Source organism: Amblyomma maculatum, chromosome 8, assembly GCF_055883805.1.
Source record: "Amblyomma maculatum isolate TAMU_Amacu chromosome 8, ASM5588380v1, whole genome shotgun sequence".
Taxonomy (NCBI): Eukaryota; Metazoa; Arthropoda; class Arachnida; order Ixodida; family Ixodidae; genus Amblyomma; species Amblyomma maculatum.
The window spans coordinates 93,810,616-93,871,563 of NC_139351.1; the positions used below are offsets into that span (position 1 = coordinate 93,810,616).

Consider the following 60,948-nt stretch of genomic DNA (forward strand, 5'->3'; position numbering starts at 1 on the left):
AACTCGTCGAAAGAGCGCGGAAAGCAGCCTAATGGGGTTCCGGAATGAGGACTACAACCTCATTCTACAACCTAAGGACTACAACCTCCTAAACATTTTTATTAAAATATTTTTACCACCACCACCATATGATGTGGATCATGTACGCTTTGCCTTCGCAACGTTTGTATCTAGGGCTAAAATTATCCAAGTGCCACTTGCTACAAAGCTGGGAGTTTGGGAATTCGTCTTGTAGCATAGGCCTAAAGACTTCACTTTTAATGAGCTGCTAATGCTTTTTGAGGTCCGTCCTGCACGACGACCATTGCACTAATGCCGAGCTAGAAAGCACTCAACATGCATGTGTTAAGACTTCCACAAAAATTTTAATCAGACATCAAAATTGGCTTTCTCCTGCACATTACAAATTTCTACGTAAGCCCGTAACATTTGGTAATTATGGTCATTCGTGCTAAGAACCTAAGTGTTCATACAACGAAAATGTGACTAAACGATCCCTCCACTCCTTGCTTGCGACTTTTAAAAGTGTGCTTAGAAAACGTTTTATTAGACATTGACATGTGTGATGACAAATGACTAAAACTGAATACGTACACTTTCAAGAACAAGTGAAACTGCACATAGCATACCTGAAGTCGCCGAAATATATAACAATTAATTATTTACATTGCGGAAAAATATTGGCTGCTCACAAAGAGAATTATTTTGTACTTCATGCATACAAACACGCACATTACTTACAGACGAAAGCACTATACAAAACACTATAGGGTACTTATACATAATTAACTCAACAAATACGTGATTCCCTAGAGAGGGCAAAACAATAGAAAGGGGGAGGGTTCTAATAAAGTACGACAGGCATCTCAAGTCTGCTCCCCCGAGCAACACAGAGGTTTTTTTACTTCCATTCACATAAAACATACATATGGTGCAGCATACACTGTATTTACATTCTAAACCAGCAGCAGGTTTCGCCTGCGCATCTATATACTTGCATCAAACCAGGGTACAACAAAGAAATGCAAACATACATTTTGCCACAGGAAACAAAATCCTCAAGAGCCATCTCACTGCCTTAGTGGGGCATGTAACGGACAGAACACAGGTTACATTCCTCGCAATGTCCCAAGGGTAAATTAGGGGAGGCGGCAGAGGAGGGCGCCTAATATCGAACCATTGGCATTCACATCCTGCCCCCTCTTACAACGAAATACCTTGTGTGCCAGTGCCGCAGAAACCGCGCCTCTCCGTCTGCTTCTAACTGGTTGGACAAGTAAGTCCAAAGCAAGAGGCGCAGGTTCTGAAGTGCCGGGTACATTGCTCTCATGGGCTGTTTTCGTACTTGGACGAGGCAGCACCGTTTCCACAAAACAAACATTGCACACAAGAAAACCAATCATCCAAAGAGGCGTCCAAATAGAGAGCCCGAGCAATAGTAGAGGGTATTTATTATCTTCCACACACATAGGTACTTGTATATACACACACACACGCTGTAGCACACACATGGGAGGACAACGAAAGGTGCGATACTAGCAACAATCACATATTAATAGTTATTCCGTGTTCATGAATACCTACAGAACACAAGCTCAAAAGGAATTACAATGAGAAACTTAATGACAGATGATTAAATTTTATATGGCAATACACTCCTCATGATTCGAGCTACGTAACAAGGGGGGGGGGGGGGGGGTTAGTATGGCAAAGCTGGCATAACAAGCCTGCCGTCCCAAACGACGAAGAAACGGGTGTGCCAGCGCTGCAGAAACCGTGCCTCTCCATCTCTGTCCAGTTGATCGATAAGAGATATATTTACACAATAGAAGACGCAGTCGCTGCAGCGCTGGGTACATGGCCCTGGCTGGTAGTCTACGGACTTCAGAAAGGCAACGCCTCTAAAGGATACCCCGTTCCATGAATGCTGAACTAAACACTCGCAGCGTTAATCGGTCCTGAAAGCTTTCATTGCGGGCGAGCGAAGTTGTCATGAGAACAAATGCAGATCTTGCGAAAACATTCCCGATATTAAGCGAAAAGGCATTTCTTTCTCCATTCCCGACGCTGTACTCATCTATCTCGCTTAAACTGTAAGTTACGGTCCCTTAAACTAATCATGCTTCTATTGTTCGGACTTCTATTTCATGAAGTTAATGAAAACTCACGACGGATGCCTTAAATTGTAAATTGGTTTATAGGGAAGGAAAAACGCAGATATCAACCAAAGTTGAGTGCTTCGAACTAAGATCTACCACCTGAAAATATTAGGGCGAAAGCCTTTAATGCCTCATTGTTGTCAGCAGGAGCTGTCGGTAGAGGCTGTCACATTTTCCAGAGCACTCCATATAAAAATAAATAAATAAGCCTTGTCTCCACTGGGAACCGAAGCCGGAGTACCCGGATTCGATCCCGACCGCGGCGGCTGCGTTTCGATGGAGGCGAAACGAAGTGGCGTCCGTGTGCTGTGCGATGTCAGCGCACGTTAAAGATCCCCAGGTGGTCGAAATTACTCCGCACGCCCTGCACTACGGCTCCTCTTTCTCCCTTTCCACTTTCACCCCCACTTTTCTCCTCTCCCTTACGGCGTGATTCAGGTGTCCACAGAAGCAAGTGCGACAGATACTGCGCCTTTCCCTTCCTGTGAAAAAATTATTATTATTATTATTATTATTATTATTATTATTATTATTATTATTATTATTATTATTATTATTATTATTATTATTATTATTATTATTATTATTATTATTATTATTATTATTATTATTATTATTTGAATCCCTAGCCGAGTGCTTTACCAACTGCAGCACGCCTTGGATCATAAAATGTTGATCATAATTCCCCTTGTCTACCATGAGGATAGCGGGATTCCGCGAATGACAAATATTGCGCCTTTATTTCCTGTAAACGAATTATAGAACACCGGTGAACTTGCCTTGTCATGTGGAAGAAAGGATGCACTAGGTGCGATCTTCCTGTGAGGGTACAAACCTCAACCTGCGACCATCATCATCCTACGGCTACCCCAGGAAAGGCCTCCCGCACCATAAGGTTTGAGTGGATTTTGTTTCGGGGAGCGGGCTTTTGCCAGCCAAGGGGCTCATGCAATCCGGCCTGTTCCCCTAGGATGGGGGTCGCAGTGCATATGCACACGTCCCCACCACCACGGTGGGTCGAATCCTGACGCGAGCAAGTCTTCTAATATCTCACTTCTAGTTTTCCCTTTTCCTCTTTGAAGATCACCATGGGGTGTCCCCATTCTTCAAAAAACTTCTTGCCCCCCCCCCCTTACCCCCAAGTGGCGTCTCTCTCTCTCTAGGGGGAACCAGAGCTCTTTTCTGATTTGGCCTTCACTTCATGGAGGCTCGGAGTCTTGTTCAAGTGGGCCGCTTTGCAGTGGGCCAACCACACCTGATAGTTGACCTCTGCCAGTGTCACAACAAACTGCTTGCGCCCTTGCTTTGGAATCGGGTTGAAGTGGCGCACGGTGGGGTATGGGATCCCGGGGGGGGGGGGGGGGGGGGGGCGAACATATCTCTGAGACGCTGTAGAAGTGCTGCGGGAATTAGGCAGTCCAGAAAGGTGTGCTCCGCTGTCTCTAGTGCCTAAGCAGAAGGGACACAGGTCAATATTTCCCAGCGTTACAGGGATGAAGGCGCGCCATCTGATTGGTAAGACGCCTCTTGCGAACCTCCACACTAGGGAGGCTCGGCGTGCATCGAGGAAGTGGGCGGTGATGTACTGCCAACTGAGTCTTTCTGCACGTAGCATGTAGCTTGATAGGCGGGCAGGGAGTGATAGCGGAGGGGTGATCATATTGATAATATCTTTCAAGGGCATAGTTCGTGGGTCAATGTCAGACGAGTTTTCCTTCAAGTCCGTGGCTGCGGCTCGGTAAAATGATAGGGGTGACCCTGCATGCGGGGTGTTGTGGTGTAGGGCCTTCTCAGTGAATCTTCACAGCCATATCGACAGGTAGTACGAAGCATCGTTTTTGTTAGCGGCATGTCACATTCGACGGCTCTGAATGTCCATTTAATATCTCTCTTTCCACTTTCACTTCCACCTTCATCCCTTCCCTTACGGCGCAGTTCAGGTGTCCACAGAGCAAGTGTGACAGATACTGCGCCTTTCCCTTCTGTGAACCAATTATTATTATTATTATTATTATTATTATTATTATTATTATTATTATTATTATTATTATTATTATTATTATTATTATTATTATTATTATTATTATTATTATTATTATTATTATTATTATTATTATGTGCAGAGCCCTTGCGAGAATATTCAGATCGGGCATCCCCAGGCCGCCTCTGAATCTGGGCAGGCAGAAAATGGCTCGCTTTACCTTATCGGGGGCTCCCTGTTACAAAAAGCGGTATATATGTTTCCGAAGCTGTTTTTTCCTCCTCTGGGGGGATGTCAAGGATGCTGGCCACAAAGCTGAGGGTGGAAATCAGCATTGCCTTGATGATGGTGGCCTGTTCAGTCAGAAAGCATTTTAGAGAACCAAGATTGTGGGTTTTGATGCTTAGTTGCTCTTCAGCCCTATTCCAAATTCTCGGCGCTGGTCCAGCGGAATCGAAGAAATATTCGAGGATTCATGTCTCGCGAGTAACAGAGATCGATTAGATAGCGGTAGGGGAGGCGGTCGCGTTCAAGACCATAACAGTGGACTTCTTGTGATTGAGGCGAGCCTCGCTTGGCAGTACTCCGTAGTTAGTTCAAGTAATCGCTCCACTGATGTGTCTGGCACCACCACAGAAACGTCATCTGCCCAGGCGGACGCTGGAGTGCAGGGAGGGCCCACTGGCAATGCTGTTTTGCGGATGCCGCCATCTGTAACAATGTTTTGCATGAGGGGTTCAATCGCTCTGACATAGAGCAACGAGGAGAGGGGGAAACCTTGTCGGACACCCCTTTTCTACGGGGAAAGGCATTGAGATGAGCCCCTGTACAACGACTGCTGTTTGTGGTGCCGTATATAACGTCTTGCGCATATTTATTTACTTTAAGGGAATGCGTGCGAGCTCTAGTGTCCTAAACAGGTACTCGTTACTCAGGCGGTCGAATGCATTCTCTTGATCCAGGGAGCAAAGAAAGCCATTGAGGCTGCGCCATTCCATCCATGTCAAAAGGTCCCTCAGAGCCATGCCATGGAATTCTACCGAGCAGCTTGGTACACAGCAGGCCTGGTGTGGGCCTACTATTGACTATAGAGTAGACGTCAGGCGCAAAGATTGACACTTGGCAATTGTCTTGTAGTCCGTATTTAGAAGGGTTATTGGCCTCCAAGCTTTAAGGTCGCTGCTCCTGGAGGTGTCCTTGCACAGGAGCGTGATGAGGCCTTCGTTCATACTTGGAATTAGTTCCCCTCTCTCTAGGGCGTCGTTTGCTAAGTTGGTGAAGGCGGTCTTTAGCGACGGCCAAAGCTTTATGTAAAAGGTTGGCGGGAGTCTGCCCGTACCCGGACTTCTGTTTGGCTTCATCTGTTTTAGGCCTGTGTGTAGCTCTCCAGACGACAGTCATGTGTCATCCAGGTTAGGTGCGTCAGTTGCTTCCTACAGGTGGAATGATGTGGGGATGCAGGGCTCAGCAGCATAAAGTTCGATATAGAAATCTCGTGCTAATCTCAAGACCTACTCAGGGTGCGTAACAATATGGTCAGTGAGTGGATTTTCGACTGCAGGGGGGGTTTCGTTTTTTCTGGCAAGGCGACGGCGTAGCAGATGACGGGGACACCATGCCTCGCTTTCCCATCGTTCAGCGCGCGCTGTTGCGCGAAGTTTGTCCCAGCGCCGATTTATAAGACGATGGAGTTCCTTACACAGGGTGACCAACGCTGCGAGGATTCGGTCTCTTGATGCGTTCAATGGAATGCTGGTAATGCTAAGCTAGATACCCCCTGCGTTGTCGTTGTTGTGGCTGTAGGAAGAAGGAAAAGAAAATGCACGGGCCTGCTACTGGATCTGTAGCTGAGCCACCTCCGCTGATTGATTGATTTTATCGGAAGGGAAAGGTGCCGTAATTGTCTCACTTGTTTTCTGTGGACACCTCAACCGCACCGTAAGGGAAAGGAGGGAGGTGGGAGTGATAGTGGAAAGAGAGAAAGAGGAGTCGTAGTGGAGGGCTCAGGATTAATTTTGACCACCAATTATTATTACCACCGAAGCAGTGACGGGTGCAATGACGGCCCACAACAGATAAAAATTCGGTGGCTGGCTAGCCCCCGCCGCAGTCAGCGTTGATCGACCTTCCCAGCTCCGTAGGGCCAGGAACTGCCACCCTTCACCACTGCGTTAATAGATCCTGAAAGCTTTTGTTGGACGCGTGTGAAGTTGTCGGGAGAACAACTTCAGATCTTACAAAAACATACCCGATGTTAAGCGAAAAAGCATTTTCTCCATTCCCGATGCTGTAGTCGTCTTTCTCACTTAAACATTTAGTTATGGTAACTTTAACTAACCATAGTTGTTCACGCTTCTATTTTATGCAAATGACAGAAAACATCCCGACAGATACCTATAAATTGTAAATTGGTTTACAGGGAATGAAAGGCGTAGTTATCTGTAACAATTTTCCGTTCACACCTGAATCACGCCGTAAGGGAATAGAGAAAGATGGGAGGGAAAGTTGAAAGATTAAGAGCTAGATTGGAGTGCTTCGGAGTAATGTCGACCACCCGGAAATATTTAACGCGCCCTGACGTCACATAGTACACGGACGCCTCTCCTTTTCGCCTCCATGGAAACGCAGCCGCCGGTGGTCGAGCTCGAATTATGTCCGGTTTAGTAGCAGTGCGCCTTAAGCACCGATCCCCCGCGGAGGGATCAGAGTATGTTCAGAACAGTTTAAAAATGTGAATGCGATAGCCTAGTTGAGCGTCGCGTTAAGCTTCTGTAGCGAGAGCTCCACTACGCCAGCCACTTCGGCCTAACGTTAGGCCAAACGCCGGTGTCGAGCCGCCGGGACCCGCGCTCGCTTTCGCGAGTCACCGAGGGATACTTGCATCATGGTCTACACCGTAGAGGGTGAAGACGTTACTCCGGAGCAGCTTGCCGAAGGAGGATGGCAGACTGTACTAAACCTACAAGAACGCTACCGGCGCCGTGGCCCGAAGGAAGACGGCCAAGCGAGCAAAGACCTGACGGACGCGCGCGTTCCTCATAACCAAAGCAAGTCCAAACCATCTCCTCTCGAAAATCGGAGGAAACCACCTACCCGACGTAGAAAGGCACCGCTCCCACGGCTACCAGCAGACGACTATAAAGTAGTCGTTAGGCCTAGAGGCATGGACTTGCGCACCGTCGCGCCACGCAACCTTCTCAGAGCTACCTGCATAGCGGTTAACCTACCGCTTCAAGAGGTGCTGGAACAAGACAGCCTTCGTGTTAACACAGTTAACAACACTTTCACGATAAGCACACCGCATAAGCTCAGGGCTTCGGTTTACAGTAACCTGCGACGGCTCAAGTTGGGCGAGAAAGAGTACGAAGTGACATCGTACGTGTCAGCGCCGGACGACTCTACGAGAGGCGTCATTTATTATGCGTATGACGGCGGAACTCCCGATGAGGTGCGACAAGGATTCCTGAAGCGCAACCAAGGGATTCCGGTGGTGGATGCTCGTCGCCTTGGCCAGTCAATGTCCATACTGGTGACGTTTGCCGGAAAGAAAGCTCCAGACACCATCTACTATTGGGAGAGTCCTTTCCGCGTACACCCGTACAGAGAGCAGGTGGAAACCTGTTTCAACTGCAGAAGAGTCGGCCATCGGGCGGATGTCTGCTACAAGCCCAGGACTCAAATTTGCCGCAGGTGCGGTGAAGAACACCTTCCGCCAGCCGAGGGGGAAGCTCACACCTGCACGCCGAAGTGCATTGTGTGCAAAGGGGCCCACAACACCGGGAGCAAGAACTGCAAACATCGCTTTGTAAAACGCCGCCCCAAACACAAGCAACAACACAAGAACCTGAACGATGAAGTCGACCAGCAGTCCGAACACACGCCGCGCTCAAGAGACAAAGCCGGTAGCCATTCGTCGAGCCACCATCGAGGAAGCAAGACGCGCCACAGGTCGTCCTCCTTCCCACCACTGTCATCTAGCCAGGACGCCAGTTCGAGGCAGGGAAGCACGGACCGACGGCAGCGTTCGAGCAGGAGCAGGAGCAGAAGCAGCTCAAAGCAGGTGAGCTGGCCGGATACGGCTTCCCAGAATTACACCGCTCGGGAGAAGGAGCTCTTAGCTAAAATACAGTCCAGAGACGCAACCATTGCGCAAATGCAACGGGAAATAACAGAAATGAAAAGTCTATTTCAATCTTTGCAACCACCCGTAAAACCTACGCCAGTACCCCGTGCGCCTTCATCCACCACGCTAAGCGCCATACCCTCCACCAGTAATGCAATGGAGACGGACAGCCGCATTAACCTGAAAAGACTGGCTCCTTCCGACGAGGGTTCCGGATCGAAACGCGCTGCAGAAGCGTCTAAAGATGACAACCCGCAACCCACTACCAAATCTAAGTCAGCAGACAAGCTAAGAGCAGAATTGAGCGCACTCGAGAATAAATTTAGCGGTCTCGAGGAAAAAGTTAACGTTCTCACGCGCGAAGTAACTGAGCTGGGTTCAAACATCGCTGGTTTTTTTTCAGCAAGTAGTGCAGCGTCTCGCGGCCCTGGAGGCAAGCCGTAATGTAATGCCGGCATCCGCGACCGTGCCCGTAATTATTCCTCCCATGTCTCAAAATGGCCCCTCGCCAGCAAATTGAGGTATGGCAGTGGAACTGCAGGGGATTCCGCAACAAACGGAGTAACCTGTTGTTTCACATCCAAAGCTTACCTAAACAACCGGACGTAATAGCCCTTCAAGAAGCTAGCGGTCCGGCGAAATTACCGGGCTATAAAGCGTTTACTCCCCCCTCGAACGCGGGGACGACGGCGACCATCCCATTCACAGCGACATTTGTTCAACGCAACATTACTGCTATACAACACACGATAGACAGTTCTAGCGAACAGTACACGCTACTTGAAATTGTGCCCAGAAAAAAGGGTGAAGCAAATCTTTTTATACTCAATCTATACAGTCCACCGAAAGACAGAGGGTCAGGAATTCCCGACCTACTGTGTAAAGCAACTCGACTCGCCGCAGGAACGCAGCTCCTTGTGGTTGGCGATTTTAATGCCCAACATTCGGCTTGGGGTTATCGGAAGAACAACCCCAAGGGTACAAAGCTGTGGCACTCTATCCAGAACCTGGGCCTCACAATTCTTAACGATCCCCAAGAAATCACGCGGGTCGGCAACAGCATTAGCGCAGATACCTCGCCCGATCTCACACTAACCAAAAACATTAGCGACGCCTGCTGGTCCAACACCAGAAACACACTAGGGAGCGATCATTACATAATAGCTACAACATTTGACACAACATTTCACAAACTGCACCACATGCGCACACGCATCACCGATTGGGATAGGTTCAGACGCTTACGAGAGCAAACTGCCCCCAGTCAGATAAACAACCTAACGGAGTGGATTGCTGCACTTAAAGAGGACGTCAAGACCACCACGATCGAGACGCCGACTGAGGAGCCGCACCAGACGACTGACTCCAAACTCCTCCACATGTGGGAAGCGCATGCCAGCCTACTAAAACGTTGGAAGAGACAGAGACACAATAGAAATCTACGCAAGCGTATAGCGCAACTCGAGCGCCGTATCGAAACGTACACTGTAGAGCTGCAGGAAAAACAATGGGGCCAAATCTGTGATAATATGAACGGGCAGCTTGGAAACAAAAAGACATGGTTCTTCCTCCGACACTTGCTCGACCCCACACAGACAAAATGCACACAGCGAGACCGACTGACGAAATTAATTCACCAATACCAGGTTACGGACGCTGAGCTACTTGCCGAACTGCGAACACGCTACCTGAGCACATCCCACACAGACCCTCTACCCGCGTATGAGGGTCTCCCCAACGACACCCTGGACGCCGACATAGCAGATGCCGAGGTCTGGTTTGCTCTCAGCCAGCTGCGTATACCACCACCGCGGCGGGACCTGACGGGGTGTCAAACAAAACGCTCCGAAACCTAGACCACACGTCTGTCGCGGCCCTGACGGAACTAATGAACACCTACTGGAGGGAAGGCGAGATCCCTCAGGAATGGAGGCACGCGCGGGTCACCTTCATCCCAAAACCAGGCAAGAAACTCTCGATCGAAAATTTGCGCCCCATCTCCCTCACGTCTTGCATCGGAAAGCTTATGGAACATGTCATCCTTAACCGACTGCAAAATTACGCGGAAGACCGCGACTTACTTCCTCCAATAATGATTGGCTTTAGGGCAAACTTGTCCACGCAGGACGTTATGCTACAGCTTAAGAAGGATGTGCTGGACCCTCCATGTGGAACTGGGACGAAGGCGGTACTCGGGCTAGACCTGAGCAGAGCCTTCGACAACGTCTCGCATGAGACAATCCTCACCAATCTCTCTCAATTGGACCCTGGTGAACGGATATTTAATTATGTCCGATCATTCCTATCAGAGCGGACAGCAGAGCTCACTCTAGGTAGCCTTAAATCAGATCCCATTCCTCTGGGAAGCCGGGGCACACCACAAGGCTCGGTGCTCTCGCCTTTCCTATTTAATCTTGCACTCATTACACTTCCCCCCACGCTCGCTGCCCTGCCGTGGCTGCAGCACACCTTCTACGCGGACGACATCACCCTGTGGGTAACCACGGGGAATGACGGCCAAATAGAGGATACGCTGCAGCAGGCAGTCCACATAATCGAAACCTACGCGTCGGGAGCGGGCCTTGAATGCTCGCACGCAAAATCAGAGCTGCTGGTTTTCAGGGCCAAGCCGCGAGGAAGAAATGCAAACCAGGCCCCCCCGATCGCCCTGAACGTATGTTTGAGAGGCCAACCGGTCAGGGAGGTTCAAACCATGCGCATACTGGGCATGTACATACAAAACAATCGCAAAAACACCGAAACAATCAACAGACTCACTGCCACGGTGAATCAGACTGTACGACTTATCAGACGAATCGCCAACAAAAGAAATGGAATGAAAGAAAAAGATCTCTGTCGATTAGTCCAGGCTTTCGTACTGAGCAAAATTGTCTACTCTCTCCCGTACCTGAAACTGCAATTCGCGGAAAGAATGAAGGTCGAGAGCCTAATCCGACAGGCCTACAAGGCTGCCCTTGGGCTCCCGCACAGCACGTCTACGGAAAGGTTAGTGGCCCTTGGGGTTCACAACACACTTTCGGAGCTGTGCGAGGCACACCTTGTCTCCCAGCTCGGACGACTCACCCGCACGAACGCGGGAAGGTCCATCCTGTACAGACTACACATGTGCGAACAACTTCCAGAGAAGGACGCGAGAACACACTTACCTACACACATTAGGACAGCTCTATTCATTAAACCCTTGCCCAAGAATATGCACCCCGCGCACCACGAAGGCCGACGCATGGCGAGGGCTCGCGCCCTACATGCCAAGTACGGCCGACACGTCAATGCAGCATACGTGGACGCGGCGGAATCGGCACACCCAGATACAAGCGTTCGCACTGGCCGCTGTGAATGGGAACGGTTCTCCGTTGGCGGCCACATCAATCGCATCCACCTCCTCCGAGACGGCGGAGGAAGCGGCCATAGCCTTAGCTATTGCAAACACGTCCGCCGATATTATATTCAGTGATTCTAAAACAGCCATTCGCAATTTCGCGAGGGGTCGCATCACGTCTACCTCCCTCCGCATCCTCCAAAGCACCCCTACTCCGGTTAGGGAAATTGAACTAATCTGGGTCCCGGCCCACTCGTCTAATCCGGGGAACGAGGCGGCTCACGCGCAAGCCCGAGGTTTCGTCGACCGGGCAGTGAGCGCGCCCTGCGACCCGAATTTCACGAAGGACGGGTTAATTTCTTTTCATGACATTACCCATCACTTCAGGCTGGAAAGGCGCACATATTCGCCCCCCCCCCCCCCCCCCGCAAATCTTTAACAAAGGCACAGGAAGTTACCTGACGCCGACTACAAACACGCTCTCTCCTAAATCCGGCGGTGCTTGCCCTGATGTACCCAGGCCAGTACAATCCAACCTGCAGTAAATGCGGCGAAAGAGCGACATATGATCATATTCTCTGGAACTGCGCAAATGATCCACCTGCGGTGGAATTAATACAGCTCCCTTCTCCCGGGCAGTGGGAAGCCGTGCTGGTCAGCTCGGACCCGCAGATTCAACTACGGGCCATCGAGCGGGCTAATAAGGTCGCCGCCAGCCATGGACTAGCGGCCATCTAGTACGTCTCTCCATCGACCTGCTTGAGCGACGAAATAAATGTTTTCCAATCCAATCCAATCGCCGCTTAACTGTTATCGCACTTTCGTCACATCCCATCACGTCACGTCACAGCAAAATCACAGTCTAGGTTCGGCTTGAAAATAAAGCCATGTCTTTTGAACATAGTAGTTTATTCCATGGTTCCCGCTTTATACCATAGGGGAATCACAACGTATGAGCACCCTTTGCCTCTCGTTGACCATTCTCATTCGGGTGTAGAAGACTTCTAGCGGTATGACGTCGTCTCTGCGTCGAACTCCGAGGCACACCGCCGTCACAACGTTCGAACGAACGTCGAAGGCTATATAGTGTTTCTTGCCAACATCTTGTCTACCTCATCTTGTGTGACGCGACGTTCAGAAATGACGACTTGGCACGATTGTCTGTGAATTGGGCTGGCGACTCCGATATCGATGCGATAAGCAACGAGGGACGTTTGTCCCAAATGTCGGTCATGAAAATAAAAAATATCGCTGTACGAAGTCAGAAGGCTCTTAATTGCTTTAGCACGATCAGGGCGCAAGTTAGGTGCAACCATCCTCTATATGTGGGCCTCCGGAGGTAGGGAAGGTACAGGTCGTGTCGACACTCCAGCAGTAGGGTCAGGTAAACGAGCAGCCACTATAACGTCAAAGAGTGGGGTCACTTCAACGAGAATAATGCCCTCAGGAAGAACTTGCACAAAAAGGTTGAAGTTCAAGACTAGAATATAGCCATTGTTATACTCTATACGTGCACGATGTTATGAGGGAGAGCGATTCTACGCTGCAGTGTCACGTCGGGTATGGGTCAAACAACGTAGTCGCCATCAGGAACGGTAAGAAAGGCGACATGAGCACATACACTACAGCTTCTGGTGGCAGGTGAGTAAATGTAGCGGAGAAGAGACGAAGCGTTGAAGTTTGAGAGGCTTATTTGTCAGGACAGAGCGGCAGGTCTAGATTAAACAATCCAGAAGAACAGTCAATGAGAGCGGAATGTGCAGTTAAAAAGTTGACTCCTAATATAACGTTTATGTGGAAGATGAAGAGCAGTTTTATAAAGGCCGTGAAGAGCTGTTACAAGTGTGTCTAGCTGGCTCTGGGTGAATGAAAGATATGGTAAAAGGAATTTGTAAAGAGCCAGCGTGTGAGCCAGTCGACAGACTTGAGCTTCCCTCAGGCCAGAGGACAGTCTCACAACTCGGCGAAGTAAATTGGTGGCAGACTGACAGGTAGCAACAGCCGCATGGAGAGCCCGGACATTTTTGCAGAGGCATGCAGAGGGGTAGAGGCATGCCAAGAACGCGACATTGAGAAAATTTAGGGATTGGGGAGCCGCCCAAAACAAGGGAGAACAGTGAATCGTGAGCTTGCTGGTAGGCAGAGTGAATCAAAAGAAGGGTTCTGACTTCTCGGGCGCGGGAGACAGGCCTGCACGGTATAGAAAGCAAGAAATGATATCCAGTCCCTGCTGAATGATGTATTGAACGAGACCAGGAGATCTGCGCGAGCACCATAGTGTGATGTCATCGGCGTAAAAAAGTGCTGTATATCGGGAAAAGACAATAACTGAAACGCGAGAGGAGCCATGGCGATATTAAAAAGAGTGGGTGAAAGAACGGCAGCCTGCTGGGTATAAAGCAACTTAAACCCGTGTCACACGGGCCCTGTAAAGGCATTTGAATAAAAAACACCTTCCCAAATAGTGTTTCATCCGCAGACACATGACAGAGTTCAATCTCCCTTCCAGAAGCGGTCTTTTCACTAAGCGGATATCGCCGATCTCTTTTACGGCTGGAAAGGAGTAGCCTGCAGCCCATTGGACACTAATCTTTTAATAAATAAAGGATGCGAAAGTGAATTTTCGCGTCAAGTTTATACATTATAAAATCTAGGCACAATAATGTAGTTTTCCTGCAGTACTCTCGTAACCAGTTTGAAGATATCGCGTGGTAACGCTAACCGCCGATGCGTATGTGCGCCATCTTCTTTAATTTAACTTCTGTGAACGTTCTGTAGCTAAAACAATGTGTAATAAAACACGTATTTGTTTTATATGTTGTGATACGTCGGTTTATTCTGAGTGGTTTTGTTTCAAGATCTAGCGCTACGCTTTCGATAGCGTCCTCGGTAGGAAACGCTAAAAAGAGTTCGCCAGCAGCGTGTCTCTGCTATGCAACTCCTTTTGAATAAAAGTCTTTCAACTCTCTAAAATACTTTCGGTGAAAGAGTATTTGCTTGCTTGTTTGACACGGGTATTAAGAAGTAATATTCTGAAGACTTCAATACTGTATAGATAGAAAATTTTATTCTCATTCTGTTGTGCGGGCATAGCAATAAGGAAAATGACATATTGCTTACTGCTTTGCGATATTTACACTGAGATCAAAGAGGTGCACAAAGACGGCCTTGTATTTCAAATACACGACTTGCAAAAATTCAACCAAAGTAGATTGGCATAACAGTATAATCAGACCTCTGGCATCTTCTAGACTGATGAGTCACCGTCATCGCCGGGTGATGAGAAAGAGGGCGACGCGTACAAAGCTACGCGAAGGTTTTTCTCGAACCTTCCATGCCAGGCCGCGCGGGCCTCGCGCCGCGCCGGCTTAATAAAATGTGCGCCGATTTCTTGACACCCGAATTAGTCCTCTAATGATGTTTAAGTAGAAAGACAGTTACAAAGTTGAAGAAAAAACAACGCGTTGATGATGGCAGGACTAATTCTAGTCAATATCAACTTAAAAAAAAAAGATATCCCCTGCGTTTATCTTGGCTCCTTCATTGTATTATAACGAGCCCATCATTTCTCCTTCTATTTCATATATATATATATATATATATATATATATATATATGTGTGTGTGTGTCAGCTTAATTAAAAGATTTAGCGATAGATAAAGTTCCCTCTCCTCCACCTCCCGATGTCACCGGAGTACTTGCGACAATTAACTTGCTAATACAAAACATTTATTTACACTTATGTACAGGCTTAAGGCTGACTGCCTGCAGGGCGCGTCATCTCTGCTCGGCATCCGAGTCGCACCTAACTCCCTGTGCTTTGTTTTCGCCAAGTTGCCAGTCGTCGTCCTCCCTTCTCTCCGGGTGGCCCTGCAGCTGCCGCTGTCCGTTGTTTCTTCAAGCCCCGCTCGATTTCCGGAAGACGCACGCCCGTTCCGGAGATCCGCCGCCGCTCCGAGGCGTGGACCGCGGCCAGCGACGCCACCACCCCAGGTGGTGATGGAGGTGACGTTTATTAATTAGAGTTTGTACAGAGTGGATCCGCTACATGGTCGGCGTCCCTAGTCCGGCTCGCCCTTTGCCGTCCTCGAGTCGCCGGCCCCTGCGCTGACGCTGGGGTTGCGCGTTCGCCCATGGTCAAAAACTGGGCGCACCAAGCACAAACATGAGCCGTCTCTGCGTGTATTCTCGGAGCCAGTTTCGGGGAATCCGTCCGCTACAGAGATGCCACTAGAGACAAAAAAAAACGTGTCTATAATGAAATTTGAAAATGTGCAGACTGCACCTGCACACACCGCATACAAAAGGACCAACCAAGAGAACGGCGGAGGAAGTGTTCAAACCATGAGAAAGGCATCATCAGCCGAACTATACCCACTGCAGGGCGAATGCCTCTCACATACTCCTCCAACTAAACCGATCCTGTGCTAGCTGCATCCACTTGACCCCTGAAGACTTCCTAACCTTATCCTCCCACCTAATTTTCTGCCGCGCCATGCTACGCTTTCTTTCCCTTGGAATCTAATTCGTTACCCTTAGCAAAAATGTACGACCCATGCCCCCTTTTTTTTCCTTAATTTCTACTACAATATCACTGAATGTGCACGCTGCCCATTTCGAAATGTTACGCCTACCACTTTTCGTACTATTCCTTTCTGCGTTGTCATCAACTAAAGTAGTTGGAACCTTTTTTGTTACCCTCAAGTTACAGCCCTATTCATGAATATTGGTAAGATGCAACCGTTTTAAACTTTCCTCGATAACGATACCACTGCTAGCGATGATCTGCAAGTAATTGCCAAATCGAATGCATCTCCATTCTATTCCCCTCGTTATTACCTTTAACGACCCGGATCTGCAGGTACTACCTATACCCAAAGTAGACATATGCGCTACCCACTGTACTGAAAATTACACTACTTACCAAAACAGCAGTAGCAGCAAAAACACCGGATATGGACATATACGCCACTTGGTGTAGATAGAGGAAGTGGGGCATGCATCGCGCCTGCTCTGCCAAGGCTAGTTTGGTGGCCCCGATAGGGACCGTTAAAAAAACGTATGCTGGCAAAGCAGCAAATTTGAGACCCATAGGGCCTCGAAGGGTTGTAGATGACGATGACTTGACGACTGGACACTTCACATGGGGTAGTGCCTTGCAATAACCTCATCAGTCGAAGGAAGGGGTCATGGCAGCGCCGTCTGCCATTTAGAGACAGCCACCAAAGCCACCCGAGTTAGGACTCTCTAAGCGCTGGGGTCAGCTTGCGGCTGCTTCTTAACAGCCGGGCCTCGGGCTTCTGCCAACACTCTTAATGTCCTGAGTGTGGGCACCGGTGACGGGGTTCACAAAAAGTGTGAGTGATTGACGGTGTTGTGAGTCAAGTTCATGTTAACACCGTTGCTGTCCTGCAGCCCCGGTAAATACTGATACGCCACCCACTCATTACTGACTGTAGTGGTCCCCGGTCGAACGTTGTCGGCAATGATCTTTCCCAGGGTCACTGCGTCTAGTTGGTCGACTTTAAACAGGCGAAGTTCTTTGGTGGCCACCCAGATCATTCCAAAGATCCACGGTTCGCGGTCGACAACACCACCATAGTTGTTCTGGCGGTGTGGTGGCACATTGTCGTCTGCCAAAAGCCGGCCACGATTGTACTTGCGTTTGCCCCTCATAAGGCATTCATCTACTTGTACTTCCCCCGGTCCACCCATTGGGGGCTGCTCCGCGAGCTTCGCGCAGCAAATTTCGCGGACGTAATTCGTACAATCCGTGCACGTCTGCTCTGAAATCTCCTCGTTCTGCATCTCTCTGGCGAGGGACATGGATACATACACCGCCACTACCGTCACACAGTTTTCAAAAAACATTCTTTCCATGAAACGCGCGACTGGCTGCGGTTGGCTTCAGCTGCCGTCAACTTTTCGCGGCGCAGTCATAATGAAAAGGGCAGGCGCGCGTGAGCAGTTAGAAGGTTAGAAATCGTATAAATAAAAATAAATTTGTTATTGTACAAGTCAATAAAATTTTATAAATTGCTATATTTGCTAACTAATGTTTTGAATAAGTTTAACTGTTCGGAGACTTCAGAATAGCTTTGCTGATCGCCAGTAGAAGCAGTAGAAGGCTGGCTAGTGGTGCAAAATGCTGACGACAGCCGAAGCCAACCGCAGTCAGCCCAATGCTTTCAAATACTTTCAATCGTGGAAACTGTTGAAACTTTGTGCGCGTGCGGCATGGAGCGCGTTTGGTCATACATTTTGTGAACACGGGACCATTGGCTTCATTACTCTGTCGTGTATGTGATTTTAGCAACTTTTTGGCGGTAACTGATCGGCACTCGCGTGACTGCCTTTGCGCAGTCTTTGCCGATTTCGCGCGCTGTTTTGCCGAGTCGCCGAGTTCTTTTGTTTCAGTACGGTCTTACATCCGTACTGCTTTTTGCTGGAGAACGGAGACGAGTGTGGGTGCCGTTTCTAGCTCCTGTGGCACATTGTTTCCAAGGGCTCATTCCTCAAGAGTGTCAAAAAATGGCGGCGGCAAGCGGTCCCAATTTCATTGTAACCGTTATCGAAAGCAACTATCACAGTTGCACGCATGACGAAGCACATCACGCCTATCATAATGGGATATTTGCAGAAGGAATTATTCAACCTGCCGAAGCAGAAAAGGACCGACTGGACGAATTTTGCCCGGGAAGTGACCGCCGCTGAGCTCCGGCTGCAACCGATGGGTGGACCAGGCGAACAGGTCCAAATTGACGAATGTCTGATGAGAGTCAAACGGAAGTCCAACAAAGGAAACTTGCTGGCCGGTGGCACAAGTCCAACAAAGGACTCTTGTTGGCCGGTGACAACGTGCCGCCGCACCGGCAAAATAACTACGGCGGTGTGGTGGACCGTGGTCCTTGGATTTTCGGGATGGTGTGTGTCTTAAAACACGAGCTGCGCATTTTGAAGGTGGGCCGCCGGCACGCGGCGACGTTGGGCCCCATCATGGTGTAGGCCCCACCATCGCCGCCAACGTCAAGCCAGGGACCACGGTCGCCATCGATGAGTGGGCCGCCTACAACTGTGCGCCGCAGCTGATGGACGCCAACGGAGTTGGTAGGAATTTGGTTTACAAAATTGTGAACCATTCTGCCAATTTTGTTGATCCGGTCACCGGGGCCCACACCCAGAATATCGGAAGTGCCTGGCAGAAGGCCAAGCATCGGCTAAATAGAAGCGGCCTAAAACTCGCGCCACAGCTAACAGAGTCCTACCTGGCATGAATTTGGTGGGAGTCCATCAACGGTCCTTGGTGCTGCGAGGACCCTTTCCTACGACTCATAGAAGTCATCGCTCGCCACTATCCACTTTGAACAATGCCGTCGGACAGTGCTGATTTCCGTCAATGCCATCTCCCCCGAAAGGCAAAACTGGTTTGTCAGCTTTTTTTCTTTTTTTTTTTTCTCTGGCCCCTTGCGGGGCCACCAAATGTTTGCTTTGGCAGAATTCGAAGGGCGCTTGCCTTCGTACCCCACCTCTCTCTCAAAATACCATGATTCACAAAAGTGAAACAAACCGCTGCAGTCGCCTAAATTCCGCTGTCCGGTCAGCTGCAGCAACAAATCTGTTTTTATTTTATGTTCTCGTGGTTTTAATTTTGAACCGATAGCTTCACTATGCCATGTACTGCTAAAGCCACCATGCAGGGCACAGGCTGCTGTTGATCAAATAGCATATGGCACATAACCAAACAGGGGGATTGGCTAGGAAGGGGGCTGCAGAGAAAGCTTTTTTTACGTATACTTGCCTGTCTAAAAAGAAAATGGTTAGAGGGGATAAATGACAAGAAACGATGTTCTCACTTCTGCCGTTTCTCGTTTGCTTAGATTATTGTACAAACTGGTGTTAGAGAAAAACTATTAGCATTTTTGTCCTGCAGTCAGTTTCTCTCACACTGCTACTTGACTGTAGTTTTACAATGATAGGATTTCATATAGCAAATACTACGCACATATGTTTGCTGCATACATCCCCAGAAAAATAAAATCTAATTTACCGCGAAAATAAAATTGTGTTCTGATAACTAAAAACACCACAGACTTCTCCTGAGAAAAAAAAAAATTCAAAGTCCAAGCTCTAGGCATAGTGTAGCCGTTAGTTTTGAATGGTTGCTCCAGTAAGTATGTTACACGCCTTTTCAGACTGACTAGCTCAGTCTTCTTGCCAAGCATTGTTCATAGCATAGCACTGTTCACCAACATCACCCACTTCACCAACATCACCCACTTAGAACAGTTACTCGGTGAAGTATCTTCATTCTCTGTATTTGAGGATGCTACGGTGAAAGCGTGCTTGCGCGTCACAGAAAATGCCATATTTGGGCTACTGCAACGGTTACGCAGCTGTCAGCATGCAGGGCACATGATCTCCATTCCTTAAATCAGCACAATAACCCAACAGTAACATGAATGAATGATAGTAGTCTTCCTCGAGTGTCTGATGGTTTTCATAATTTGTTAGTTTTTCCATATTGCAATGGCATTTTTGTAAGCACAGTTATAAATAATATTGATTGTGACTGAATTGTAACTTGAATGCTTGAGCTGCTAATGATAAAATGGGCAGTTTAAACTATAAATGACTCTCCACCACAAAGAAATATCGTAATGCATATTGACAATTCCACCAGTCAAAATGAATATAACCCCCCCCCCCCCCCCACCCACCCATCTTATTTTCAAAGTACATTCTGAAATAAAAGCTGGAACAAAGCCACCAATTTAAAGTATTGTGATAGACTAAAAGAAGACGCTGGTAATGATGCAGGGTGGAAGACTTATGCTTGGCCAACAGCCATTTAAATCATCCCATCGTCATCTAGTCATCATGTCTCCACCCTCAGCTCGTTGCCACATATCATTTGGTGTGGATGCTGCAAAAATTCTCAAAATCCTGGTCTCTGAGCTCCGGAGGCCATCTTAAATCCGCTGAGGTCTTGGTTGCTTTTCGTGGTTCACACCTTGCAGCACTGCCTCAGCCTGCCAGACGCGAGCTGACCTCCCCACTCTCATCTGCCCTGTCCTCCCGACCTTGACAAAAGACAAGATGACTTGAACTGTGAGACTCTGCTGCTTTGAGATTTCCACCACTTATACAAAGGTCCCCCTAATCACCCTCACATGAGGACACAGCACCCTTTTCTTGCTGCTGGGTGCGTTGATGAGCCTGTAAGTCATTGCCTTCTGGTGAACAGTGGGTCCGGAGACTTCGTGAACTGTGGCTTATTGACCCATCTCTATCATGACAACCAGCCAGCCACCATCTTCTCTTCTCTGTTCCACCATCCTGTCCTACTGGCCATTGCATATCATCACCAGTGTTTTCTTCTAGTTCATGACCCGAACGATCACTTGGTGGCCTCTGGTCATGTGACAGACAGAAAGAAGACGAAGCTGGCAGTGGCCTAGGTTGAAGGGCTCTTGCTAGGCCAGCAGCAATTAAAATCATCTGATTGTCATCTAATCAATCTCTGCCTTTGACTGGTCACTATTTAAAAAATATGAAAGGCTGAAAACTGCAACCTCTGGAAATGAAAAAACATGATTTGATGGAATTTTTTGATGGGTTGGAGATGCACACTTCACTTAGGTGTTAGTGTTCCTGTATAGTACATGCAAGAACACTATGAGGCATACTACAACATGCACAGTGCTCCTTTCAATTGGGTACCACAAACACAAATTGTGGAATATTTCCTTTTTTTTTTTGTAGCTTCCATGTCACGTATGCGTATTTGTGAAACCTCCATCTATCACCTGTCAGATGCCCCGCAGCACTGGAACAGAACGCAAGATTTAAATCAAGCCTCTATGCACCTTCTTGCGAATTTTTCCTAACTACGTCTACAACCTATTGTGGTGGTGCAGTGGTTACGGCACTCAACTACAGGGCCTAAGGATGGGGATCGAATCCCGGCATTGTGTGCTGTGTGATGTCAGTGCACGTTAAAGAACCTCAGGTGGTTGAAATTTCTGGAGCCCTCCACTATGGCATCTCTCATAGCCTGAGTTACTTTGGGACGTTAAACCACATAAACCAAACCAAACCTATGTCTACTCTTTAGAAACCTGCCCACCTATTCAGAACTTAATGCCCCTCCCCCTCCAGCAAGTCTTCAATGACCATTCACTTAGTACCACCTTCCAGAAGCCCATGCAGCATCAGAACAATAGCAACATCGTAAACTTAAAACTGCACAGGAAGGCAACCTGTGCAAAAGCATTATGTGCAACAAATTCTGTCAACTACTTTTTTGCATCAAATGATCACCTGTGTATTTTATTGTGTTGGAATGCTCACAAGTGCAAAAAAGCCCAGTGTTGATAGCAGTGTGTGACGCCTCGGTGAAGAGGAGGCAAGGACAAGGTGGTGAGCTGGAAACCACTGTTGCCAGCCAGAGAAAGATGTGGAAAGTGTAAGAGTAGTATAGCATCTTTTTCAGACCTCATCTCAGAATCGCGCATCAGTCCGAAACACTCGAACATATCTGCCACTTCTCGAATCACAAGGCGTGCTCCTTGACTAACTGTCAGGTACTGATGCAGAACTGCTACTTGAAGGGAGTATCTGCAAAATAATAGAACTGCTACACAGCGGCCGGCATACTTGTATGCGAGTTTCTCTCAAATTCATTGCATGTGTGTATAGCAAACAAACTACCTAAATGTCGCTGAATCACATTACACAGCAGTAAGTGTCCAGTAAATTTTTATTCTCATGTACTTGTAGCAGCAAATCCAGCAAGGGCCTAGCCAATACGAATTTCTATGCATGAGCTGTAGTTTTAAAGTAGGATCCCTTTAAATTTTCTAACCTGTTTTGGACATGTCCTATTAATTTACGTATGCTTTGTTATGACGATTGTGCCACACAAGTGATCTTCAAACCAGCTGCCAGACTTCATGCTAACTTTGTGTAATCCAAGCGCCGTGCATTCATTTGTGCACAAAAGAGGAGAGACCATGCGAACCACTACAATTGTTTTTACAAGGTGCACCTGACGGAAGTGCTCAGACAAGCATATCAGCAGGAGCACCCTTTGCATGTCTTGAAACTGCTCCTGCACCTTCAAAAAATGCTGTCATGCAGTTTTGTCAATTCATATGTGGTCTCTCCACTTTTGCCTGTGACCGAGACTGGGTTCACAGGCACTAGCACATGGTACCGGGAGCACTGACCATGGAGCTGACACTTCTGTTATTTCTTCACTTTGCTGGACAGCGTACTGATTGAGAACTAAATTTTTGATCATTTGAGGCTCTGTGCAAGAGAATAGGGCTTATGTGAAACGTTCCCAGAAAAAGTGCACGCTTTTTAGGCGCTGGTTTTGTTCTGATTTTTTTTTGTGTTTAGTAATTTAGACATGTAAGAGACTGCATGAATAGGAAAATGCTTGCAGAATGATGTAAGTCTAGAAGAGGGACAAGTGATGTGGTAATTGTGTTGAGAATGGTGTCCAGCGAGATGTACCTGTTGCGACCAAGTGCTGGATTCTTAATCTCGGGATACAGCGAAAACTCCGCAGGGGTGGCAAACTTCGGCCTTGACTTCTCGGTGAAGATCGCTGTGTATTGAGGACCAATCAAAAGTATAACTGAGGCCTTGACTGCTGAAATCAAGGTCATTCCAACTCGAACTCTTGAAATGCGAGTTCCTTTAAAGGAAACTTTTCCGCTGCCTTCAGAGCCTTCGGCCTAAAACCTCTTTTGAACTGTTTATATACCTAGTGGTGGAAGGTTAGTGCAATGTGCTGTCCATCAGAAGAGAAAAACAATTCCTGGCACAAATATTTCACTTCATGACCCCCTGAATGTGGTTCCTGCCTCTCACAGCATGGATGATGCCTAGTACACTCCTTTTGGCAAGAAAGGAACATCCCATGTTGAGCACATGCACTAGTACATAATGAATGGTAATTGCCCCTGTTGAACTTTGAATGAGGGAAACGTTTGAAGATTCTAATTTTACTGGGACCGTGCATGCTATGTTCCATACGGAAACGCCAATGTCCTTACAGTGTTGGAGTATATGAAAGAACCTAGTGGATCTTGATAATCCAGCACCCGTCCACTGAACACGTTTCACAGCCCACATATACGTATCGCTTTGGAGTGTTAAACTTCACAGTTTGGAACATAATTGCATATTTATTATGAAATCTCTTCAAATTTATCGTGTCAATAACAGCAGTTGGTGCAGCTATTTAGCTGCATTGTCGAGAAACCAGTCGTACAGCCTCCGAGATGAATTGCAGGGAACTCCACGCAAAAAACACCGGTAAAAATTTCAATGCAGTATCAAACGTCGGCAGCTTGACTTTCTTGATGCCGTGTTTCGTACGCCATACACCTGCTATTTATTATTTGTATAGTTCTTGTGTCTGCTTTAAAAGTGTTTTCTTCCCCCTCCCCATGTGTAGCATTCGTGAATCCATCCATCCATTTGTTTTATTTTTTTTAAATATTTATTTCCGCCAGATCTATTTTATCCATATCACGATAACATGGTACATTTCTTCGACTGAGTGGTAAACCAATGAAACTGCTTATCCCCACTAGCGGAGATGTGTGAATGAAACCAATTGTCTCGAAAATCTCTCGCCTTTTCAGACAATTGGAGGCTTCCATTATGACAAAATGAGTTTTAGCCTCAAGTATGTGACCACTCTAGATTTGTAGACAAAGAGAGCAGCAATGCTTTATTTGTTTGTGAAGGAGTTACTGTGGATTGAACGCGAACCCATGGCGAACCTGCGTCCAAAAACTTTTCTACGTACGAGTTACGCGAGAAAACCGAAACCGAAAGTTACTTTGCCAAAAAAAAGTTCCGTACAACTTATATTTAATATGATCATAAATTTCTGTTGCAAAAAGCAAGAACATTTTTTATTTTGTTTACTGACAGAATTACAATTTCTTATCTACGCAAATTTGTTCTCTTGTGTTGCGTGTGTACAAGACAACTGCGGCCCTGCGGCTCTGCACGAACAGCAAGCTTTCTCACGTGATGAATGAACTTGGGACAAAAGTATAGTTGCTTCAATTTTTCGAACTGAATGCTTAGTACGGCAGGGATAAAAGGTTCGTTGCGGGGATATACGTAATCCGCACGATAGCTGCTGGTTGTTGGGGGCAGTGTTGCAGGCGTCAGTACGTCGGTAGTGACTCTGTGCTCCGTTGAATGGAAGTACCCTCACCGCAGACGGCAGGCAGCTGTTCGTTTCGGCCTTGACATCTGACGAGTGACTACTACTGTTCCCGCCAGGGTCTTTGGGTGCCGTACTTTTTGCATGATAGCTGAGCAAGTGCGTCAGGCGGTGCGTCGGCGTCTCTGGTCCGGAAACGGCGATCTGAAGAGAAGACGGTGACCATGGTTTGGCGAACGTGCACGATCGTGCTACTTTCCGTCGCGCTGTCGTGCGCGCTCGCCGATCTGATGCCTGAATGTGAGTCACTTTTCATCTCCGCTACAGCTGGAATCTCTTGGCGCTCGATCAGCAATGAATGCCGTTTCTCTGTGTGCTGGTGTTTTGTGAAGTTTAAATATGTGACACAGTGGTGAAAAGAGGTAGTCATTCAAACTTTCCTGCGGCGCTTCACGCCTTGAAGCTTACGCGGAAGTAAAGCGCGATCCGCAGGTCAGCTGTCACAATCGCAGAGATGCTACTTTAATTTTGTCCACTGTCTAAGTCTTTATTAAGTACATCTGTTGAAACCGTGAGCATTTACGGCATGTTTTCATATTAAAGTTATTTTTTGTTTTTCCGGAACTTTCTAGGGCGGCACGCTGCGAGGAGACGTATGGGGGTCACTTTCTATCCGGTGATGTCACTGCGGGCCGCAGATGGAGCGCGATACGATACCGATACGGACGTCCTAGAGACCGCCCAGATAGCAGTCACGCGTGTACGCGTATCTGATTTATGAATAGCTGCCTAGTTGTGACATCTCCTCATGACAAGCTGGCAGCGATAGCGCTTACGATGAAAGCAGCTGCTGTTACTGCAGCTGCTGCTGCTCGCTGGGATTGCTAACTCCTACGCTGAGTCGAACCCGTTTGATGTCAGCCGTCGTGATCCCTTGCTGACGGTGCGCGAGAAGTTTTTATTCAGGGAGTTACGTTACTGCGTTATTAGTTGAATTAGTAATATTTCTTCATACAATCGATCTTCCTTTCAAAACTATGAACTGTCGTTTTTTTTTTCTGTTTTTTTTTTTTTTAGCCTTTATGCTTTAACTAGGGATTGAGCTTACTGGTTGCTATGTATTGAAATTTAAGGAGACATTTTCCAGCATTTATTTCAGGATGCAGCTTTCGTTCTATTTTTGTTGATGACTGTGTGGTCAAAGCCACATGTAGACCTTGTATTGTTTATTTATAGTAGCATTTGTTGGTAACTGCAGTGTCTGGTACCAGTATTTAACACTCAAATGGCGAAGTTTATAACAGTGGTTTCAAAATGGAGCATTACTGTAGTAATAAAGTGTAAGACTGAAGGTGTGCAAAAACCAAACAAACAAGGGCAAGACAAGCAACAGTAGAAGGCAGGCAGCACATATACACACTTGTTTTGCTTATAAAAGAGGAAACAAGTCTTTCTGTCTAGTTTAGCATAGTTGTGAAAAGTCCAAGTTACTCTAGTGTGAAAGCAGCAAACAAAAACAATTTTATTCAACAAGGAATTTTGTTCGAACAAGAAAACAGTGGCTGGTGCATAAATCTGAAAAAAGCTAAAGAATCTCAGATTTGATAGTCCTCTTGATGTCAACAGTGACAAAAGTGCTGATGAACCATTGCAGAAACCGTAACACCTTTCGGAAATACTTGTGAAATGCTTGCTTGCTGCTCTTACAGACATTGTCAGTGCTCTTGCTTGCGATGAATATCACTGCCTGAACTAATAATATAATGGCTTTAATAGGGTAATGACAGTATGTGAGCACTAGGTGCTATGCTATTAAACCAAGCTTGATGATGTGACGAAGAGTTTAAGTCTGCACCGTGATGAGGTGGCTCTATGGTTAGGGCAGTCGACTGCTGAGCCCAAATGTATGAATATGGTCCCTGCCGCGATGGCCACATTTCAATGAAGGCAAGAGACAAGTAGCTTACATAACTGTTTGATGTCAGTGCATGTTAATGAACTCCCAACGGTTCATTTACGACAAAACTGGCATGGCAGGGGCTGCCTTGGGGTTCGGTGGTGCCACCACCTTGCTCAGCTCCAAAGGTTTGCACATGTATAAAATTGTTCAAGTCAGCAGAGCAACTGATTGTTCAAGCGATTATGGCTGAGCTGTAGTCTTCTCTGTCTCTTGCCTTTCAAGGTAAAGCAGCCAGGGAGGTTGGGCTCTCCCTCTGTGAGTAGGAGGGGGTGAGGGTTTGATGGATTGGCTGGTCCGCTTTCTTTCATGCTGATTCTCTCCATTCTTTTTTTGTGGCTCGGTACTTATTCATTGTGGTTGTAGCTGCTGGTTATGAGCTCTTTGTTCTCTCGGCAAAAATTTCAGTCATGACTGAAGCACTGTTTATTCTGTCAGTGGTTGACCTGATATAAAATAAACAAATCTTCCACGTTCTTGTGGAGCCGTGTTTGTCACAAGTCAGGAGACAATAAATAAAAAAAAACCATGCTTTGCTAGTAATGCTACAATGCAATCGAACTGTTAACCTCTCTAGTCTACCAGTCCTACTGTGGGACCAAAAGAAGCCAGTGCTGCTGGCACCACATGAGATGTAATGCAGACTTCATGAGATCAGAACCAGAGTGGGAGTCTTGATTGCTGAAATCTTTAATATCAAGGAGGACAAAAAAAAGAAAGCATGCAGAGGTTTATGACATCAACATACATTTATTTCATGCAGGTTTTTAAATTGTTCCTGACAGAAAATTGCTTGCCAACAGCTGCTTTTTGCAATTATGAAAAATGGTGCATTGTAGTCTTACTGGCAGTGAACCAGCACATATTCTCTTACAGTGCCCTTTCCCCAGATAATGCACCCCATGCGAAAAATACAGCTTGTCCCGCATACACATCCACTACTTTTGCAAACCAATTATAGTCTCAATGGTGTGACATGAAGATTGCTGACAGCACTGCAGAATTGCACCAAATTGACGAGGCTTTCATTCCATATGTTTTATTTCAAGGGTCCAGTCTATGTGTCTAAATTATCCAGATTTCGAGATTAATGGAGGCTGGGTTCACAACATTTTACCGTGTAGTTGTACAATGATGAAATAATTCCTGTGCCTTACAATGTAAGAGGTGACAGTTGTGGTAGTGCAATTATATGTTAATAGTTAGGAGTTCTCATCTGCCATTAATTTCTGGCCCTGTACTAATGCTCACTTGAGACATTTGCTGTAGTGCATCCTAACTATTTATTGAAATTATTGCGTTGTGGTCGTACGTTGGTCAATGATTATATCACCCTTAGTTTTGGTAGTGCATCATAACTGTTCATTCATAGTAATGTATTTCAGCTCCCTATTGATTTCTGGCTGTAATTTGGCCCTTTGCATTCCAGATTCATTCAGCGAACTCTGCCAGAACCAGTCAGCAGTGCTCAGCATCCGTGAGGCGGCCCTCGTGTGGCTCAATGGCTCTCAGGACCAGTGCCGTGTGCGAGTCCGTTTTTCTGCCGGTCTCGTGTTCACCGTGTCTTCGCTGAACCTGACAATGTCGCCCAACTGCACTGAAAGCTACCTTCGGGTGACTACCACCAATGATGTGGCCATGGGAGGCCCTTTCTGTGGGTATCAGGCAGACCGTCGTGAGGCCACACCGGCTCTGCAGGTGACATTCTCCGCACCGCCAGATAATGGCTCCATCGTGCTGGACGTCAATGCCACATCGCCGGCGAGTAACTTCACGTTGGTGCTCACAGCATTTACCAATGGTGAGTCTGTCTTGAACAGAGAAAGAGCACTTTGATACGCTTTGCTAGTTGCCAATCAAGACAGGTGTTCTCAAACTGGATTTAATGGTTTCTTTCTGGGTTATCCAAGCACTTACATCATTGTATGCCTTAACCCCCACCTTTCCTTCTGCCCGCTTAATTTTTGTGAATTGTCATACATTTATGGCAGACCGTTCCTGTCTATTCTGTGTATGCATTTATGTCTGTTGTTTATGTCTGTTATGGGATGCTCACGGATTCTCCAATCCAATCTTTGCATGCTCTTTTAATAGTTGAGCAAGGAGGGAGGAAAGTGAGGATGCGAAGGGTTTCTCGTGCTTAACAATAATATGTGTTTAACAATATTGATATAATATTGTTGATCTTTCAATATGATTACAATAACAAGAGTATTAGGAGGAAGGAAAATCAGTCCAAAGGCAATTTTGTACCGGGCTGTTGAAAGTGGACTTTGTTTTTATGTGCAAGGAGATTTCAACTGCCTCAAAAAATTTAGCAAGTCGCTACACTGGCCTTTCAAGGTTCTGGCAGGTTAAATGATCAAGCACCCATGACTTATGGCCTAACTTATTTGGTTTGAAGTACTTCGGCACTGTTCTTTTTTCTTCCCCACAAAACAGCTGAACGAAATGCATAATTCTAATTGTTATTGTAAGAAATCGGAAGTATGCAGAGTGGTTCAGAGAAATAACTCGAGTTAATGACTTTCTAGCGGAAATCAAAAAGAAGTGGGTATGGGCACAGCATGTAGTGCAAAGAAAGAATAACAATGGTTGAAAAAAGTAACAAATTAGATACCAAGGGCAGGAATGTGTAGCAGGGGCGGTAGGAGTTGGGCGGGAGGATGAGGTTAAGTTCGCAGGGGTCATATGGATGCAGCTAGCATAGGACCAGCTTAATTGGAGAAATATGGGAGAGGCCTCCACCCTGCAGTGGGTATAATCTGGCTGCTCATGATGATGATGAATTGCTTGTACATTCCTTGTACATTGAAATGATTGTAGATTTTTCATTTTTAGTGGAGAATCTGTGACTATCACACTAGAAAGTTTATTTTGCTTTGTTTGGCCAGTACAATTCCAGTAATCTTTAAATTGCATTGCTCTAATTTGGTGAAAACAATATTGAGATTTCTTGGAATGCTTGTTTACTGCTGGTGTAAAAAAAAATATGAATTTTTTTTCTTCATGCTGGGTCAAAGGACACGAAAAATGAATTTTCTAAAGATACTTTTTCAGATAATCTGATTGCATTCTCCATGTGTAGGTCCCTTTGTTTTCAGGTAAAACCTGATTTCTGTTCATTTTTGTATCCTAAATAATTTGGATATACGTATAGAGTGCTATATCCAGTTTCTGTCTGGATACTACCTTCTTTAAACGTATTTTTCTACTGTGCACAGATGAACTGAACCACTGTAGAAATAAACAATGACTCAGAAACTATATCAGTGTGTGCAGATAACCTTTGGTAAATTAACTGTTGTCACACTCATTTAACCCTGTTTCTGCTCTTGCCGCTCATGCCATAGCTTCTAGGTCAGGATTATCATATGAAATGCTCTATTTTGACAAAACCGCATGTAAAAACCATTGGCATTTTAAATAAATACTATGTGACCGTGAAAGGGTGCTTTTTTAAATTAGGGTATCAGTCCTGCCAATCCTGCCAACTGTAGAATGGACACGGAAACTTAATAAGCAGGCCTTAATGAAAATGTGGAAAAAGTGGTTGGGAAAAAGAAAAGAAAAAATAGAAGCTGGAAGTCACCTTTATGGTCCAATGTAGCATTTGTAGCTTGTTTGTGAAATTAAGTAAGGTATTCAGTACTTGATCAAACAAATGCTCTTGGCTAATTCCTCTTTTTTTTTAAATGAAAATAACCCAGAAAGCCTCCCCCAACGTCACAAGACAGATTGTTAGTTACTAGGCATTTTAACTATTGATTTTGGTTTTGGTCAGCACTAGTGTGTGGCGCCTTCATGCATCGCACTGAACTCGCGGCACTGTTGGGGATCATGGAGGGTTTGTAATGTAAGAGTCTGGAAGGAGGCTAGTGTGAAAATAGTAAGCATAGTAGGAAACAACACGTACAGGTAGGACAAGAAAGAAATTAGTACAAAGTACTTTGTTTGTTCGTATCTTGCTTGTTCTGCCTCTGCACACTGTTTTCTGCCATGTTTGCATTGTATATTTTTTACTAGAGGGAAACTGTCAGCTCATGCTTCCACCACACACCGCCAAGCAAGTGTTCACTTTCTTCTGCGTCACCGACTAGTGACCAATGAAAATGGAGGTGTCGCGGAAATTTAAGGGCCTTTCTTTTGGAGCCTTACTTATTTAATTTTTGAGTTCAGTTGATAAAACTCTTGCATTACATTTCGAGTTCAATTTCAGGTGCAAAATGGGTATATCGATTGGTGTTCCCTCCTGCCCTAATAGGATCTTGCTTAAGGGGAGACGCGGGTCTTAAAACGGTCGAAAATGGTCAAAAAGTCGATTTTGGGAAAAACTCATTTTCGGAAGGTTTATCCTTTCGAGCATCTACAGTAAAATTATTAACGCTGAATTCGGTCGGGAAATGCGATAAAATCGGCTTTCAAAACACCACGGCAGCGACGAAATGGCCCCGAAAAGAGAGACTTTGTTCGAACTTCCCGCGCGCGCCGCCGGCGTTGCAGCCGGCCGATCGCCGCCATCTTGGGCTTGTTTTGAAGCTGGTTTCTTTGTGCGCAATTTGAGCTATCTCAAAATGGCGTCGCTCAAGCCGAGCGGCGGTTCGGGCCGGTTTCCCGAAGGCCGTTTTCGGGTCGCTGATTGGCTCGCACGCGGCGCGCGAAGCGCGCGCGCCGTTCTGCTCCTCCCATTGGCTGGTGTGACCGTCTACGTCATTTTTTTTTCTTTCTCTTGCGTTCGCCGCTGTGGCTGTCGCTTCGTGCGCGTCTGTTTTTGCGCTCGTGTTTCTCTACACGCCGTGTTTCCGCCTTGTGCCGGGAGTTTCTCTTTGCGATCGAGATGCCGGGAGACAGTCGATTGAAACCGAGCACGCAACGAGCTTTTGGAAGCCGGAAGAAACGTCCGTGGAACAAAAAACAGCAGGCAGCGGCCACCAGTGCGTCGCCGGGGCCTGCAGTGCCGGACTCGTTGGATCCGCCGGGTACATCAAGCACGCTGCCCGATGACGACACCGCGGGACCAAGTTGCAGCACGAATCGTATCTCGGATCGTGGTACACTTCGTGTTGATGCTGTGTACTATTCGTCGACCGAGCAGGCGCAGCGTGTTGAGCGATCGGCGCAAGCAAAGTCCGTTCTGTCGGAAAAGTCAGCAACCCAGCGCAAGTTTGACCTTCTTGGCGTCAGTGCGGATTACCAGACAGCTGATGCCGGTACCCAGTTCGTGATTGTGGACTTGAAGGTTTTGAACAATTTTTTCGCGCAAGCGAAGTGCGGAACCTGCGGCGCAGGAAGTCTGCGTTTGAGCAAGGCAACAGATAAGAAGTACGGCCTTGCTGTAAAGCTTCTGCTTGTCTGCGAAAACTGCGATTTCGAACAGAAGCAGTTCTCTTCCCCAAGAATAAGCGAAGCAGTTCTCTTCCCCAACTGTTTGCCCGGTGGAGCTCTCGTCTCCTTGGCTCCGGTCCTCACTTTCACCTCAAAAAAAAAAAACAAAACAAAAAAACAACAAAAAAAAAAGTCAACCCCTAACTTCTCGAAAGTAACCTCTATAATTTCATCACACTTACACATTCGACATTTTTTTTTTAAATGTTTCCTTGGATGGAATAAGACACTTTTTGTTTTGTTTTGTAGGGAAACTGATAGGGAACATCTGAGTAACATCCGTTGTCGAAGATTCTTCCCAATATTTTCTGCACTCAGTGTCAAAACTTCAAACGAGTTTTTCTCAGCTTCATGTTTTTTGGTGACATGACTAGCCTTACGGAACTTTTCATTGGGTTTTTGTGGTGCAATTTTAATAAATCTTATACCGTTGAATTCAGAAAGGTTTGAACTGTGGAGCTATGCTATTTTTATATTGCTAAGTTGAACATATCAAATTTATTGAACAATAATGTCAGCTAATTATATTTTCGAATTGTGGGGCATCTACATAATTGAATATTTTTATACTGTGATGTACATCAATGATAATATAAATAGCATAGCTCCACATGGCAGGTCTTTGGCTACAACTACATTTTAATCGGAACGAAAAAATATTGAGGGAAACTGTCCTAACGACCCGTAAGAAATTACCAAATTAGGCTTTGGTTATTTCCCAATAAAATTAGAACTAATTGAGATAGAGTAAAACTAATTACATTTTTGAAAACAGGAGGAAGAAATACATATACACACCCAATTTCGTTATTATATCTCTAAAAATAAAAATTTTCATTTTAAGACCAGTGTCTCCCCTTAAAAACAGATCTGCATTATGCAGAAACAAATCATGTCCTCTGGTAATACTCTTCAGTCTTTGTCTGTACCACTCTAGGACTTTTTTTAGCTCTTTGAGTGTCGAATATTCTGAAAAAAAAAAAAAAAACTCACCCCCATGTCGAACTTTTCTAAACGTTATGTGTTTAGCGTAGTACCCGTACGGTAAAAACGCCGCGGAACTGAATGCGGCCACAGTACCTGTACGCAAAAACAGTCAAAGGGTTAAACTGTACTGAAATGAACAAGCATGGGCTTTATAGTGATTTTATTAAAGAACATGCTTCAGGCAGCAAGTGGCTATCATTTATTTCAGATTTCTCTAACTTGCCCAATCTCTTTCCTGGATTTCACACTCATAGGTCGGATGTTTTTCCGAAGGGTGTGAACTGAGAAAGTACCGTATAAACCGTATTATAGTAAAACCTTGTTAATACATACCTGCATACCAAGTATACTCCGTTTCATGCATCAAGTGCAACACTGCCAAACCTACAGCTCTTGCTTGCGCTCTCCGCATCCGCAATGAAAAATAGTGCCTGCTCTTGACGAGAGGAAATAATAGTTATTTTTGTCTGCAAGCTTAATACATCTTACATTTGCCATCAACTTCATAACGAGCACATATTTTAGGGAGAAAGGATCGGATTCGGGGAATTTGTATGTTTTTTGTGTCGTTTTCTTTCGTGTCGCATTTTCGCTGCCCCACAACCTTACCACCTGTGCCACTAGATGGCGCTGGCTGTGCCCTCCGCGCTGCGCATCTCTTTTTGAGAAAATGGTTCTTCGGTGCGCATTTTTTCTATAAGATCCGCACTGCGAAGATGTCTAGGCATGCGAAGCAAGCTATTGCAAACGTGTATGCTCGGAATAGAGCCCGTTTCCGCAGGAGCCACTCGGCCACAAAACGAGCGCGTAGTGATATGCCTTCTTTTTTTTTCTTGAGGACTACTTGGGTAGATTTCGCTGTGTTGCACCTGATGTATGAAACGGAGTATAGTTGCGGTTAAAATGTAGTTGCGAGAATTCCCTGGCTTACCCACCATAAACGCATGTATTGGCTGACCGCTTGGGACGTAGTGGCGCACGGAGTGCCTACCGCTTAATGCATATTCGCCGTCGCAGTTTTGCTTGCTGTGCTGCTACATGAATTGCTTTCCGCCTCTCTGGAAAGCATTATCACGTGTGGACTACCGGTGATGTCCATGTCAATAAGGAGCCCAGGAAGCGTCCGCTAGGATGACGTGAATGCATAGCTGAGTAGTATTGTCACCAGTCCTATCACGGTAACTGTCGCCATCATACTTCTCGCGCACAGTTGGGCTGCTCGCTCGTGCCAACCTCTCATTGCGGGTGCTGTTGCGTTGTGTTGCGGGCAGGTAGTGTGCACGCATTTTGTCGGGGAGTCTTTTGTTTGGAGTTGGTGCTGTGCAAAGCCCAAAGCAGTTGTTGCGTTAGTGGGTGTGCAAGCAGTCGGAACTATGCCGAAACCTACTTGACTGATGTGTCGCGTATTGACTGTTAAGGAGAAGTTGATCATTACTCATTCTACTGAAAATAGATCTACAAAGAGTGCTCTAACGCGTGCATGAAACTTGCTTACCCCCAGTCTCGCCATTTTTGAGACTGTTGTCGCCGCACAACCACCACGGCGACAACTGAAAATGATGGATTTCTGGTCGGTAGCACACCAGTAAAATTCACATACGCATGTGTATTCTTGGAAAATTTACTGTGCCTGATTTTTTCTTATTAAAAATTCCAGAGTGTGAATAATGGCAATTTTGTACTGGTCGGTTAAGGGGTACTACCGAATAGTGCATACTTTTCCTGTGCCTCCGCCAACTACATATTAATGGGGTTTTACTGTTTAGGTCAAGTGGGCCACCTTACCATGAAATGAAAAAAAAAAAAGAAAATAAGAATAAAACAAAAAGTGGAGAAGCGCATATATTTACAACATTGGCTGTGTCCTTGCATCACCGGAGCTATGATCTCACTCCAAACTTCCAGCAGCGTCGTTGGAAAACAACTCTCTGCTGCTCGCCACCTCCCAGAGTGTGTCATCTAGCTCCGTCAAGCATGTTACTTATGCAGCATTTCCTGAAAGGTTGCATGCGAACAGCTGATCTTGTCTACAGCACCGCAAGCTCTTTTCTGAAACGCCGAACTGACGCTGAGAGAGCAGCCATGTTACCATTCGGTTCGGCGAACATCCCTTTTTCTGGAAAGATACTGTAAACTGCCTCCACATGCCGTTATTCATTGCTAAAGAGGCATTCTATACTCTCATAGGTTGAACGAAAGAGCGCACGAAAAGGTAAATGCGCTTGGGGAGGAAGAAAAAAAAAGAATGTCAGCAATTGCAGAATGTCGATATGGTTTTGGCTGTCCGTTCACGAGCAGGCACACCACTTGTTTCCAGACTGTGCCTCAAATTCTGCTAAAGACAGCTATATAAGACGAGGGGCGACTTTTGCTTGCTTTTTTTTTAGAAAGAAATCTCGACCTATGTATTCCGGTTTATACGGTAAGGGTAACCATAATACATTTTCTGTTAACTGCATGCTGGCCAGTGCGAACCTGTAAACGAAAAAGGCCACCTGTGATTTGGGGAGCATTGCAAGCAATCCTCTGCGGTACTGGAAAAGTGTTAATAAATTGTGCAATGAGTTTGCTTGCCACATTCGACCAATTCTAACAGTTGTCAAGAGTGATGAGGCGGCCTCAGCTGGAGAGCCCATTTTGTCAAGCACATTCTTTTGCTCGGGAACCGTGATAGTGGTGCAAAATTTAGATATTGGTAAAATATGTTTCGTGTTCAAAGGAGAAATAAGCACCATGCTACATGTATGTATAATGCATAGGACGACAGGTATGCATAGGTGAACTCTTCCTCCTAAAATCTCAAAAAGCATCAGTATTCTTCCTTGTGGCATCTTTCCTGCTTGTATTGAGGTGCCTGCATTTGACTTCATCCATGATCTATTTGTCTTATTGCAGCGAGTAGCGATGGCAGCTGCCCAAGCTTCAAGCACGAGTGCGCCAACAAGCGCTGCATAGCTTCGGATATTTTCTGTGATGGCCACAACCACTGCGGTGGAACACAGGTTCCCTTGCCTGAGCAGTGTCCTAGTGAGTGCTCTTGCCTTTTATCTGTGCTGTGGAGCTAAAGTTTCTCCAGGGGTTGGACGCAAAGGATGCTGCTACAGACTGTGGCCAAAATAAGGAGGTATTACTTTAAATTGCAGGCAGCTAATTGATGCAACAGCCTTGGTTACTTTTTGCTGTTTGCCATGATGAAATTCTTGTTTGAATTTGGACATTCCTTTCAATAGTCTCAACTTAAGCATAAGTAAAAATTAAAAGCATATCTGTGATGAGGGAGTACCAGATTTACAATTCTTGACATCATGCACCATGTTACTAAAGAAATATAGAGAATGGATCCTCCACTAATGTATACTAACCATTATAGCACACATGTACTATGCTTATGTGAGCCAGTTCGTACTGGAAGCAAACAGCATGAAGAGCTGTAGAACCTGGCTTAAAGTGCATACTGTAATGACACTGAATTTTCAGTTGCATGCTTTGTTCTCTGCAGTTGAACATTTGTATAAATGGATCTCAGTGTGGTATTTGCGTGCGCCTGCTAAATGTTAAGGACTGCAATTCTTCTTTCAACTGTTTAGATTCCAGCAGCGTTCCTACAGGAAATATACCGGGGTAACAAAGTAGAAATTACGTGGGAAGGGATAAGAAGTACGGAGGATGTCAAAGTATGCAAAGGACTAAGACAAGGCTGTCCTCTATCACCGGTGCTGTTCATGCTTTATATGCTAAACCTGGAACGCTAGATTCCAGCAGCCGAACGGTGTTGTTAGATCAAATTATTTTATGCAGGTTGAGGCGTAAACAAGAACTGTTTTATAATAGGGCCTTTGTCTTTTGTAATTTTCTACAGCCCTTATGCCTACCTGCTTTTAAGATCCAGAAGAGCAGTGAATGAAGAACAGGGATTATCGTGGTGTTGTTATATCTTGCATCACCTGTACTAAATGTTAATGTCTACCACCAGCATACCAACCAACAGCACCTGCATACTAATGTATTACGCATGATTACAAGGAGAAAAGGTAAAATCACTGTTATTAAATCACAAATAACTAACTTATGTGTAAAGAAACTGCTGCACCAGTTTTTCATTTGATTTAGGCATACACACGCACTTCATGCTAAAGAACTTGTAATTGTTGCCACCTGGTGGATAGACATGGCATTGCCTTTTGATTTCATTATCAGTTAGATCTGTGCCAAGAATGATTTTTTTTTTTCAGTTGAGGCTTGTCAGCTTTTTACTGTAAACTCTCGTTAATTGGGCCTTCAAGGAACATGCACAAATGTTTGCATAAACTGATAGTTTGATTTATCAAAGGAATTGCATAAAGCTGCCCAAAACCGTTTGCATCACAGCAATTTTATTTATTGAACAGCTGCTTGATGGTTGCCTGCATTTGAGATGAAACCCATGTGACGAGGATGGTTTTTCTCAGTTTAGTCAAGTTTTCTATTTTATGCACATCGTCAGAAAAATTGAAGAAAAATGCACTTCAAAATCTTAAAGGTCTTGCTTCTCTTTTCACAGTGCAACATAATAACAATGCCGACGCTTCACAAAACCGCTTCGTCGCATTTTGAGGATGCTTGACCTTGCAGTCCTACGGTGAAGAATTATGGTGAAGCGCATTACGGTGAATCTGCGTGTGTCCGGCGCGCAATTTCATCGTACTGGAAAAAGCATATGGATGCATGCCAGCAATTATGCATAGGTGGTAGAACAGCATGACACCTTTCCAAAAAAAAAGAAAATAGCAGTGATGCCCCAAGAGCATCCGAAAGGGCAGGACTGGCCGACGCACACGCTCGATCGCAGTCGCAGGATGGCATGAAGCTCAAGAAACCATATATCATTAATGGGGAACCTCGAATTGTCACTATGTCTGCCGTAGCACGCACAATTCATGCACAGACACCACTGTTCCATGAGATTGAGGTTTGGGGAGGCCTATTTCAGTGATCGCTGGCTGCGTGGGTCATGCCACGACGGGATTTCCCATCTGCATTAACCGGAGCATGGCCCAGCTATGGCCGAAGTAATGAGAGTCCTACAACAAAGATTTACATGGACGTTTCTGGGACCACACTTCTAGTTTAAATTATCTGAAATTCTGAATTAGCTAGGGTCAAATTAACTAGATTTCACTGTACTCTACATTGCTTAAATGAAGCTTCTTTTTTTAAATGAGCTTCATTTCTCATTTAAGCTACCGTTGTCAAGTTTCTTTAGCTGTTCTGTCATTCCCTCTCACATGGTTGAGCAGTTGATGTGCACTTTTCTGTAGTGCCTACTGTTATAACTGTATGTGTAAGAATGAGTAACAAATACTTATGAGAGCCAAAGTAAGTCTTGAGGGGAAGAGGTCATACTAGCATGTTCGAGGGGATAACTCTAGCTATTTGCTTTACTTAAGGCAAAAAATTATTTAATTCCCCACCATAACACTTGCCTCATGAATACTCTCATGTAATTGTTTTTTGCTGCAGTCATAGCCTTTGGCTTCTACCAGTAGGCCCTTACCAGTGAATAGCTTATGACATCCTTCTGAATTGTACAGACCTCAAAATAATTGACGTCTCGATCATTGACCGACAGAGATTGACAAGTTACTTTCCTTTGTCACAGATCCTGTGACATTTGAAGCCACCTGGTGGGCCATTGGAACCATCATCTTCGGCGTGGTCGCACTTCTACTGCTGTTGCCTTGCTTTGTGTGGACCGCACTGCGGGGAGGGCAGAGTCAAGTGACCACGCTGGTCCTGCCCGGCGCCATGCGCATTCCAAGCAAGAATGGCGGCAATGGCGGTGGTGCTGCCGCGGCCCCCGCCGACACCTCTCCGACCCCGGAGGCGCCTTCCGTGAATGACGCGCCTTCTTCGGACCTGTCGGTGGAGTGCACACCAACTACGAGCGACAAGGCACGCCTCGTGACATCTTGAGCGAGCGCCCGCTCTGTGCACAACAAACTTCTTGTATCCACAGGATAGCACGTAGTGCTTTCTGAGGATACGAATAGTGGTACCGCATTCATCTCACATGACTGTTGTGAAGTCATGTGAAGCGGACCACCTTTTCACGTCGAATGCATCATACAGGTATGGCCTAGGTTCACCTTACAGCTGTTACCTTGGGTATTTGCTGAAGGTGTCATAATCTGTTTCGGACTTGTGAAGCAACTTACTTCCTTTTACCAAACTGGTGAGAAGGCTATCAAGTTTGGGGAAATCTCTCATTGTGCACCTAGTGGCGTAGTACTCCATGTTATTGGTATTGGCTAATGCCTGAAGCATCCTAGATGTGGTATTTATAGATTTAGAAATCTGCATGTTTGAGCTCCATCCTGCTTGAACATATTTTTTGACACTGTTCATTGTGGACGATGGTATACTTGTTTGAAGTACTCATTTTACAATGCAAGCAGTTACTATGATGACGTTCAATGTGGTTACTGACCGAAGTGAAATATGTTTCATGGCAGTGCCGCTCGACAAAAAAATTTGATAAACGTGTATTGCATACACTCAAGTGGCATTCCTTTGTTTTTAACTGGTGCGTTTGTGGTGCACATCTTAGGGAAACGATAAAAAAAGTGGATAAATTTCTAGAAAGCAACCTGCGAAAGAGGCGGAAGACAATTGGCACGTGCCAAGCTTATGAAACATTCAACCTCCATTTCTTTGAAAGTTCCCCTTACTGATTTATAAATACTGTATGCCTACAAGCCCAGTTGCTTGAATTTCTATTCAGGTGAAACTTGAGTTTAACACTTTTTATTTACTGTCTTATCCTATAACCACCTGTTGTGGTTATGGTTATGATGAGGTTGGAAGATTTTGGGTAAAGCTATCAAAGGCTTCAACGTATGCTTGCGCTTGTAGCGTTAATTTTATGACGCTTGACGTATAAAAGTAAGGACAAAGTGAGAAACGTCAAAGCGTAGTTTTAAAGTTGTTGACATCCTATCCTGTGTGTCTAGGTTAAACCGCACACACACTTAACACAGTTAAGTTTCTTAATCACCGACTTATTGTGCCTTGTAGATGGATGTAGTCTTGCAGTTGCAACACCCAAGACGAGAACTAGCATTGAATTTTGCCTGGAGACTTTTTACCAGACTCAAATGCCAGAAGCAGACACGGACTTTAATGTGAATGTATGCAGGGGATTCCAGGAGATGAAAAAGTGAACCCGGGACAATCAATCCTCAACCTGATGTGTTTTGAGGATATGATGTACAGTGAACTCTTCTGTTTGTTTTTGTTTTTTAACCTGCATTATTGGGCTCGCTTTTTAAACTTCACCTCAGGGCCTGCGGAATCGCAAACCATGGAATCGTATCAGCTGTGTGGTTTGTTGTTACAGGAATCAGAAAAGAACAGACCGTGGGGCTCACCCGTCTCTGTAGAGGGTGTGGTGCCTCCACCATTTCTTTATTTTTAATATATTAACTTTGGTGAATGGAAGACCTGTCTTGCTCATCTCTTCTATTTCCTCACATCGTATGGGGACCACAGCGCCGACATTTCATGCTGTTATTCCTACATCTGTGTGCACATGGCTTTGTACATTAACTGAAATACTCAAAGTAGTGTACAAGGCAGTATGTGATGGCTTCAGGAAGCAGTTGCCTTTTTTTTTTTTTTGCCATGAGGGTTTGACATTCATTGTTCATCATTTAGACAGTGGTTGTCCTAGGAAGCATAATCAGTAAATCCACTTTACGAGTTGCTACCAAATGTCCATCTGTGAAAGCGTTTTTGTTTTAAATTTTCTAGAATGCAAAAATGCGACTCTCGACTTTGATGCTTTACATTAAAAAAACGGTTCAAACAAACATTGTGTCGTCAGTTGGCCATCTTTAAATGCATTTAATTTGGAGAATCGGATAATGATGTCTATAGGAAAAAGGCATGCAGCTTGGTATCATTGATCGCGAAGTGCTCTTCAGTTATCGTTTTCGGTTCCTAACTGTTGCGTATGACCTGTGTGGATGCTTTCAGTGATATTTTATCTGGATAATTATTCTGACTTTGCAGTGCTGATGTAACAAAGCTGTCTTTTTTTTCTTGCTACATTGTTTTGCATTGAACATTGGTGCAGTGTAAGTGCAGGAATGTGCATGATGTGATGCTAACTGCTTATGGATATAATGAGTGATTTGTCTGTATCATTTTATGGTTCCCTGTACTCTCAGTTGCCTTTTCCTTGCCGGTCACTGTCTGACAAAGTGAGAAAAAGAGCATATTATATAACCAACATTTATAGTGAGCATCACATTTTTGTTCTGTATGGAGGTTTGCCAATGCTGGCAGAATGCAATAATTGTGCTTAGACTTGCCCTTCTTTCTAGTTTGTGCTTGGAAGTGATTCACCAGCTATGAAAATTTTTGCTTGTGTGTCAATTGCAAAGGACGAAAGAAATGTACATCTTAGTTGAGATCATAGCAGTGTCTATGTGGCCAGATAACTTGTGTTGAGTATATGAAAAAAGCACTGTGAATGCATTATGAAAGTCTTAATTCAGCGTAAAGTTACTGTAACGATTTATCTTATTTTGCAGAGCATTATTGTGCTTTTTTTTTCTTTCAGTGTAAAGTTTGTGTCTTTAGCACAGCTGCTAAAAATCTAGGCCATTTATCATAAAGTTCATAATTTAATATTCTTTGTGTAAGTGCTGTTCGGCTGAAATTTTTTGTTATTGAGCAGGTTAGCAGAATCTTCAAGAGAACAGCTCCGTCGCAGTAGATCAGTGGTTAGGGCTCTAGGCTGTTGATTACTAAGTTTGGCGACAGGTTCAGCCTTGGCCACAGCAGTCTTGGCCACCTGTGTACAGTATGTCAGTGCACATTAAAGAGCCCCAGGTGGTCGAAATTATCCGGATACCTCCACTATTGCGTTCCTCATAGCCCGAGTTGCTTTGGGATGTTCAGCATCATACACTAGACTAAATCCCCCGCCGGGGTGGCGCAGTGGTTACGGCGCTCGACTACTGTTCCCAAGGACGCGGGATCGAATCCCGGCCTCGGCGGCCGCTTTTCGATGGAGGCGAAAAGCAAGACGCCCGTGTGCTGCGCGATGTCAGTGCACGTTAAGAACCCCAGGTGGTCGAAATTCCCGGAGTCCTCCACTACGGCGTCTCTCATAGCCTGAGTTGCTTTGGGACGTTAAACCCCACAAACCAAACCAAACCAAACACTAGACTAAATCTAGAAAATATCTCTAATATATCACCTTGTGAAGGGTACTTTACTAAAATTTTTCTTGTGTTTGCATAATTAAATTACACAAAACACTGGAAAGTCCAGCGCACAAGAATTTAAAGGTGCACTGAGGTAATTTCTAGAAAACATCATTCTCATTTCTCTTTTGAGTTGTCATGAATAAATAGGTTTAGCCAAGGCAAATGAAAGTATGCCCATACATTTTGCTTTCGTGAGACTGAGCCTCATCACTCAACGAGGGCCAATGAAAATATGAATGGCTAAATGTAGCCTGCTCAACGACCGCCACATTTTTGAAGATCACTCTGTGTATTACTCCAACAGCAAAGCAGCGACACACCACGTGATTGCCTGAAACATATTCTTTGCTTTGGTTGTCTTTTCATACTTTCTGTGGTAAGTTTAAAAAAAAGAAAAAAGGCTGGAACCAGGGCATTTAATTCAATTCTATGAGGATATTGGCTACCCAGGACTATAATTTGAAGCTCAAAAATATGCTCAGAGCATGTAGTTGAGTTTCCAAAATAAAAAGATGTGTTTAGAACACACTGTAGTACGCTTTTAATGCTTTTAAAGGTAAATTTGTTATTATACAGGAAACAGTGTTACGGCCTTGAGTGCCAATAAGTTGTTTAAGCAGTGTTACAAAGCAAATAAATATATATATAGTTGTAAAGTACGCAACACTTTACCGCAATAGAACAGCGATGTTTGCTTATGTGCAGTTGATAATATGCATTAAAACAGTGCTCATACTTACTAGCAGCATGGGTTTAAATGTTTTATGAATGCCGATTAATACTTGAGCTCACCGTTGTAACGAAAAAAACTTGCTGTGTTATGCTGGGACATGTTGCTTACCCACAGACAGTTTCGTTTTTAGAGCGGTAAGTTTTCTTTGGCACATTCTCAAACACATTTGGCTGGGCACTCTAAGACCACATTGTTTCCTGGAAGTAGAATATGATGGCTTCTTTAGATGCTATAAATATGCCTTTGCAGTTATTTAGAGCACCGCACTAATTAACAGGATGAAAGTAGCAGCTGGTCAACTCCGGCAGGTGCTTCGTTTTTGTGAAATGAACAATCCAAGAACAGTTTCGTTCATTTCACTTCGCTTAACTTGGCGTCTACATGTGACAACCTAATTTTTCTTTGAATGTCGTTAATATTCTCTTAGTACGTATACATCAAAATGACGTATTTCAGATATGACCTCTGCTGTGAGTTCCTTGCATTTAAGTGAGTCTTGCTCTAGTGCACTATCTTTCATTTCTTTCATTTTCTTAAGTGCAAAAGGTCAGTGCTGCTGATTTGAATCTTGCACAGTTTTGAATCCTGGAAAGTCATGAATATATCTGAGAAGAATCTACTTACCATAAAAAGATGGAGGTAAATAAACCGTTTTGCTACAAAAGCTCGTTGGCAATGCATTAGGCTTAATTTTGAGTAAAAAAGAAATGAGAATTACGGCAGCATTTGCTATGCTAATTACTGGATTCTATGGTGCTGTGCTGTTTAACTTGTGGTATCAAAGGAAGCACTCTGATAGGCGTTACTGTTATTTTAATTTTTGGATTCTGTAGTGTGTTATAGGCTTCATTCTGTTTTCTAACTACATGTTCATATCTGTTACACTTGGCTGAGAGGTTACAATGCATGGCGTGCTCTTATATTGAATAGGTGTGGAAAAACTTCTGCGGATAGACAGGTAACTTAAGATCAGATTTTCTTTTTCTTCTAAACTACCATTTTTGTGAACTTACTGATTGCTTGTGAAGTTGAAACTAGCAACTATTTCGGCTGTTGTCTCTAAAGTGTGAAGACTGGTAGGTGAGGGTAAATGTCTGATTGCATTGTTAGGACTGTTCCAGTTTTGTTACTTAAGCCCCACTAGTGCAGTGTGGTGTTGGAGTAGCATTATAACGAAGCACAGTCCTCATTACTCTGTCCTCTGCTTTATCACTATCGTCCAGTCAATATTGTTGAAATAGTTCCTGCTTAATCCTGAACCTCATGTAGTGGTGCAGCTACTGAAGTGTTGCAATAAGATGTGACAAAAGCACGACTATCTTCCATCAACATGCATGTACGGCTTCCTTTATGTGTGACAAGCTCACCATTGCACTAAGTGGTTCATTCTTATTTGTGTGCTTTTTTTTTAACATTATTTTCCATGCATGACTCCTGCATAGTGTAGAGTTTGATTTGCCCACCGTATTAACCTGGTATTGGCCACAAAAAATAAATTGGGAAACATGTATAAAAATGTTTCCATGTATGAGGATTCTTTACAGTTAGATTTAAAATTTCTTTTCATTTGGATCCGGTGTCCTTTACTGAAAAAAGCAAATCTGTGAGCATCCATCAAAACGCAGTAGTTGTTTCCGTGTTATGCGCTTGTTATTTTGTTTAAAGAAATGTGGTCTCTAATCAGCATCCCCAAAAATATCTTTGAAAATGGTGACAGTGTGTTGTGATATATGAATTTCTTAGCAGGCAACCTGTCTATTCACAGGCACATGTTAGGTTTGTGTACACTTATTTTATTGCTATGCACGTTACTGGTTGTGTAGCAGCATCCAGTTCTTGATGACACCAGTACCAATTGCATCACTCTAGGAGGAAGGTGTCCGGGCATGGGACACCTGCTAGCCCAAAAACACTCAGGCAGCCACCAATTGTTTTGCTGAACTTTCAGGTCTGTCCATGCTTGTGTGATTATGCATATAATAACTGCCCTAAAAGAGAGATGCAGCTTGCTTCACTTTTGAGAGATTTTGGCTTTCAGTGTTGTTCTTAAACGTTGTGTTCTTTCAAGCACCTGCTATGGCATCTTCTTGTAGTCAGGTTCCGGAAGGTAGTTTCCAATATGTGCAGTCTTCACCAATGGTATGTCTACTACTTTACGGGCAACAAAACGAATAACAGTGTGTAGTGGGACTGTGCAGCTGCTTTTTTTTAAAGACTTTAAGTGGAGTAGAGTTTACCTGGTGCAGGTGAGCAGTAAGGTGGTTTGTACACTGTTGACAAAGACTGCACTATATTTAGAGTATATGCATGGTGTCACTGTAGTTGTATATGGCACGGTAAAGAATTACAGGAGCAATATGGTGTGTGTAGATCTTGAGACAGCATGTTTTTCACACCATCAACAATCACGCTATCATAGTGGTCTTTCTTAAACGTGCATGATGCAAAAATTGTAAGGAAAAAAGATATAGACGAGGCGCTGTAGCAGATGTGTTTAGTATGCGTAACTGGCTGTTGTGTAGACATCTAAAGAGCTTGTGTGAATTTAGTGGTAGCATTGTAGAAAAGTGATCAATATAAAAAAAAGTGCAATTCAGTCGTACCTTGAGATCTGATTTCATTCGATGTGTAATAGGCTGTCTAATCATTCTGCAGAAATTTTTTCCTCAATTAATATGCAAGTGCATTCGACAATTTTATAGTTTATTTCACTAAGACAAGCCAGTTTGAAGGAACATACAATGTGCAGTCGTTAAGGGGTCTACTTGCTTGGCCAGTTTACATGGAGTGCTTGTCATATGGCAATCGCTGCGGACTGTGATGTGTTTAGAAATGTTTATGCAACAAATATTTCTATTTAAAAAAGAAATTCATAAATAATGCGACCTGAAAAGTGCATGTTTGAGATGTGTTTTTCTATACCTCTCTGAAGTGATTGTGAATTCAGATTTTTTACTTCAACTTCATTTTATAAGAACTCTTGCTGGCTTTTGTGCTTCAGCGTTTCATTTATTGCTTGTTATGAAATATGAACTGAATAAATATTTTGTAATATATTTAAATGCAGAGTATCAGTGTCCTTTGTGCAAGTCTTATTCCTTTATCATCACAGGTTGGAGTTGCCGCACATTTTGGGCTTGCATACCCATTGGATTTGCAGTCCTCTTCAGATTCGCGGTGCCTTTAGGAGACGTAGTTTCCTTTAAAATTTTTGTGCCCTCTGGAGTTGCTGTAGCTGTACTCATTGGAAAAGGCATCCTTTTCGGATTCGCTATTCATTGGGTGTAACTATCATCATTGCCTTTTGAGCAAGCCTGGTTTGGACTTTGAACTTTTAGAGTCACTGGTACTCTTCTCTTTGGGAGCAGTGGCTTCCATTGCCGTGCCTTTTGCATGTCTGGCATGATGTTCTTCATGGCCGTTGGTCATTTGTTTTGGCCGTTTCTCGCTGGCCGTCCTGCTTTCCAGATTGCTTGCTTCCGTTTTCGTCACGTTTGGTTCGCTGCTGCTTTTGACCTCCAATTTACTGGCCTCTGGTTTTGGCGATGCTCCCTCCGGATTGTCAAGCTGCTTGCTGGGTATCGCTCCTTGTACACTGCCGCTACTCGAAGGCATCGGCTGTTCCTGCGCGCTTGTGATGCCGATTTTCTTGTACACTTCCACTGTTATTGCCTGCATCGCCTGCGTGCGACACGTAAAATGAGCTGCAGAAATATTGTTCGTAAATGGGGAGCAAGCATTCAATTAATGGCACCAGCCTATTATGGTGCTATATGTTGCAGAGGACGGTACATATTATCAGGTAGAAAAGTTTGTGGCTCATGCAAGCTGCAACCAAAGCGCTTAACTTTCATATCGGCCAGTAGTCTCGGACCATACTTGTCGATGTGAAAGTCTGACTGTGGTTTTTTCATATGTGCTAGAGAAATAAGGTGATTATTTGTTTACATCGTGCTTCTAGTCCAAAATCGGCAGATGTGCAGTCCAGAGACTTTTATCCCAGATTACATGCATGGCTGACACCGTTAGAGAGTCAGCATCTATCGTGATACACTCCTGCGGCGTACCACTGGGCATGCGCAGGTAGCCTTGACGGCACCACATGCTGGGCAATTGCGCACACGTCTGCCGAGTGAAGCTTTTCGCCTTTGCACATTTATTTCTTTGATCGCGACACGTGCGATTGATGGCGCAATACTCGAAGTTTCATTGCAACATTTCATCATGACCAGGCCAGGCATTGTGGTGTAAACAGCGCTGTACAGTACGTCGGTTATTTAAGTGCAATTGCTTCGGAAAAAAAACCCTCCTGCCAGTGGCGTCGATGATGCGCACCTTCGGCATAGCAAGTCCGATGACGAAGGTGAGCAGTGATAACTTGAAAATTTCTTCTACACGTTCAAGTGGCCCCACACACAGCGCATATGCAAATATGTACACCTAAAGAGCTTTGTGTGTATAGGGGCTAACTGACTAGCTGCCATCATGAGGAAAAGCAAGCACAAGGGCCGTGAATACCAGAGCAGCGCCTGCAGCTCCATCTCCTGATTGGTTAGGGATAGATCACGTTGTGAATGTCGTGCATACATCACAATTCCTCGGGCCATGTCAAGCACGACATAAAACAACCTGTTCAGAGGTGGCTTCAAAGTGCGTTCAAGCAGTCGTGGAATAGATTTGTGCACTACGTTCGCGCTGGCTCAGGTGACGCACCATTGGGATGCTAAGACATATTTAACTGTCTCGGTTATGTATATTTGTTACAGATGTGATGCCATGGACCCAAGATCGAAATCTGCATACCTATCCACTGAGCAGTGGGCGGCGATAAACGCAGATTAGAAAATGTGCATAGCTTCTCCGTGCTTCTGGTCTCGAACTTTCACCAAACATCACAGTTATATGCTGCATTGTTAAATATTAACAACTATACCAAAAACATTCATTCTAAAGTAGATATTCTAGTGCTGTATCTTGAAGGTCCCATGCATGACAAGCTACTAAGACTAGAAAATGCGTATGAGTGATAGGTATCCCATCATTCCTCTCAGCAACGCAAAGCAGTTGCCACCAAACAAATCGAAAACAATGTTCCTCCTCTCCCCCTTCAACTTGGCGCACGCCGGCGCGCCAGAAAAAAAAAATGTCGCGACGGCATCTCACTGCGCCCCGTCCCGCTGGCGTCATTTTGCAGCGCCTAATGAGTGGTGTACCCATGACGTCCCGATAATGTGATCGGGAAGGCAGCGCTCAGGAAGATGTCGCCCGAATCGTGTGTGACCGGTCGCGAGAGAACCTTTTAAGAAGTATATTTGTAAATTAGTGATTTTTTTTTGCATTTGTTAATACTCACAAAGACCGCCCCTGTGGAATTCTTGCACTATAGAATATTGCTGCAAGTATTGTTTTAGAATCCCTTTAAATACTGTGCAATAAATTGGTCATTAATGTCATATATGTTATATGAACAGGGATACTATTGGAAGCTGAAGAGCTTTTAAAGAATTAATAAAAAAATGTAAAATGCGTGATTCCGCGTGGTTAATCGTACTTAGAAATGAAGTAGCACAGCCATAATTAAGCCGTTCAAGATAGTTAAGCAACATTAACCAGTTTACTATATCATACCTGTGTAAAGGTTGACGAAAGTGAAAGATCAGAATTAACATTAGAAGTCGACCGGTTGCAGTTCTCAGAAAGCAACGTGGAGAACAACTTAGACCTAAATAGGCTTAGGAAAGCCTATTAAGGTCTAAGTTGTGCTCCATGTTGTTTTCTGAGAAATACAACCGGTCGATTGGAGCACAACTTAGACCTAAATAGGCCTAGGAAAGCCTAACCATGTGCAGTCAGTCTTGGTATATATATTTGGACATGTTCAAACTCCATCTCAGGCTTGTTTGGCTTAAATAGCTGCCCATAAACAGCTATTTACTAAAACTAGAAAAAGCGTACGAGCAATAGGTACCTCATCAGTCCCATTCGCAGCGTAAATATTTTAAGCTATAGCTTCATTACCGCCGATAACATTAGCGATCGCAAATGATGATCCTCCTCTTTCCCTCAACTCAGCGCACGTTGGCGTGCGAGAACAATGACAAGTCTGGACGGCGCAACGCTGCGCCCCCTCTCACCCGTGTCACTTAGGGGTGTCTAAAGAATGAGCGCACCCAGCAAGCCTCAAGAGTCGAGCAGGAAGTCCGAATTTTTCGCCGTCGTCGTTGCAACACGTCATCGGCAGATGTGCCTTTTCCACCGGGTTCCCTGAGTGCCAAATGCACGCAGCACAGTTTCGGGTATGTGCGGGAAAATATGGAGTGTACTTCGCTCTTTGCAGCTTTAGACAATGAGTTTCTCTAAGTTCCAGAAACTGATATATTGCCTTGCCCACGGCTTCGGACACACTGTCGACACTAATTACTTAGCTGTGTTGATCAGAAATTAAGTCCATTATTTTAGGTAATTACTAAAGAGATAATTAAAGTTTTCACAGCTTGAGGTGACGAAGAATTTGTTTCTGAATATATTTTTTTTTTCTACTTCTAACTCCCTTATTATACCTTCTAGCCTCTACTACCTTATTGTTGGCAGGTCAGAAAGTATTCGCTGAACACCTGGTTTGACTATTAGTATAATATCTCAAATAAACACACAGATTATTATTATTCACGGTAACGATATGTTTGTACCTAGCAGTACTTAACTACAAATCTATCAGATTTTGCATGTCAAGATACGCCCCGCCGGGGTGGCGCAGTGGTTACGGCGCTCGACTACTGTCCCAAGGATGCGGGATCGAATCCCGGCCCTCGGCGGCCGCTTTTCGATGGAGGCGAAAAGCAAGACCCCGTGTGCTGTGCTATGTCAGCGCACGTTAAAGAACCCCAGATGATCGAAATTCCCGGACTCCTCCACTACGGCTTCTCATAGTCCGAGTCGCTTTGGGACTAAACCACACAAACCAAACTTTAGGATGATACGAAAATTCTGCCCTCTTATTTTGGTAGTATGCAAAGCGTTAAATTGTTAACCTTGAGACATGCAGAGCATCCCCAACTATAACTGGCCGACGGCCGACCGTCGGTAGACGAATGGGCAGAGCTCGGCATCTGGAATTATCTACCAGCCAATGAAGATTCGAGGGTGGGCCCTGGTTGGCTGTCAGTTTCGCTGGTTAATAGGTGGCTAGTAACTTTCGGCTAATTATGAGGGAATTAGTAGACACCAAACGCTCGGCAACCGAACATGGTCCAATGTAGGGCCATGGTTGGCTACCTTCCACGAGGTTAGCCAAGTACTTTAAGCCAGCCACTTATCGGCAAATGGTAGGAAATTAGACTTCACCCAATGTTCGACAGCCGAACCGAAAGTAGGACCATGGTTGGCAGCCCAGGAGGTTAGCAAAATGTGTGTTTTTAGCGAATGCATTTGCGTAATGGGCGCACGAAGGTGACAGAGCGAAGTTCACTATTAAAATTATCAGCAACGTGAGCCCCGCCGAGGCGGTGGAGTGTTTAGTGCGCTCGACTACTGTGCCCAAGGATGCGGGATCGAATCCTGGCCGCCGCTGCTGCTTTTCGATGGAAGCGAGATGCAAGGTGTCCGCGCTCTGTGCAATGTCAGTGCATGTTGAAGAACCCCTCCACTACGGAGTCTCATAGCCCGAGTTGCTTTAATTGGGGCTTTAGATCCCATAAACCAACCAGCAAAATGAGCAAGCCTTCTTTTATTTTTCCTTTTTGTTCGTAAGCTTAGAAATGTTGAAATAACCTCTCTTGCCTTGCAAAGGTCACTGGCTTTCAAATGAGTGCCACATGTGGCGGATATATAAGCCCGCTGAAAGTTCCTGTTAGGTGTGTCTGTGCGCAGCGCGGTAGTGTCTTGTCCACAGTGTTTGGTGCGTTGTTTCTTGTACGACTGACATGATGGACCTGGTCGCCATGGAACTTCTTGTGATAATTACGTTCACTGCCACACATCTGCTCCTTGTAGTCTGTTGTCATAAAACGCCGCTTTATTTGTTTCATTTTTGGAGAATATTTTAAGGGTCAGAAATGTTTTTCACGAAGAACTTGCGTGCGTGTTTTACTAGCAACGTTACACATTGACATTTGAAGCTATTCAGGCAACGTTTTGCATTGGCAGGCTGAACACTGTATACAAGGCTGGCCTCCGACCTTGGCACAACCTCGGTCTCACGTTGGTAACCATAATGAGGCCCAGGCTGGCCAGGTTGCTTGTCGACTTCGGTCCTACATAGAGCCAACGTAGGGCATACTAGGTCGGCCGCTGTAAGGCCAATAACCAAAAACAATCCCGACCTCACATTGCTGACCGAGCTCGGGTCGAGGTAGGCCATATTGTATGTCGACGTCGGGCCAGCATAGGGCCACAGTCGGTTTTTAAGTTGGGTCATACTCGTGCAGGGTTGCTTTGTAATTTTCGTGAACGTAGCATGTATACGCTGTTTGAATATTTAAATAATATGCCGGGAGATTATTCCTGACGTTAATTTACAGCACTATAGAAACGTTCGAAAAAAGTTCAAGCTGTCCGACGCTGGTGAATATAGACATGCTCATGGAACACTACCATTGAGGGTGCACTTTGATGGTGGCATAGCTGTGTAAATTTAGCGACTTCGATTTTTTTTTCACTTTCTTATGATGTGATCACGTGGTATGCATGAGGTCAGATGGTAGGCGCAATGTCTCCACGCTCAGGCAAACACCCCTACTGAAAAAATTGTATGAGGCAATAACCTCACATTTTCTCACACAGTCTCACTCAATTCACGTAAGAGATCACATACAAGTCGCATATAATAGCGTAATATCTCATAGTTTCTTGACATTAACATAATTTATGAAATATATTTTATGATAATGATGTGCACCGTATGAGAGTGTATGTGATTTGATGAGATTTTGTGAGGCTATTGACCCGTAGAACTTTTCGTTTTTCAGTAGGGGCGTGTTACATGTAGCTATATATGTCACTGTTTAACCTATGTTGGTCGGGAAAGCGCATAAAAACACGGGCGACAGCAAAAGACGTTTGCTGTTGACCGTATTTTTTATGCGCTTCACGATCAACATGGCTAACAAACTCGCCCAAATGCAGTGCATGTACGTTTGGTTTGGTTTGTGAGGTTTAACGTCCCAAAGCGTTCAGGTTATGAGGGACGCTGTAGTGGAGAGCTCCGAAAGTTTCGACCACCCGGGTTTCTTTACCGTGCACTGCCATCGCATCATACAGGGGTCCCTTGCTTTTCGCCTCCATCGAAAAGCGGACGCCGAGGGCGGGATTTGATCCCGCATACTCGGGCACATTAATCGAGTGTCCTAATTACTGCACCATACCATTTTTTTTCAAGGTTGAACTGACAGAGATATCAAAGTTAATCAATAAGCGTAGAGTGGCCGAGATAAGGAAGTATAACATAGGCAAAATTGAGCATAAAAGAACAGGGGCAGCTTTGAAGCGGTAAAGAGGAAGTTGGGCATAGGAAAATCAGACGTATGCGCAAAGGAACAAGGCGAGCAATCTCATCACAATATGGACAAGGTAGTCAAAGTAGCCGAGGAATTCTACACTATCTATTCAGTAGCCGAAGTAGTCAGGACAATAATGAGATTGGCAGTAGTGTGAAACTGTCAGGCGTCCCGCCAGGGACAAAGGACGAGGTTAAGAAAGCTTTAGAAACTATCAAAAGAGGAAACACAGCTGGGGAGGATCAGGTAACTATAGTTTTGTTGAAGGACGGGGGTATACCGTACTAGGAAAACTGGCCACTCTGATACGCAATGCCTGGTGTCATCGATGGTACCGGATTCATGGAAGAACCCTAACATTATATTAATTCATAAGGGGATGCTAAAAATTTGAAAAATTATAGGCCAATCAGCTTACTATCCGTTATGTATAACGCGTTTACTAAGGTAATCGTAACAGAGCTAGGACAATCTTAGACTGATCAAGCAAAATATAAAGCTGGATTTCGAAAAGGGTACTCTATTACCGATCATATCCATACCATCAACTAGGTGATAGAAAAATGCTCGGAATATAACTACCCCTTATATACAGCAGTCATTGATTGCGCAAAAGCATTTGACTGAGTAGAAACCTCGGAAGCCATACCGGCAGCACGAAATTATGGTGTAGACGAGCCTTATGTGAAAGTACTGGAAGATATCTACAGTGGCTGCACAGCAGCCATAGTTGTGCAGAAAGAAGCAAAATTTTCACAAAGAAAGTTGTTAGGCAAGGAGACACGATCTCCCCAGTACTATGCAAAGTGGGTCAGATAAACAACTGGAGTTAATCGCATTCTAATGGAAATCAAGAAGAAATAGGCATGGGCAGGACATGTAGTGCGAAGAGAGGATAACGGATGGTCGCTTAGGGTAACAAATTGAATTGCAAGGGAAGGAGAGCGTAGCGGGGGGCGGCAGAAAGTTAGGTAGGCGGATGTGGTTAAGAAGTTCGCAGGGGTCAAGTGGATGCAGCTAGCACAGGACCTGGTTAATTAGAGGAATATGGGAGAGGCCTTAACGCTGCAGTGGGTATAGTCCGGCTGATGATGACGGACCACTGCACCATGTATGTATGTATGTATGTATGTATGTATGTATGTATGTATGTATGTATGTATGTATGTATGTATGTATGTATGTATGTATGTATGTACGTACGTACGTACGTACGTACGTACGTACGTACGTACGTACATACATACATACATACATACATACATACATACATACATACGTACATACGTACATACGTACGTACGTACGTACGTATGTATGTATGTATGTATGTATGTATGTATGTATGTATGTATGTATGTATGTATGTATGTAACGGTATTGTGAAGGGTCGATGCGGCATCACACTAAAGTTGATGAATGTGCATAGTAGAGCTAATACACTAAATAGGGTATTAATTTAGTGTTCGACCAACACAAAAATTAACTTTTCTGTAATGTTTCGGTGCTACCTGGGATCTGGTAGGTATGACGTCAGTTCAATTCGGACATGCGGGCCCTTCTGTGCCTATAGTCTTGTAGTCCATTATGCACTCTTGCGCACAGCTCTTTCAGATCAGGAATCGAGGAGATTAAGGGGGCAGCTGGAAGACCGCGGAAGCTCCTGCTAGAGAGCACAGTGTACATGCAAAATCGTGGTTTATCGTTTATGGGGTTTAGCTTCCTATAAAGCTACTCAAACTAGGGGATGCTTAGCGGAGGGCTCCCATACGTTCGACCACCTGGGGTTCTTTAACGTGCACTGACTTTGCACAGCACAGTACACCCGTGCCCCTTGTGCTTCGCCTCCGTTTTATACGCGTACAGCTGTACTCATCTAAGCCTTTGAGACAACTTCGAATGCAGCCTCTATGCACCTTTCACAGCGCAACTCTGCAGCGCTTGTTTGCCGCTGAGTGAAGGTGGTAGAGCGACCTTAACTGTGCACAAATCAGGTACCTAAAGTCTAACGCCAATGAAAGGCTCTCATAACCATAACGTCATCACTCACGAACTTGTGGCTTCTGAATGACTCTTGTTATCAAGGCTTCATCATCACTTTTCGACGCCTTTGATTGGGTCTCAAAACTCATGATGTCGTCACTAAGGGTATACAAAACGGCGCTCGCCTGAATAGAATTTTTTACTTTAGGTTTTACTGTATAGGCATCCTGCCAGTATATGTGGGGGTGAAATAGTTATTATTATTATTATTAAAATTCTGCTATTTATCACAAACCAATTAAGAACAAATAAATCAGTTTCGACAGCTGTGCTGTAATGACGTCTTATCAGTAATCATGCTGTATTGTGCGTGGTTACCTTGAGGAGTTTTTCCCATGACGAGGCGGCAGCACGGGGGAGCTGTGCGTCGACGCTTAACTGTGCCGCGACGAGGTTCCACAGTGACTCGAAGTGCAGCGGGAGCACACCGTCTCGGGCGGCGTGCTCGAGGGCGTTGGTCCTCACCACGTCCGTTAGGAGTACGGGCGAGTCTAGCAGCTCGACAACGTCGCTCAGTAGCTTGCCCATTGCCGACGAGTGCGTCCTGAGCGAGACGGATAGGAGCACGATCGGGATTGGAAGATAGTGAGAAACTTTATGGCAAGTCCAGAGCGTTCTGAAATGCTCGAGCCGGCGCTGCTTCATTGTCTTCTGCACGCGGCCGGTGCTAATCACGCGCGTCGCTACAAGCGTATTGAAGACATATTAGTGCAGAAGGGCATTGGATTGAGATGAGAGGGCCGCAGCAGTCGTATGACGCAGTTGATTGGAGGGATGTGGGAGAAGCCTTCGTCTTGCATGCGTGTGTATAGTTAGGCTGATGGTGATGATACCGGATTAACTTAAGTCTGCTGCGCACTCCACCTTGCTCTACATTGTGCAATGACGCGTGTTTGCTGCAGGCATGCGTAAAGTAAGTTATCACTGATATTCCACTGCGCTAAAGCCCTGTATTGATAATTGTACAGCGCCGCGTATCTCACGATAGTCATTACTACAATGCCCACGTGGCTAGGTTAGCGCGCGTCACGTGAGCGCATAATGCATATTTTCCGGCGCTTCCACTGACTGGTCTTTCGGACAGTAAGTGGAAGCGGGATTTTGGGCTACAGAACTCTATGCCGACGGTGGCGGTGACACTGCGAATCACGCAAAGAGTTTCCAACGCAGGTAATCCGCGAAAGAAGCGACGTCGTACACTGACGACACATTTGAACGACGTCGTCGACTGAATTACCGGACAATCCCTCCTTTCACATCGGAGGATATACTGGCTCATGATGAAAAATAGCGCAAAAAGTACACGAAGGACGGATGGACGATACGGACAAGCCTTCGTGTACTTTTTTTTGCTATTTTTCATTATAAACTTTCATCAACTCACCCAAGATACTGGCTCTGGTGCGTCAAGCCGTCAATATGCTCGGCTCTTAATCTGAGGCCTCAGTAATGTGCCCTACTACTTCTACCTTAAAAATACCTAGATTTCACAGAAAAATGACAGACTTTCGGATTATTAAGCCGTTATAGAGTGTTTTAAAGGCATGGATAGCAAAGCCTTTGCCTCACCTTTGTTCAAGCCTATAAAGCGGAGATGCGTGTAGAATAAGCACATGAGAACATGCACTTCTTCGAGGATACGAGGACACTTACTCTGGGAGCCTCAAAGGCGCTCAAGTAAAATGCGGAGGCGTCCATCTTAAAACCAGAAAAAGAACTTATGTAATCTATAGAAGACCAATAAAAGAGACGCGGATGTCGCTACCAGTGGTTGATATCGCAACTAAACATACCTGCCTCAGCAACGAATATTGAGCATGTATCACTGTTGGAGTACGCTAGGCCCTCATGTGCTTAAAAAGGGCCGCAACTTACCTTTTTGGAAAAAACGTCACGAGTTTTTAATGAATTGGAAGGAATATCATTAGGTTATTTTCTCGCCAGTAGACATGTCTCCTGTTGGTGGAGACGAACGTCACCGTAGCCACAAAAAGTCAGGTAATATTTACTGAGTATAACAATGGGCGAAGTTGTCCTGCGTGTCCATTGTGTTCCAGTCGTTTACGGCGCAATACGACCTCAAGAGCAAATGAAACCGGCAAAGAATAGGTAATGTGCAATCGTAGAAAAAAAAGGGGTGCAAATTTAGCGTAGAAAATGGCAGACTATTTAGCTTGGTTAGGCCAATGTGAATACAGTCGATCCCGGATGTATCGAACTCGACGGAGATCGCCAAATAGTTCGATATATCGATAATTCGATATGTCAAATATGAGAACAGATTAGTTTTTTTGTAACCCAGAAATATGCATACGGTGTACCCAAGCTAGCGGCGCGCTTCCTGCTGCGTTGCTCGTAACATCGGCATACTGGCAGCCCACCGCTCGCCGCGAGTGCAGATTCACGCTAGGCGCGCACCCGCTCATTGAGAGCTGCTTTATGGCAGGCGTCGGAAAGAGGGTCACACCTCTGCATGCCGCTACGTGGGCGCGAGCGCGCGCTCAGTAATACACATGGTCCGATCGAGTTGTCAAAGCTCGCATCTTACGCGCCGCAGGCAAAAAAGCCTTTTGGGTTGACATTTAAGCTGCTGCAAATGGTGCGTCGGGAAACGCCAATGCTGGTCACAAGAGGTCTAATGTTGTTACTAGTACACTATAATACACGGCGCAATAGCGAAGTTCATATACGGCATAGTAGATTACTTCTCCTCCAGCTGCGAAGCAGGCCACGCGAGAGCCGCTGCAAGAAGCCTTCGGTCCGCAACTCTGGCTTCATCGCACGACTACCAGTGCATCGAGCTCCGGCTTCTTCGCATGGAGTCAACGTGGCGTTGAAAACACGCATGTCAAACGGAAGGCCACTTTAAACCGAAATCGGTCGTCCCTTGCCCTGGAGGTTTCACAGTGTTAACGCTGGCAACATGCGGCCAAGGCTGCGCAGCCAGTCCTGCTTCACGAACGAAAAGAGATCGCGAGTACCATTATAAGAAGCGCCCCGTGCAGGGACACAGCGCGCAGTTCGATATATCCAATTTTCCGGTGAACGAGAGTTCGATAAAGACGACCATCACTCCTATACTTTTGCGTGGGATTTCAAGCCTATATTCTGAGAGCTCGATATAAGCAATAGTTTGATATGTCCGGGTTCGATATATGCAGGATCGACTGGAACATGCGCTAGAACTGTTAGCCGTGTATTTGCTTGTGTGAGTAGTCTTTTCATTGCTCCTCCTGATTTTACTTTATCTATTTTGGTTTGCAGTGCTAAACAGTGACACATGGTTAAAGCTAATTTAGTCAAGACCGTTGTGTGTTTTGAGGGACATTTAAGCGCTACCTTTACCGCGACTGCGTTAATAGAGAGTTTTAGCTTACCGTGATCCGCGATCCGCTACCGTAATCCGCCACCGCGCGTTCCACTGTGCATGCCCAAACGCCCTCGACGCCGATAGATGGCGCCACATACTGGATGTCGGCACACAGACCTGCCGCGTAGGGACCAATCAGCTTGAGTGCCCCGCCCACACGCGGTGGAGAGTCACGGTAGCGGATCGCGGATCATGGTAAGCTAAATCTCTCTATTGGCTCCAGTCTGCGGCTCCTGATCTTCATTGGAATACATGCACTTTGTTACTCGCCCAATCACCAGTCTGTTAATTTGTACTTCTTTTATCTAATACATGCTCATTAACATACGACATTATGCGAAATGCCGCTCGATGTAGATATAACCCCGCTTTAACAAAGCCGTAAGAACGTGCCAGCCTGGCATAGGAGCAGCGTGATTGACTTGAAATTCAAGAGTCACAGAAGGTGAAACTCCCCTCTCAAAGAAGTTACCCGAGTTGACAGTTGTCCACGTCACGTAGTCTTATCTCGTCTCACAGCCAGCTGACTAATCAGTGCCTGGCCATATAAGCTGTCATCTGCCAATTGCTACCCCTGGCAAAAAAAGAGAATAAAGTAGGATGTATCGCGGAGCACTGGTAAAATCGATGAAACATGGTATTGGCGCAATAACATTTTTTTTGCGTAGTCAGGAAAAGTAAGCGTGGCTACTGTGGTGTGCGTCTCTGCTTTTTTTTTTCATTTTTTTTACGCTTTACTCTAATGACGAGGCCCATAAAGTCGATAAAAACCTGTGGCCCTCTGGGGTGTTTCCGCATTGCGCGATCGACATAGATGCGCAGTTTGCACTCAGATACCCGCTTTCAATACAGTATACTGTGTCATACATTATGCTCTTTCATGATTTGCGCATGCGTGTTGTTGAGCGATGATGGGGCGTTTCTTTTTCTTTTTTTTTTTCGGCGTTCGATTTCATTCAGTTGTAAGTGTAAAGTGTAGCAACCGCCCAGTTATCACCTTTCTTTGTTCCGTTTTTTTTTTTTTTTCTTTTTTTTTTTTTTGCTACGTTTTCGTTGAGTCGCTTTCAATCTTACAAAGCTGATGCGCCATCTGTTTTGTAAATGGTGTATCAGGTCAGTTAGTTTCGGTGGCCGCCACATGCTGGCGAAAACCTTTAAGGCACATTAATGTTCCTGTATATGCAAGACACAGTTTGCTCAGTTCTGGATCTGTATACGCTACAGCGTAAAAACGCAAATACTTGAGGCGACATGTATGATTTTTCCAGTGGTACGAATACCGGCTTACTACAGGCAGCGAAGCACGACATAAATAATTTTTCCCGCGAATACGCATTCCGGAAACGTTTGCCCATGGCTGTACACAGCTGGCGGCAGCTGGCGGCAGCTTGGGTAAACAGTGTGTTTTCTGCTTTTATTTGGGGCGCCAGGCGAGCATTGTTACCACAGCCCATAGCTAATCAAAGAATAGTGCATGTCTGCGCGTTACCTCCATGGGCAATAGAAGAAAGCTTCGCCTGTGGACGTACAGGGTCAATCACACATAACGGGAACACTACTCCGCGTGGCTGCACACAAGCGAAGTGCTATTGCGCTGCAACTGATAGCAAACTGATGCACAGTGTCAGGCGACACAAAGCAATAGAGCAAAGTACATCTTTCCCATTCGTCACTGTGCATTGATTCATGGTCAGGTTGGATGCAGTTGCTCTCCGCAGGTTCGCGGCCACGCGGAGCTGTGTTCCCGCTAAGTGTGACTGATACTGTATACAGACAGTACTACACTTCCGCTGCTGCCATGAAAGGGATCTGTGTCGCTCCATACTCTTCTTTTTCGGTCGTGGGGCGTGATCTGAATAAACTGGTCTTTCATCGACGATCTCAAAACTCAAAACTGACGATCGAAACAATACTTACAGAGTAAAAAATCACGCCTATATACTCACTTAAACATGGGCAACTGAGTGAGGGAATCCTTGGGTACTTCCCTGAATTCTCTGAACAAGGTCTGATACCCGGGGTGCTTATCCAGCAGAGCTAAGAAGAGCACAGGGCCCGGTTCCGGGTGAGACTTGCAGAACTCCTTCCAGGCATCACGGATCGCCTTCTTATCGCTGTCCGAGAGGACCACGTCACCTAGCTTGCCGCTATGCCTGCTCTCTTTCTGGCCCATCTCTCTTCTTCTTCTTCTTCTTCTTCTTCTCGCCTCTGTGCATATGGTACATATCCGCAGTGAAGGATTACCCAGAGTTCTGTACGTGTGTAAGAATTGAATACATGATCCCGAACCATGGCCGCTCGATGGAAGCGCACTTCATCGAGCGGCCGTGCCCGAACTTAGACTGTATGATATATAGCTTAACAATTAGAAATTAGTGTTGCTAAAATTATTTGGAAATATGTCTAGGTTATAGGAATAGTAATAAATAAAAGGAGATAATTTAAAGATACAAATATAATTTGTCAGTATATTCCAGACAGATAAGCGCTAACAAATTTTCCGGTCGCAAAAGCTATAATATTCACAATATTATAACTATAGAGGATGTTTTAGGGGATACCCTTTGGCGGTTGCACCGAAGGGGAGGAGGACATGAATTGGTAAACGTCCTAAGCGAGGAAGAGGAATTTAGACATAATTTCTTTTCTGAAGACCATATACCTCCGACAGGAGAGGATATAGTGCTCTATGGTTTTTACGTCATCGCATGACGCACAAAGATTTGACAACGTGAATCCGGAAAGACGTAAATAAAGATTGAGGCTAGGAATTCTACAACGCAAGGACGTCATGGAGACCTCGCATTGCCTCGAGCTAAATTACCAGATATTCCAATGTAAATTTAAATGCTCAAAATCCGCAGGCGCAAGGAATGGCTCATGATTTAAGGAGTGTAGTATTTGGAACTGTTAAAAACGGCATATAT

General features: G+C 45.2%; 2 protein-coding genes across 3 annotated transcripts; one reads left to right on the forward strand and one right to left on the reverse strand.

Moving 5' to 3' along the window:
- Positions 1-17,983: 17,983 nt before the first annotated feature.
- LOC146181839 (uncharacterized) lies at positions 17,984-46,176 on the forward strand. Of its 2 annotated transcripts, none has more exons than XM_084576847.1 (4): positions 17,984-19,027; positions 28,185-28,556; positions 36,023-36,154; positions 38,766-46,176. In XM_084576847.1, exons 1-4 carry the CDS (start codon positions 19,000-19,002, stop codon positions 39,077-39,079), a joined length of 846 nt encoding a protein of 281 aa, XP_084432973.1. In that variant the 5' UTR covers positions 17,984-18,999; the 3' UTR covers positions 39,080-46,176. The 2 variants fall into 2 exon arrangements, with proteins under 2 accessions (XP_084432973.1, XP_084432972.1); XM_084576846.1 differs by lacking the exon at positions 17,984-19,027 and adding an exon at positions 24,627-25,098.
- A 232-nt stretch (positions 46,177-46,408) lies between these two features.
- LOC146181840 (uncharacterized) lies at positions 46,409-60,194 on the reverse strand. Its single transcript, XM_084577727.1, has 3 exons — positions 59,968-60,194; positions 54,970-55,195; positions 46,409-46,795 (listed from the first exon to the last, which is right to left on the reverse strand). Exons 1-3 carry the CDS (start codon positions 60,192-60,194, stop codon positions 46,409-46,411), a joined length of 840 nt encoding a protein of 279 aa, XP_084433853.1.
- Positions 60,195-60,948: the final 754 nt, after the last annotated feature.

Coding starts and splice junctions, on each gene's coding strand:
- LOC146181840 (XM_084577727.1), bottom strand. CDS start 60,194: ATGGGCCAGAAAGAGAGCAGGCATAGCGGCAAGCTAGGTGACGTGGTC. Junction 55,196..59,967: donor ACTCAGTTGCCCATGTTTAA/GTGAGTATATAG, acceptor CGTCTCGCTCAG/GACGCACTCGTCGGCAATGG. Junction 46,796..54,969: donor CATGGGAAAAACTCCTCAAG/GTAACCACGCAC, acceptor TGTCGCACGCAG/GCGATGCAGGCAATAACAGT.
- LOC146181839 (XM_084576846.1), top strand. CDS start 25,023: ATGGTTTGGCGAACGTGCACGATCGTGCTACTTTCCGTCGCGCTGTCG. Junction 25,099..28,184: donor CGCCGATCTGATGCCTGAAT/GTGAGTCACTTT, acceptor TTTGCATTCCAG/ATTCATTCAGCGAACTCTGC. Junction 36,155..38,765: donor CTTGCCTGAGCAGTGTCCTA/GTGAGTGCTCTT, acceptor CCTTTGTCACAG/ATCCTGTGACATTTGAAGCC.